The 72,089-nt window shown below is 42.0% G+C and overlaps 2 protein-coding genes across 3 annotated transcripts in view; one reads left to right on the top strand and one right to left on the bottom strand.

Annotated features, from left to right (window-relative positions):
* Window positions 1-22,789: 22,789 nt before the first annotated feature.
* basp1 (brain abundant, membrane attached signal protein 1) lies at window positions 22,790-57,759 on the bottom strand. The gene is made up of 2 exons (XM_079234510.1): window positions 57,671-57,759; window positions 22,790-23,920 (listed from the first exon to the last, which is right to left on the bottom strand). The coding sequence occupies exon 2, from the start codon at window positions 23,902-23,904 to the stop codon at window positions 23,224-23,226; it is 681 nt and encodes a 226-aa protein (XP_079090636.1). The 5' UTR covers window positions 23,905-23,920; window positions 57,671-57,759; the 3' UTR covers window positions 22,790-23,223.
* Window positions 57,760-67,966: 10,207 nt separating this feature from the next.
* myo10 (myosin X) overlaps window positions 67,967-72,089 on the top strand; it is a gene marked incomplete at its 5' end in the record, with an annotated part of 97,231 nt that continues 93,108 nt past the window's right edge. For both annotated transcript variants that reach the window (XM_079220681.1, XM_079220682.1), the window contains one exon: window positions 67,967-67,987. In XM_079220681.1, the coding sequence (XP_079076807.1) occupies window positions 67,967-67,987 (21 nt within the window). The remainder of the gene's footprint in view (window positions 67,988-72,089) is intronic.

The raw sequence follows: 72,089 nt of genomic DNA, 5'->3' as shown, positions 1-72,089 counted from the left end.
AAAATAACAGTGAATAAATAAATAAAAAATGCACATATACTGCATATAAAATACATAAATACAACTCATACAATATAGATGTGACCAGTGGCGGTGCGTCAATAGAGGGCGCCACCCCTCTGAACATTTGTGCGCCCTAGAAAATGACATTGTTTCTTATTTCAACGTGATTGGACTATTCGTCGAATCAGAGACCTTTATCATTCCCTCACATCCCATACAGCTCCCACGTAGCTACACGAGCAACACTAGCAGAGACTTTGATTATGTCAGTATGGTGACTGAAAACTCTGTGGTATCTCTATGCGAAACACCTTTCAACCGACGATCAGATGTTGACAAGAAGAGGCTGAAAGAGTTGGGAGCCGAACGTCCGGATTTAAACATTCAGCAGCAAAGCACTGACCGCGGGAGCTTCTCCTTAGCCTATATGCTAACCGAGCTGGTTAGCTGGATGCTCAGTGTGGAGCAAAGCAGTGGCTCTGAGCAGCGAGGAAGCGCCGGGCTATGAAGGAAGATGAGCTTGAAGGATTGCTGCAGAGGTGAGTGTCAAAATCAGCAGATGCCTGTGTTAAGAGTGTGTGTGTGTGTGTGTGTGTGTGTGTGTGTGTGTGTGTGTGTGTGTGTGTGTGAGCTCCAGACTAGAGCATCAAGGTGGCTCCTGGCCTTTTGTCTGTTGATGAGCCATCAAGACACACAAAACATAGTTTTTTGTCAACTCTGATTGTTGGCTTTTGTCTGTAGTATGAAGCCTGTTTGTAGTAGATATTTCCCCACAACTTATCTGTCTGTCTCTATATATTTATCTGTAGGTTTGTGACGCCATACTTGGACACACCAGGGAACGCTTTGCCTTCAAAGACCACCTCACCAGTACCACCTTACTGCAGGGCCCCCAGTTTAAATGTCTATACAAGCAGTGGGGCCTACTCTGTCAAGCACCTAGTGTAAAATGTGATGTATCTCTGTCTGAATCTATTCTGCTCTAAACCTCTTTCATGTGAGGGTGTGGGCACTTCTTTTATTTTGTAAACCTCTGAAACCCAACCCAATGTTTCTTAAACCATTCTGCTCTGAACCTCTCATGCCCAAAGTTACAGTTTGTTGATAGTTGTTATTGGACAGTGTTGAGTACTGTGTTTTCATGAAAATAAAGCTTTGTTTTTTAGAATATTCTACTCAAAACCTCTTTTCTTCTCATTATGGAGTGCTATTTAAACCGCGCCGCCCAACTGCGACCCCCCCCCCCCCCAAAAAAAAATTCACCAGCCGTGACTTGATTCGTTGACAGTATCTAATCATTTAGGGATGAGGAGCTGAGAAGAGACGTGAGGAGCTTCACAGTTTATATTAAGAAAACCATCTGAGATCGTTTGGGTCATTTTTCAGAACCACGTTACAGGAAAATAAACAAACCTTTTCCAGGATGATTCCCAAAAGTCTTCTTCTAACGTGTGAAAAGAACCGGAATTAAAATAATGACTCAAATAAAGAACAAGAACTTGTGCAAACGCTTCTATTTATACACCAGAAAAACAACTTCTTCTTCTTCTATCTATACACACACACATGGCCCTCATGCATTGTGGTCTCTCGTCCACCAGGTGGCAGCAGAAGCTCAGTGATGTTCCTGCAGTCCGTTTCCTGTCTCACAAGCCGATGCTGCAACATGTCTTTTGATTCCCTGATCTGGAAAGAAAATTCAGCTTATCTTTTTGGGGGTGATTGTCAAATGTATTCTTTTTTTTGTTAAAACATCTGTCAAAACAAAATGAAAATAAATCACCCAAATCCTCTTTGTTTACCTTTTTATATTCTCCTCCTTTTTTAAGGACACGATGAATTGAACTGAGCACGCCCACATTCTTCTTCTGGAATCGTCGTAGCGCCCCCGTGTGGAGCAGAATTTTATTTAAAAATCTAGAGGAACATTTTAGGTTCATAAAACATCTTCATCACATGGTCTGCCTCCTTAAACAGAATAATATTATCCACACATTTGATTCCCGGTCTTCTCTCTGAAGCTCCTCCCACTGTGATGACATCACAGACATCAGGATGATGATGAAAACTGAATGACGGCGACGAACACTTTGTGTTCGGTCTGCTTCTCTCGCCGCCCGCCGATGGATTTATGTTAGACGTTAAAGGGAGGAAGAGGAGGAAGAGGAGGAGGAGGAGGAAGAGGAAACAACGGGAAGTGCACGGACGTGGAGAATGTGGTTGCCATGGCGACCACTGGCATGTTGAGGGGGGCGGTGTATGTGTGTTTTTGTGATTGTTCTTTACATTTATATATAATTGTTATGTTATAAATACAAATACATATATATATATATATATATATATATATATATATATATATATATATATATATATATATATATATATATATATGAGGAGACAGAAGAAGAAGAAGAATTCCCCTAAGGGAATTAATAAAGGATCATTTTTATTTCAAGAAGGAGAAGAAGGCCTTCAGGTGCACGTTGATGGCTCTCAGTCACTCAGAGCAGAACAGGAGGTGTGTGTGTAGAACAGGAGGTGTGTGTAGAACAGGAGGTGTGTGTAAGAGGAGGTGTGTGTAGAACAGGAGGTGTGTGTGTAGAACAGGATGTTTGTGCTCTGTGGCAAATTAAAACCTATGATGTATTTTAAGAGAGCTGAACTGCCTTCACCGCCTGCTTTATATTGCATTACTATGAGGACACCATGCACTGCAAAATAGTATTCTCAAAATAAATGTCACAGCGTCATGTAACCCAGCACATCACGTGCACTAAAACACCCCGTGCACACACACACACACACACACACACCCAGAGGGATGGATGTGTGTTTAGTTATTCACGCTGGGTGCCCTATCTGTTAAAGACTGAGCGGCCTACATTTCAACCATCAAACCCACCGTTACATTAAAAAAAAACACAAGCCCCAGCTTGCTGCCTGTTGTTGCTAGGCAACAAGCTCCGGAGCCCCCGTCGCCGGGGTCTCGCCTGTTTACCTGAACGTCCTCAAAGCGGGTCAGAGAGGACAAAAGAAAAGAGACGGACCGGCCAGATGGAGAGAAAGAACCCATTGAGCCTCGTCTCAGAGGGCTGCAGGTCTGCCGTCTCAACACATTGTGCTGTGGAGAGCAAATACCGGCGGCAACCTCCAGTGCTGAGAAATGAAGCATCTTAAACCTGCATTCTCTCTCCTGGCCACCAGGGGGTGACTCCTCTGGTTGTAAAGAAGTATATGCTGCATGTGTTAAAGCTGCATTATCTTTCCTGCCCACCAGGGGGCGACTCCTCTGGTTGTTTAGAAGTATTTGCTTCATGTGTTAAAGCTGCATTCTCTCTACTGACCACCAGGAGGCAACTCCTCTGGTTGTATAGAAATACATGCTGCATGTGCTTATTAACTTTCTACTCCTCAGGTCCTGCATCGAAAATAACAGTGTAGGGCAACAGACACGGTCCATTAGTAGAATAGAATAATAAGAACATATTCAAAACATATTGTGATATTTGATTTTCTCCGCACCGCTGATGGCAGATGACCCACACAGTGCAAGATATATGACTTTGATGAAAAAGGCTGGAAAGCAAGCTTTAATATTAGTATCATAACATGTTCAAATGATTGTTTTTTGTGATGGTCGTATTGTCACAGTTCAGCTCCATCACTATATACCAGAGCCCCTCTTGTATATAAGCTCCACCTCTTGTATATAAGCTCCTCCCTCTTGTATATAAGCCCCTCCCTCTGGTATATAAGCCCATATCTCTGGTATATAAGCCCCTCCTCTAGTAGATCTGCCCCTCCCCTGGTATATAAGCTCCTCCCTCTGGTATATAAGCCCCTCCTCTGGTATATAAGCCCCTCCTCTGGTATACAAGCCCCTCCCTCTGGTGTATACGCCTCTCCCCTAGTATATAAGCCCCTCCTCTGGTATATATGCCCGTCCCCTGGTATATAAGCTCCTCCCTCTGGTATATAAGCCTCTCCTCTGGTATATAAGCCCCTCCTCTGGTATACAAGCCCCTCCCTCTGGTGTATACGCCTCTCCCCTAGTATATAAGCCCCTCCTCTGGTATATATGCCTGTCCTCTGGTATATAAGCTCCTCCCTCTGGTATATAAGCCCCTCCTCTGGTATATATGCCTGTCCTCTGGTATATAAGCTCCTCCCTCTGGTATATAAGCCCCTCCCCTAGTATGTAAGCCCCTCCTCTGGTATATATGCCCATCCTCTGGTATATAAGATCCTCCCTCTGGTATATAAGCCCCTCCCCTAGTATGTAAGCCCCTCCTCTGGTATATAAGCTCCTCCCTCTGGTATATAAGCCCCTCCTCTGGAATATAAGGCCCTACTCTGGTATATAAGACCCAGATTCACTCACATTCACTGCCAGGTCGTTCTCTGCATGTTTGCCAGACCCTTCAGCGTTTAGCCCACCCTGCTCTCCCGGACTGGTTGTGTGTTGTAAAGTCTGCCTGGAATAAAGTTTGTTGAAAGGATTCACAGATCACCACAAACATTATTACATTATAAACAATATTGCTGCAGAGACGTACTTTCAGCTCTGATTGGTCCAGACATTTTACTCCGGGTAGTTCAGCACCGGAGAAAAACGAGTCCCGCTTGTCCGGTCCGTCCGACACGACTTTACAACACAAGTCAGACGCCACTTAACCCCAACTTCGATTCCCTGCACTCGGATACTTGGCGCTGGCTGGCGCTCAGATCGAAGATAAGATGCAACAGAATAAGCCGCCTTGATCCCGGAGGAGAAAGTGAGTCAGAAGCGAAGACGTTCACAGCGATCCAATAAAATAAGAAAGCAACACTGGGAGGTTATAAAGTTAAACTTTCACCACCGGAAGAGATACAACACAGAGCTGTTTTTCATGAGAGTTTAAATGATAAAAACAACAACATTATAACAGGTGGTCAGGAGAGAGAATGCAGCTTTAACACATGAAGCATAGATTTCTATACAACCAGAGGAGTCACCTCCTGGTGGTCAGTAGAGGGAATGCAGCTTTAACACATGAAGCATAGACTTCTATACAACCAGAGGAGTCACCTCCTGCTGGTCAGAAGAGGGAATGCAGCTTTAAGACACTTCTGCATCAGCATCACTTGGCAGAACTGGCTTCAACGAAGGCTTTCATCAGAAAAGCTGAGAAGAATATCGCTACGTGAGGTTCAGTGTCAATAATAAAGCTTACTCCAACAATAAAGATGAACACGTCCTGGAGGAAACTTAATTATTTGCTATAAACAAGTTTAAATATGACTGATAATGATAGGTTACATAACAAAAGCAGTCTGTCAGCATCTTCTATTATTAGTCTCACTCCTGACAGTTCACGTCCGCTCTCATGAAAGAAAAAGAAAAAAACTCACAGTCAAACTTGAGTTTTCAACGAGCAGAAGCGAAAGCAAAAATATCAAAGATTTATCCTCTTTTAATCAAAACCCACTCTGTGTTTCTCTCCGTGTTCCTCAGACACACAAAATGTACTGCTGTTGTTGCCTGGCAACCATTACACCCATGAAAATATAATGAAGAAAAAGTGAGAAGACGCTTGTCGTCTTTGAGCCTTCTGCAACGAGGCCGACCGGAAATAACTCTTTACTTTACTGACACCGGAAAACAATGGGGTCGTCAATATAAAAACCTAAACTGATGTTTGGTTACTGTTACGGAGGCAAAGGGGAGGCTTTTATTCTGACAAGAGACGATCAGCGGTACAACAATGGATTGAAGCATATACTTCTATACAACCAGAGGAGTCACCCCTTGGTGTGTGTGTGTGTGTGTGTGTGTGATCCTTGCTTGCCGTGTGTGTGCCCACCCAGACTAGGATTGACACGGCAGACACGAGGCCCTGGGGAAGGACAAGCTGCTAGACTGGCTCTGAGGGGGAAGATGATGGTGGAAGGACACACACACACACACACACACACCTAACCGAATGTGACAAGTGCACCCCCCAAACAGAGCAATATTTCCAGTATTGGTCTTCTTGTGGCAATGGAGATCTGCACCCAGCTGGCCTCCGTTCCTCAAGTCTCAAACTGTTTGCTTTTGCTGAAAAAAAAAAAAAAAAACACACACACAACTGCAGTTCCACAAATTGCAAAATGGAGTAAATTACCATGGACCTCTGTGTTAAAATGTCCGACTGAAATAGACCTGGTTCCAGCTGGTGGCTGAACTGGTTTGAAGGACGGCTAGACTGCAGGTAGGTGTATCTGGACGGTGCGACAGGAAGCTCACATGAACGCTTCCTCCGGCTCCTTTCAGAGGTCAGCGCCGTCATGGCGGCAAATGCATCTCTCCGAGTTCACCGATAAGGAACTCTGAAGCGGTTCATTTCTTTGAGTCCATTGAACGAAGCCAGTCTTTGTATATTTTGTGGTTTACGGTCGACTGCCTTTACAACACGTGGCCTCTAACCTCCTCAGGTGAACTGGCCTTAGGAATGTGAGGCAGTCACGTCTCTGAAGCCGAGGACCGGCTCCCTGGCCCAGGGGTCGAGTGGGTCCATTGGTTTTTTAAGTGGGAGACAAATGGAAGCTTGTTACAAATGGAAGCTTGTTGAGGCGACCCAAAATGAACTCTCTCTCTCTCCTCTCTCCTCTCTCTCTCTCTTCTCTCTCCCTCCCTCCCTCCCTCTCCCTCTGCCTCATTCTAAACATGTGGTCCTCAGCGGGGACGCTGTGCGGTGAATCGGAGAAAGCATCCAGAGCAGAAAACCAGAGTGGTCTTAAACGTCCTTCTGTGAACTCACATTTAGAAAAACACGATATAAACGTAATGAAGCAGCAATTGAGCAAAAACTCTAAATTGATCAGTGAATAAAAACAATGTTTTACCTGTAGTGGCTCGCCTTCATTATTAATGTATGTTTCTACATGTGTTTCTGATTCTCTGAACACCAAAGACATGTTTTTGTGTGCTGAAAAAACAAGATAGTGTTGTTAGAAGTCAGAGTCCTGTTTGTTTACTGACATCAAGGGAGTAAGGGACGAAGACGAAGCTGCCAGATGAACTCTAATACTCATCATCTAATACTCATCATCTAGTACTCATCATCTAGTACTCATCATCTAATACTCATCATCTAATACTCATCATCTAATACACCATCTAGTACTCACCATCTATTACTCATCGTCTAGTACTCATCATCTAGTACTCATCATCTAATACTCATCATCTAGTACTCATCATCTAATACTCACCATCAAGTACTCACCATCTTTTACTCATCGTCTAGTACTCATCATCTAGTACTCTTCATCTAATACTCATCATCTACTACTCATCATCTAGTACTCATCATTTATTACTCACCTTAGTACTCACCATCTATTACTCATCGTCTAGTACTCATCATCTAATACTCATCATCTATTACTCATCATTTATTACTCACCTTAGTACTCACCATCTATTACTCATCGTCTAGTACTCATCATCTAATACTCATCATCTATTACTCATCATCTAGTACTCATCATCTAATACTCATCATCTACTACTCATCATCTAGTACTCATCATCTAATACTCACCATCTTGTACTCACCATATATTACTCATCATCTAATACTCACCATCTAGTACTCACCATATATTACTCATCATCTAATACTCATCATCTCTTACTCACCATCTAATACTCATCATCTATTACTTATCATCTAGTACTCATCATCTAGTACTCACCATATATTACTCATCATCTAATACTCACCATCTAATACTCATCATATAGTACTCATCATCTAATACTCATCATCTAGTACTCATCATCTAGTACTCACCATATATTACTCATCATCTAGTACTCATCATCTATTACTTATCATCTAGTACTCATCATCTAGTACTCACCATATATTACTCATCATCTAGTACTCATCATCTAATACTCATCATCTAATACTCATCATCTACACACACACATATAAATATAAATGTATATATGTATATATTTCTACACCTATGACTCAGAGGAGCAAGTTTTTCCAAGTCGAGTCCTCGAGCGAGCGGCATCGGCAGCTGTAGGGAAAGAAAGAAAGAAAGAAATAAAATAAGGCAGGTGGCCACGAACGAGAGGGAAGAGGGTTGAGAAGATAATTACAACAATCACAAAGCTCCTGTCTCACATCACCCATCACATTTATACTTGTAGAGTTCATACAGATTCATATGAACCGTATGAATCACTTCTCACCCAGCTTGTCCCGGTCCACCTGAACCCAGCTTGTCCCGGTCCACCTTGAACCCAGCTTGTCCCGATCCACCTGAACCCTGCTTGTCCCGGTCCATCTGCAACCTGCTTGTCCCGGTCCACCTTGAACGCAGCTTGTACCGGTCCACCTGAACCCAGCTTGTCCCAGTCCACCTGAACCCTGCTTGTCCCGGTCCACCTTGAACCCAGCTTGTCCCGATCCACCTGAACCCTGCTTGTCCCGGTCCATCTGCAACCTGCTTGTCCCGGTCCACCTTGAACGCAGCTTGTACCGGTCCACCTGAACCCAGCTTGTCCCAGTCCACCTGAACCCTGCTTGTCCCGGTCCACCTTGAACCCAGCTTGTCCCGGTCCATCTGAACCCAGCTTGTCCTGGTCCACCTGAACCCAGCTTGTCCCGGTCCATCTGAACCCAGCTTGTCCCGGTCCACCTGAACCCAGCTTGTCCCGGTCCACCTTGAACCCAGCCTGTCCCGGTCCACCTGAACTCTGCTTGTCCCGGTCCACCTTGAACCGAGCTTGTCCCGGTCCACCTGAACCCAGCTTGTCCCGGTCCACCTATACCCAGCTTGTCCCGGTCCACCTTGAACCCAGCCTGTCCCGGTCCACCTGAACCCAGCTTGTCCCGGTCCACCTTGAACCCAGCCTGTCCCGGTCCACCTGAACCCAGCTTGTCCCGGTCCACCTGAACCCTGCTTGTCCCGGTCCACCTTGAACCCAGCCTGTCCCGGTCCACCTGAACCCAGCTTGTCCCGGTCCACCTGAACCCAGCTTGTCCCGGTCCACATTTAACCCAGCCTGTCCCGGTCCACCTTGAACCCAGCTTGTCCCGGTCCACCTTGAACCCAGCCTGTCCCGGTCCACCTGAACCCAGCTTGTCCCGGTCCACCTGAAGCTAGCTTGTCCCGGTCCACCTTAAACCCAGCTTGTCCCGATCCACCTGAACCCAACTTGTCAGGACCGAGCACCGCCTCCAATGAGCAGTGTCTTTCCTCCAGGAGGAGGCACTGTTCAGTAACTTCAGTAACGGCACTTCACAAGTTATTTTAACCCAAATGATGGTAGTTTATTTTGAAAAGCCGGTACGAATGTCACGAGCGGAAATTGACTCGTGTGGCTGGACTTTTGTTAGAAAACGCACAAAATTGTTTTAACTTTTGGTAAGATATCATATGTATGAGGATACGCTGTTATTATATAAAACGGAAATGATCTATGTGTGCATCTGCAAACAGAGCGGGGAGTTGTTTTTTACACGCATCAAGTTAAGCTCGTTATGTGAATACGATCTTTTCAAAATAAACTTCCATCATCCCAGGAAACAACTCAAGGGGAGCATGCTTTACCTCAAAACTAGACTGTTATATTGAACATAGCGCCCTCCTCCTTCTCGTGAGGGCCAAGGCTCTCTCAGACCCGTCAGTCTTTGTAGTCGTCTGCCAAACTTGCTATTTCTAAATTTAGAAAATAAGCGAGAGGCCGGCGGGTTCTCGTCCTTCATATGTGGCTGAAGTACTTTGCCCCTATTCTACAGCACACAACCTCAGGTTCAACCAGTTGAACCTTTTGTCTGTCCCACACACTCGCCTAAAGACCCGTGGTGACCGAGCGTTTGAGGCAGTAGCTCTTAAGCTCTGGAACGCTCTACCTGCACCTCTACGGTTTGCTGATTCTGAAATGTCTTTTAGAAACTTACTAAAAACATACCTGTTTATACTGGCATTTGGTTGAATACATGCTCTAGACCTGCTTTTTATCTGTTTTTATTCATTTATTTTCATTATTTGTTTTGTGTTTTTTGCTGCTCCATCTTTTAATATGTATTTTACTGTGCTCTCTTAACTGTTAAAATGTCTTGGCCCCTGTTATTGTCAATCTGGTTTTGACACGTTTTTTCCTGACTCCTGTACAGCACTTTGTGACCTTTGCCTGTGAAAAGTGCAATATAAAGAGACTTACAGAGACTAACAAGGGCTAACAGGGGCTAACAGAGGCTATCGGGGGCTAACGGGCGCAAACAGAGGCTAATGGTGTCACGACCCGGTATGAGGTGTGCGGAGACCCAGACGCAGAGGGACGAGACCAGAGGCAGGTTTGAAGGTGAACAAATCCAAAATGTGCTTTATTAGCAAAAAACTCCAAAACAAAAACAAAACTGAGGACTAGACAAAAGGTGGCACATGACAAGACCCACACAGGAACAAAGACAATCCGACAAAGGGACAGAAGACAAACAGGACATAAATACAAGAGGAGGGTAACGAGGAACAGGTGGAAACACTGAGGGGAGCACAGGTGAAAGGAATGCACAATCAGGGAACAGGGCAGACATTCAATCATGGACAATCACAAGGGAGGAAGTGCAGGAACACAGAGGACACACAAGACAAGGGCTTCACAATAAGACAGGACACCAGACAAACCAACATCGTGACAAATGGGGGCTAACGGGCACTAACAGAGGCTAACGGAGGCTAACAGGTCTAACGTATGATCTCTGATGTCCAAGTTTTACATCAAGAAATTATATGATTTCATAAAACTTGTAGCACAAAACCTCATTGTCAGTAATCAACTGGGGAAGTTTCATGGTGATATATATATATATATATATATATATATATATATATATATATATATATATATATATATATATATATATTTTCATTATTATATATATTGTACCATATTCACCTCTTAAATCGTTGTGACCACAGGAACATGAATTATTCATGTGTTTACACAAACACATGAAAACACGTGTTTGATTTCCCTCCAGAGGAAGTTATCAATATTACAATATTAGTGACGCTTATGTAAAACTCAACAAGACAGTACAAGACGTTCTTTCTCTCTCTCTCTCATCTCTCTCTCCCTCTCTCTCCTCTCTACTCTCTCTTTCTCTCATCTCTCCCTCCCTCTCTCTTTCCTCTCTCCCTCTCTCTCTCCCTCCCTCTCTCTCCTCTCTCCTGTCCCTCTCTCTCCTGTCTCTCTCTCTCTCTCTCTCACCCACTCTCTCTCTCTCTCTCCTCCCCACAGAGAAGGCAGGAGGCTCTGCAGTCGCTGCTCTTGTGCCTGTTGCTAGGCGAGAGTTGGCACGGCGTCCGCCTACGCAGCCAATCGTGATGAAGCAGGAAGCTCACGGACCAGGATCAGGACGTGGCTCGGCCGGTCGTGGAGTTTTCTTTCCCGCTGGTTTCTCGACGGGGTTGTTATGCGTTGGACATCAGAGCAGGAATCTGGAGCTCTTCCATCTCGCCACGTTGGGTTTTCCTCCTTCGCACGGAGGTGTTCTCCGTCGTGGAACAATCAAAGAACCAGAACCTCCCTGCATCCCATGAAAGTCTTCGCCTCCTCCGTTAAAAATAGATTCTTTGGGTTTTTCTAAATGTCATATCTTAAAAAACAAAAGGTTCCCTTTTTAATAGATGCTGTGCATCATTTACAGCCGTATTCTTGTGAGAAATACACCTTGAAGTCTATTCATTCTGCAAATAAAGCTCCATTTATTCCTGTGAAAAAAGTTGCCACACTCAAGATCTTCCTTTGGTTTCTTCTTATTCTCCTGAGCTCAGACATGAAGGAGGTTTGAGGTTAAATTTAATTAAAATGCACATTTTCATTACATTTCCATGTACTAGAACGTAATCGACCAAAGATTGAGGGATGTGGAAGATGGCGACGTTTAAATAATTAGAGTAAATGTTTATTTCAAAACAGACCCACAGATTATAGTGAGTGTTTTATTTATTTAAATTTTTTCTTTCTTCTAAGACATTATTATTATTTAGAGTATTGATTTATCTGCGGATCATTTTCTTGATTGTTGATTAATTATTGGTGTAAAAAAAGGCCCAGAGCCCTAGTTAACAAATGTTGACGTATTTAAAAAAGTTTATTTTGTTCAACAAATCTGATATTAATTTTTTTTTAAATCATAGAAGAAATATTCCCATTTAGGAAGCAGAAGACAGTGAATTGTTTTCTTTAAAATTATTAAAATCATCACAATGCTCTTTGACTCGACTTACAATTCAACAACTTGCTCTTATCATAAATGTGTTTACCAGCTGGATGGAAGTCCAGGAAGTTCAGAGCTCCCTGGGGGCTGCCAAATGCGATTCTGGGAAATGTAGGAAACAAACAAAGAAATGGTGTTAAACTTGAAATGCTTTGTTACAAAATAACACAAACACTCTGTATCACAGGAGGTTGCATGAGGTTGCATGAGCTTGTATGAGGTTGTATGAGGTAGTACGGGGTTGCATGAGGTTGCACAAGTTTGCATGAGATTGTATGAGGTTGCATGAGGTTGCATTAGCTTGCATGAGGTTGCATTAGGTTGTATCGGGTTGTATGTGGTTGCATGAGGTTTCATTAGGTTGTATGAGGTTGCATGAGGTTGCATTAGGTTGCATTATGTTGTATAAGGTTGCATGAGGTTGCATTAGGTTGTATCGGGTTGCATGAGGTTGCATTAGGTTGCATTAGGTTGCATGAGGTTGCATTAGGTTGCAGTAGGTTGCATGAGGTTGTTTGAGATTTTATGAGGTTACATGAGGTTGTATGAGGTTGTATGAGGTTGCATGTTGTTGCATATGGTTGCATGGGGTTGCATGAGGTTGCATTATGTTGTATGAGATTTTATGAGGTTGCATGAGGTTGCATTTGGTTGCATGAGGTCAGGGAACATGCTGACAGCTGTCTCTACTTCTGGTGTGTGTGTGTGTGTGTGTGTGTGGGTGTGTGTGTGTGTGTGTGTGTGTGTGTGTGTGTGTGTGTGTGTGTGTGTGTGTGGAACACATCCTTTAATTAAATCCAACAGTCATCTCTTGTTACTTTCCGTCACCGTAACGCAAATCCAGGTGTTCGTCCTCGTTCCTTCGGCGGCGAACAAGCACTCCAAGCTCTGAACCCGCTTCAAATATTTAACTTGTTATGTTAGATTACGCAAGAACGATGGAGACCGAGGCCACGCAAGGGGATCATGGGAAACACTGAATATTTTAGGAGCGGCCCCGTGCTCCACTCGCTCCAAGTTATGGCTGAAAATGATGAAGAAAGCTCACTTCCTCGACACCGTTTTCACTTCCTCTGCACAGACGCACTGCTGACCTGCAGGCAGACCGATATACTACTGTGTATATACATATATACTGTAGTAGTGTGCAGTGTTGAGTAGTACTGTGTGTGTTATATGTGATCCCTGTCTATTAATCATGTTGTTCACATCGATCCTTTTATATGTATTGGGATTTAAGGTGAGTGTGTGTGTTAATATATGCATTTTTCTTATTATTCTATTACATTTTGTGTATATGTTGTGCTTTTTGTGTTGTTTTTATCTACAAATGCGAAAAAATGTCCACTTGCAGGATTAATAAAGTATGAATCTATCTATCTGTGATTGTTGGATGTAAGATGTAAAACCAGGAGGCCGAGCTTGGTTGCATGAGGTTGCATAAGGTTGTATCGGGTTGCATGAGGTTGCATTAGGTTGTATGAGGTTGCATGAGGTTGCATTAGGTTGCATTATGTTGTATAAGGTTGCATGTTTGCATTAGGTTGTATCGGGTTGCATGAGGTTGCATGAGGTTGCATGAGGTTGCATTAGCTTGCATGAGGTTGCAATAGGTTGTATCGGGTTGTATGTGGTTGCATGAGGTTGCATTAGATTGTATGAGGTTGCATGAGGTTGCATTAGGTTGTATAAGGTTGCATGAGGTTGTATCGGGTTGCATGAGGTTGCACTAGGTTGCATGAGGTTGCATTAGGTTGTATGAGGTTGTATCGGGTTGTATGAGGTTGCATGAGGTTGTATGATGTTGCATGAGGTTGCATTAGGTTGCATGAGGTTGCATGAGGTTGCATTAGGTTGTATCAGGTTGTATGAGGACATGTTGAGGAGGCACAGAGCCCACTCAGCCCACTGCAATTCATGAAATCTATGCAAACAAACAAACAAACAAACGCAAGCAAATGAAGAAATGCATCTCCAACACTTTGGCATAAAGAAATAGAGAAAACACACAAATACGATAACCCAGTTTACAGATCCACTAGATCCACTTGACCCACTGATATTCTCCACCATAATTTCTTAAAAATACAAAAACAAGAGACATTTCTTTACAAGCTGCAGATCAAAGTTTGCAGCTATTGAGTCTCATCCTTTATAAAGTGCTGTAATGAACGACAGTGGCTGCAGCTCTCCGTCTCTCACGTTAACGGTGTCATTACAGCTAAATGGCACTTTATGGAATTAAAGAGTTCATTTCCATAACGCTGCGTGTTCACTTTAGGAAACGACTCCTTCAGGTAATCATTCTGCTTTAATATAAAGACGATCCAAGCCGTAAAGCTGTCATTTCCTCCTTAAAAGACAGATCCCTATCCGACCCTTAAAATCACTTTATTCTTTATCCTCAAATGATAGCGATCTCATTTTGGCGTGTGTACATTACAACTAGACCAAGCTTTAACACTTCACAGTTACAGAAGCACACAGGAGTTCAACATTGGTGCACATCAATGTAAGACACAACATCTTTGATATTAGTAAAGTTACATTGTTGATGAATAGAAAACTATTTTGAAAAACACTGAGGTTCAAACAGAGTCCAACAGGAGGAACACAGATTTCTAAATAGGTAAATAAATGGAGAACAGCACCAATGACTAACCGGATGAACCGGATTGGCTGAAAGGATACGTTTAGGAATACAAATGTATTAAAGGTAAATCATTAAAGACCCGAAGAATCACTTTCTGAAGTTAATCATATTTTTAGATTTTGCCTTTTCAGCCCGATTTAACCCTTTAACCCTTTAACCTTTTGGAAACCGTAGAACCATATGTTACCACTTTTTTTACTTCTCTACTTTTGTTCCCCGTGTATGAACCCCATTTAGTTATATTACTTTTATTATTTTATATAATTTTTTTCAGAATTTCTTTGTGAAAAAATGTATATTTTCAATATAATCACTTGTACACCATATTTTGATCATATCTATGAACATCCAGCATAATCTAAATGAGATTTCTCAAACATATTTTTTGGAGCGATCACCGACATGTACTACCTCCATGGGTCAGACCCTTACCAACATCCCACATACTAATAAAACACCTTTTTGGAAAGGTTATGACCTAAATAATCGGAATATGCAAGAAAATCGAAGCATATGGGGTGTTGGCACCTATTTTTAGTAAAAAAAACTGTGTCGTTCGGTTGAAAAATGGGAAAATCACTGTTTCTATGTGAAAGCCTTCTCTCACCTAGAGCTGCCTGACCTTAAAATTTGCATACGCCTTCCCCCTTGCGCTGTGACGTGGTTTTACAAAGGTGGGGGCTACACAGGGCGCACAGCACAGGGAAATGTCCAGAGGAAGCGATTTTTTTAAAAACTTCTTGCCGTTTTGTGTTATTTCAGGTACTTCTAGGTGGTTTGTAAGCCTATGGATTGTTTTGTTAGAATCCACAAGCCCGTAAATTTACGGAGATGTGCTTGTTAGTGAAATCCGACGTTGTAAGGGATACTTATGAAGGATCTTGTGAAACCGTTTTGGCCACCGCAGCATGTGACATAGGGTCAGATTACGTAAATACTCCAATTTAACGGTTACTTTAATTATTTTCTACAACATATTTATCTTCTCACAACGGTTCAGGTATTTTAAGCAATTTAAATGAAGTTAAACAACGCTGTGGTTCCAGAGATAATTAAGGAAACGTACAAAAAAAAGTTGAAATTTTCGTGTATGATAATAGGCGCAGGGCGGCGAGGCTTAAAACAGGTTAAAGGCTATGAAGGAGAAGAATCTACCTCATATGTTCTAAACATGGAAGGAACGTTGTTTGAATTGTATTGTGTTTTTTAAATATGTTTTGAGGTGCAGTGCAAACAGCATCCAGAACCAAATATTCAAACGTCCTGCATTTGGGGCCACAAACTTCTTCTCAAAGTCATCAATCTTCAAATCAAAGCACAGTAAAACAAATATTCCAGTCAACCAGAAGATTTTCAGCTTCACATCTCGTCTTAGTGCTCTCAAGGGTTCACCCTAAAAGCAACACGCTGAAATATTATGAAGTTCTCGTTTCTGAAGCGACGCATTAGATCCTCGCCTGCGACCCCCGAAGCCGAGCGAGTTCGATCACCATGACTACGACTGTCTGGTGACAAACGTCCCAGCAGATCCTTCCTGACAGCGCCGAGCAGAGATGCCGACAGATTCTGCACCGGAGGCCCCCGGGCCCCCCACCGGTCGAGGGTATCGGCGCGTCAGGAGGATCTGACTGATCTTCCACAAAGCCTCGCCTCCGTCTAGCTCCCTCTCTCGCTCTTTCTCTCTGATCCTCCCCCACAACGCCTGGCTTTGAAAATGGAGAAAGATGGATGCTGGGTAAGGACCTGCTCACAGTCAGCAAGCTAAATGACACGGAGACTTTGAAAACGGTGCTCGTACAGTTCGTCGCACAGGCTTCAAAGGACAGTCTCACTGGAGAGGAGGAGGAGGAGGAGGAGGAGGAGGGGGAGGAAGAAGAAGGAGAGCAGCGGAACAGAAAGGGACAAATGAAGAAGCTTCTCTACAAGACTCGTACCTCTCTGCTGAGGCCTGCTGGGAGATTTACACATGGAGACTGCTGTCAGATCAGCTGTTTACCTTCCATCCACTATATACTGGGAAACAACATGTTGCTTATGTTTCAGTGAAACATAAGCAGCAGGAACACTCAATATGAGAAAGTTCATCTAAAGCCGACCAAGTCTTATTGGCCAGGCGTAATGTAGTAATGTAGCTCCAGGCGGCAACCTCCGGTTCTGAAGAGTGAAGCCAATAATTAATGTCTAAAAGCTGCATTATCTGTTCTGACCACCAGGGGTCGACTCCTCTGGTTGTATAGAAGTCTATGCTTCATGTGTTAAAGCTGCATTCTCTCTCCTGACCACCAGGGGTCGACTCCTCTGGTTGTATAGAAGTCTATGGTTTATGTGTTAAAGCTGCATTCTCTGTCCTGACCACCAGGGGTCGACTCCTCTGGTTGTATAGAAGTCTATGCTTCATGTGTTAAAGCTGCATTCTCTCTCCTGACCACCAGGGGTCGACTCCTCTGGTTGTATAGAAGTCTATGCTTCATGTGTTAAAGCTGCATTCTCTCTCCTGACCACCAGAGGTCAACTTCTCTGGTTGTATAGAAGACACAAGGCAGATACGAAACTCATTTATGAAATGTGTTTTGGGTTCAGAAACATCATCAGTCAACATATCTGAGAAATGTACAATGCCAGCATTTTTTTTTTTCACCATCTGTCTTCATCCAGTTTTCTGCCTGTGCATGACGCCTGCTGAGGTACAGCTCTGCAACCTGTAGTTACCACTGCAGGGTGTGTGTGTGTGTGTGTGTGTGTGTGTGTGTGTGTGTGTGTGTGTGTGTGTGTGTGTGTGTGTGTGTGTGTGTGTTGCAGGATTCTGAGTCGCCTCACGTACTAAAGGTCAGAGCTTCTGCTTCTAAGCATTTTAATATTTCTGACAGACAGAAGGACAGACCGAGCTTTACAAAATGTTTTTGAATTAAATCTAAAATAGACGGCATCAGAGCAGATGAACTCCAGATGAACTCCTTACAGTCTCTGCAGCTCTCTCTCTTAAGCTCAATAACTTTAAGTGGTTGAACTTCCTGTACGTCGTACTAACCAACACTGTCTCCTAGAAACTACCGTTTGTATCGCTCCAGTAGCTAGCTGATAGCCTACCGTTTGTATCGCTCCAGTAGCTAGCTGATAGCCTACCGTTTGTATCGCTACAGTAGCTAGCTGATAGCCTACCGTTTGTATCGCTACAGTAGCTAGCTGATAGCCTACCGTTTGTATCGCTCCAGTAGCTAGCTAGCCATCAAACTTTTAACAGAGAAAATGCCGAAAGGTAAATGTTCAAAAGTGAATCGTTTTTTTTTTTTGCAGATTACTGCCATAATCTGCAAAAAACGATTCGAACAACGCAATGTGCAGCAAATGCAACACAACAACTGCGTGTAAAGAAGAAGAGCCGAACTCCGAGAGAGAAACACTCCGTTTTGTCCACCAAACCTCTTTGAGGAAACGTCTGTTTTAAACGCTGGAATCTGAACGAGAAACGCTCCAAGCTGCGACACAAAGTGAGATTATTAGGAGACGCGTTTGTTCCTCGGTTCATTTGGTGTTTGTGAATTCAAGAGTAGCTCCGTCTGGTTCAGAAAAGCTCTCCAAGGTGATGTTAATGATGACGTGTAGTCCAGTAAAGCAGCAGAGAGTTCTTTTCCACACGGTCCACCTGATGCTTGTGTCTGTTATATTTATATATATATTGTTCATAGTTTTAAGTTTAAAAGTTTGAAGCTGTAGTTTGAAGTCAAGTGTTTTGTATTTATTTATATTTATAATATACTTTAAACAGTTAATATATTGTTCAATTTGAAGAAGAAAAAAAATCGCCTTGGCAATAAAAAAAGCCTTTCTTTAATGTATTATTCTTTAATAAAGTATCGGTTCAGGCACGTTTCGGCACCGGTATCGTTTTAAAAGTGTCGTTTTAGCACCGGTACGGGGAAAAACACAAACAATACCCATCCCTAGTGGCTGTGGCCCCTTCAACACCCCCTGGAACTACTTTATCACTCAACCTTTACTCTATCAAGTCTTGTTTTGGCTCCATGAGATACATCCCTTCCACTTCCTATTTCTGCACTTCTTATCTCGCCCTGTCGTCGCCTGAATAAAAGCACGGAGGAGGTATTCCTGGGTGAGAAACAGCATTCGAACAGGCGTAAATCACAGCGGAGAGATTAAGCCCTTGATTTACGGCCCCTGCCTCGCCTCAAAGAGAGAGAGAGGAAGAGATAAAGACATCAATCGTCCCGTTGCCGAGGCTCCGTTCCTCTGTGTTTGTCCTTTTTTTTGCTGTCCCCGACAATGTAAGTCTTTTTTTCATGTGATAAGGTGCAGTGAAATCCCGCTTTGTGAGGACCTTCGGCTGCTCTGTGTGCAATCTCTATGTCAAGGGTGAGGCCAGTGCTGCGGGGTTATGAATGGGGAAACAAAAACATATACTTCTTTCTTCCATTCTAATTTGTTTTGCCCAAAAATATTCCCTTTCAACGCAGTCAACATGACGTTGCTTGCTCAGTGCCCTTCTGGAGTCTGATACCACCTTTTAGGATCCTCATGAGACGCAACGGGCTTTCAAATCATTCAGAAAAATAGGGAAGATTAATCGGCCGAAAATGAAGTTGACGTCCTCGAATTACATCTTTTATCTGCAGCTCCTTCCATATATTCCTCAGTGAGATAATTACTTGAACCATTAGACAATATGATCCGTCGCGATCCATGACTGATCTGGGTGTAAACATGAAAAAGTGAGAAAATGTAGTACTTAAACTAACAATGAGAATACAAAGCATACAGTAAACCTTAAATGACACAAATGAATGAGACAGTAGTTTGATTAAAATAATAAACATTTATATAGATGCCTCTATGTATGCCTGCTTATATTTTGAGCGTCTTTCTTTTAAAAGCATATTAATTATTTAAAACTCAGTGTAAATGAACGCTGTGAACATATGAATGTAACACATTTACATGACTTTTACAAAAACTTTGGGATTTTATTTTTTTCAAGGACTTTTCCAGGCCTGGAAATCACCAATTTAAAATTCATGACTTTTCCAGGTTTTCCATGAGCGTATGAACCCTGCATGGTTTCACCTCTTGAGAGGTAAAGGCAGAGCGAAGCACACAAAGAGATGATTTGCACGTTTTTTTTATACTTTTAAGTGCATTTGCAACATTGGAGTGAGTCTAGTTAAAATACTCATTCTTTGATGTTATTGAGACTGTGGTGTTTTAGTGAGGTTTAAAATGAGCATCATTTATTTGCTCTGTTTGGTTTCCACCAACAACTGGAGAAAATGTCTGGATGCTGGAAGCTGCTAATTTCTTCACCTTCACCAGAACCCCCGGAGGGAGTGCGACCAAGAACTCTTTTATATTCCAAGAGTTTCTTCTATAACCCAACCAATCTACCGAGAACCTTCTCTTATGCCAAGGGTATCCTATGAAACCCATCAGGGTGTTCTATAAAAGATCCCTTCTTATGTTTTCTGAGTTTCTTCTATAACCAAGTCAAGGGGGTTCATCCAAGAACTCTTTTATATCTCAAGGTTTTCATCTAGGTTGTACCATGGTACCGTTTTATATTCCAAGGGTTTCCACTCGATTCCTCAAGAGGATCCTAAAGGGCCAAGGCTGATGGGATGCCACTGAACCCACAAGACTCCTGGTTCTCAATCAGTTTTTGGGAATGTGGTCTAGGAAGGTATCTTAAACAATCCTTGAAGAACTAAAAATGGGTTCTCAATGGATCCCTTAGTCTTACAAGAACCCATGAAACCCCCCTTCTTCAGAAAGAATATATCTGGTTAGAACCTCAGCCCTGCAGGAAGAAGCCTTTTGGATCCCTGATTTCTAAGAATGTGAACCAGTGGGCGTTCAGACGATATTGAGATATGAACCAACACGTTGTTATTAACCATTTCATTGGATCTGATGCCAGCGATGTTCGTTTTGTAAACTTGTGAGTGTAAGTGAACAAAAAAAAGTTGCACAAAAATCCTTTGAGTTTCAGTCAATTTCTTACATTTTATTACCGTTGCACCATTTATACAAGTACATATAATTTTTAATGCATCAATTTCCATATCATCTTTTTCACGTTTTTGTTTCTGAATGAGCGTGTGGCGTGGAGATAGCGGTGGTGAGAACATGGAATGAAAATACCAACTGTAGTTGCCATGGATGCAGACTGAGAAAGATTTTTTTTTGTCTTCTTTTTTTCCTTTTTTTTTTTCACTTGACCAAAAAGACGGGACTACAGGTTCACCCAACCACGGACATGCAATTTATTTACTGAGTCAAGAGAGGAAGGAAAAGTGAAACCAAAGCGACGCTCCTCCAGTTTCTGTTGCTGCTACGGTTTGACGAGTGCTGGGAGGAAAGACGTCGCCCGGCTGCAACTGAAAAAGTTGGCAAATGGATGTCTGAGATGAGTAAATATATACATACAGTGTACATCTACATACACGACAAAGGTGGAAACAAGGTTTTACGTCAAATTTGGGGAGCGCTTGCGCCTTAGTTTCTATTTTGCGAAACACTCACGTGTTCAGTCCGATAGAAGAAGACATTTATCAATTTTACTCCGATGTGTTTATCTGACAATTGATCTGAAGAAAAGATGATGTCACTGATCACATGACTCATAAACCTTCCTTCCTTTCTGCGGATTATGAAGCTTGACAACAGTACACTTTGTCCTTCACTCTCAGTGCTTTCACCTTGAAGTAAATATGATTTTTTTTTCGACAGTAATACTTATTTTTACGTGAGGGAAATAGTGAGTACCTTTTTACTTCACCCCTGCATATATGTACACATACGCCAAATATATATATTTTTTTATATAGGGGTGAAAATGACAAAATCAGAAGCGCCCGTTTCTCATGCGCAAGGCTTTTCCATCCCATAATGATGGCACGAGGAACATGGTGTCACCTCGGCGGGATCCTACTGAGAGTCAAGGGGGCTGCATGGTTCACGGACCAGCTCGTCTGGGTTCCACCTGCTGGGACACCAAACTGCTGAGGTCTGTTCACTGGTTTCACTGGTTTAATAATGTAAAACCACTCGTGGAAGGAGCTTTGATTAGAATATATTATCCAAAATCCAAATAAATTGTTATTTTTTGGGAGGGTTCGCTCTCATTTTGTGATTCTCTTTACAACCTGTGGTGAGCACACGTCCATCACTGTCCACTATATCAATATACTTTTTGCTTCCAAGTATATTTTGCTGCTAATCCTTGACTTAAGTAGAATGTAGGGCTTTTTACTTCCTGTAGATTTAAGCACGTCTACTTTAACTTGAGTCCAGAAACAGAAGACAATCACAGACGAGAGCTTTAACTCCGACGCCTTCTGAGCAGCTCAAAACAAACTGTGATTGTTGAGCTGATCTCACCGGGTCCGCGGGAGATAATGTGTCTTCTAAAAACCCCAAAAATGTGTTCAAATGTGTGATCAGATTAGTTGGGAGGATCGGAGACTTCTCTCAGACTTTCTCAGAACACTGAGGGGATCGTATCAGCGAAGGCTCTGCAGATTTTACAAGTGTTTTACAAATGTTAAAAAAAACCTCTTAGTTCACTTACAATATAGCTAAGGGTTTCAGTACAAAATCTAGAAGTTTTATCTGAAAAAATTCCTACGACTGTTTTTTTACACGCCTAAGAATGTGTTTCGCTCTGCAGAGTCGGCTTTGTTCGACCTCCGGATGTCTCGAGGAAGCCGGAGCGTTCTCGATCCTCACGAGAGATTTAAATCCCCATTTCTTTTTTAAAGGGCCGTGGGTTAAATAAGGGAACCACAAGAGAAACTGAAGCTACCGGTTCGAGGCCGAGAGCACGAGGGTGGACAGATCATCCAGCTGGTGAAGTGATTTCTCAAACCCCTGTCCGTCCCATTTTTTCCCGCCTAAATTATTATGTTCTGAAATCCACCGAGCTGCAGGTGAACGTTTGGCCCACTGGGAGCCGGGTCAAGAGCCTTGACGCGTGAAGGAGACGGGTGACGGGTGATGTGATGGCGAGGCGAAGATGGCCGACACAGACTCGTATCAAAGTTCAAATACTACAGCAGAAAAAAAACATAACAATAATAATAGCAATAATCATCTGCAGGTGGTTTATCCAGTCCTTCTCAATCAAACAATTCAATATCATTACAATTATTATTATTATTGGTATTATCATAATATGGGTGGGCTAGTTATTTTCATTTTTTTGTTTGTTTATTTCTTTTTATCTTCATCCCCATTGAGTTAGGTACTTAATTTTTTTCATTTTCCCGAACAAGAAGCTGTCCATTAATCTTGAACTGCTACGGTTTGATCCTTGCTTGGCGCCTCAGTGGCGTTGGCCTCCTTGGCGGGAGGCTCGGCGGCTGGTGTTGAACTAGGGGCGGCGGCAGCCTCCTTTGCCGGTGCGGGAGTCGCCGCCGCTGCCGGCGCCAGTGCCACCGCCTCCGTGGGCTTGGGTTCAGCGGAGGCGGCGGGGGCCTCGGCTTTGGCTGCTGGTGCCGCGGGGGCCTCAGTCTTTTTGGCGTCGGCCTCATCTTTGCTCTCGGCCACCGGGGCGGGCGCCGCGGCCTTCACCTCGGGCTCCTTGGCGGCTGGGGGCGATTCTTTGGCCGGAGCGGCAGGGGCCGCCGCCGCCGGTTTCTCCTCGGCCTTGGCGGGCTCGGCGCTCTTGGGCGCCTCTGTTTTCGGCTCTGCATTGGCGGCGGGTTTCTCGGGCTCCTTCGCGGCGGGAGCGGCGTTCTTTTCCTCCTCCTTTGGCGCTGCAGCGTCTGCTGCCGCCACCGGCTCCTTGGCCGCCGTGTCGTTTGCTACGTCCTTAGCGTCGGCGGTGTCCGGGGCTTCGTCCTTGTTGTCCTTCGGCGCCTCGCTCTCCTCCGCAGAGGCCCCCTCGGCTTTGGCATCCTTGTCTTTGGCCTTGTCGTCGTTCACGTTGTATCCCTTCTTCTTTTTGCTGAGCTTGCCTCCCATTTTGGATCTCTGGCCTCTGAAAGACAAAAGGGAAAGATACATTACTTTTAGTGCTATAGAAACAGAAGCTTTCACTTAGAAGAAGTACAATAAGAAGAAAGTAAACAACGGACCAAATGGAAGCAACAACTGCAAAAACTAAGCCTTGAAAAAGGACTTCATTACTGCATTTTCATGTGATTAAGAGCTGACAGTTATTGCAGATAGCACTAAAGGGAGGCAGGCTCAACACACACGCACACACGCACACACACAGACACACACTTGCAGATTCCTGGCCCACTCCTGCAGTTGAAGCATTTCTTCATGGTTTCTCCATCTGTCTCCTCGGTGGGGGACAGGACTCCAGCACATTAAATCAGGTTATTAGGAGCAGAGACCTGTTTGCTGTTTGAAACATGAAGTCTGTATGTTGATGCGTAAAAATGCCACAAAAAACAGACTTGGCAGTTTATTCTACTCATTAGGAAAAGCCTGTTTAGTTAATGCAGGATTTAAAACTGCTGCAAAACAGCCTGAAATCTAAAGATCTGTTTCCCAACCATGACAGTATTTTGACAAAGAAATACTTTATGTTTATTTACTGTCATTGAAAAGAAGAAACAATCTTAAATTCATGTTGAGAAAGAACTCACGTACCATCCTCAGATTGGATACCAAAAAGAAATCTCTGATGGTGTACGAATCTCTATTAGGAAAAACTACTCATTCCTAATATATATATTCCTTATGTAAAGTTTGAACTGTCTTCATTTGGAACCACATTTAAAATCCTTACTAAACATATAGTGGTTACTTCAAATTATAGTTATTCTAAATTGTTTCATGTATTTGTCTCGTTCCATTGTACTTGTTTTATGCACTTGCCATCTTTATTTGGCTGAAAAGTATAAACAAATGTAAAAATCATTTTTTTCTTCTTCTATTGTCCATACAATTAGTTATGGAGTATAAGCATTAACATAACTTGAATAGGTCTGGTATCTAGTCTCAGGTGAAACAAACATGATAATTCCACTGGTATGCATGGGCACTTTGCAATTTGGAAAACAATTACAAATATTACGAATTGGCCAATTTGCCATTAATGGAAATGTAATCTTTTCAAAAGTGGTGATTTTAAAAAACTTCAAGATTTATCCTCATTAAATGTGGTGGAAATCAACATATTATTTGTCAATCTGAATTTTAAATGATCTCTTTCCGCTGAGATTCTGCTGCTGGCTACTCACAGAACGGTGAATCCACTCAAAATGCTAATAACCTCGTCGCCGCTGACTGAATTACTCCACTATTCAAAAGCTCCCTCGATCGTCCCGCCGGTCGCTCGCTCGCTCGCTCGCTACCGTTCCTGCCTCAGCTTCACACGGGGCCACAATGAGGCCTCTCTGCTGCATCGCAGCATCTGACTCCTGGCTTTACGCTGCCGGCACAATGACTCACAATCATCTGAGAAGGACAATGGCTTCCTTTCAGCCGACCGGCACGCTTTCACGCCGCCGGGCGTGCGGCTCTAGTGTTTGAAGAGCCGGGGCAGGGCCGACACAACCTGGGGGAAAGGCTCGGGGCCACACAAAAGACTTCACTTGACCTGCAGGCTGCAGTCAGGGAAGCACAAAGGGGAAGTCTCTGCGAACTGCCAGCTTCACTTCATGAGGACAATGGCATTGCAGTGCCCAGGGCTAAGACACGTTTATCTACCCGGAGTGGAAGAAGATGAAGTGAAAAAGGTCTTTAAAAGGTCTGAAAATGAGGTAACAGTAACAGTAGAATATGTAAAATTCCTGGATGTGAAAAAAATACAACCACGAGGAAATTAGTAAATGTCCCGTAACACCCAAAGACATTGTTCCTATCGCTCTATCCTTAGATTAATGAAGTTAAATGGATGTATTGACCTTTCAAGCGTACCCATTAGGATTTGGAATCGAGCGTCTCAATCCTTTTAGACACACTCTCATTGTGACTGCAGCAAAGAGATAATCTGCTAACCGTGTAAATCCCTGATCGCAATCACCGTGAAATCAGTCCTCGTTCCCTGATGAGGTTCTTCTGCTAGTTGGAAATCGCTTATTTTGTTAAAACTATTTGTAAAATATAAATCAACCATTTCTCATGTGTGTCAGTTCATTCAAACACCTTCAGACTTCTTCTCAGGGTTCAATTTGAGGTTGTTTCGTCAGATAACATCGGTTTATTTTAACCATGAACAATCTTAACCGACTAGTTGGTTCCCTAAACTAACGAGGACTTGGTTTAACCTGTTCTGTGATCGTGTGGGAGTCAACCCGATGTTCCTTCAGCCCAAGCTCCTCAAGCACATTTGTTTATTTCCCATGCAAATGAGGTCCAATGTTCCCTCTGCCCCATGTTAAACATATAGGGAGCACAAGGCTGAGGGAACATAGAACTGAGAGAACATAGGACTGAGGGAACATAAGGTTGAGGGAACATAGGGCTGAGGGAACATAGAACTGAGGGAACATAGGACTGAGAGAACATAGAACTGAGGGAACATAAGGTTGAGGGAACATAGAACTGAGGGAACATAGGACTGAGGGAACATAGAACTGAGGGAACATAGGACTGAGAGAACATAGAACTGAGAGAACATAGAACTGAGGGAACATAAGGTTGAGGGAACATAGAACTGAGGGAACATAGGACTGAGAGAACATAGAACTGAGGGAACATAAGGTTGAGGGAACATAGAACTGAGGGAACATAGGACTGAGGGAACATAGGACTGAGAGAACATAGAACTGAGGGAACATAAGTTTGAGGGAACATAGAACTGAGGGAACATAGGACTGAGGGAACATAGAACTTAGGGAACATAGGACTGAGAGAACATAGGACTGAGAGAACATAGAACTGAGGGAACATAAGGTTGAGGGAACATAGAACTGAGGGAACATAGGACTGAGGGAACATAGGACTGAGAGAACATAGAACTGAGGGAACATAAGGTTGAGGGAACATAGGACTGAGGGAACATAGAACTTAGGGAACATAGGACTGAGAGAACATAGAACTGAGGGAACATAAGGTTGAGGGAACATAGAACTGAGGGAACATAGGACTGAGGGAACATAGCGCTGAGGGAACATAGACATGCTTCCACTTAAGAAGGGAGGACTTGTTGCAATTGAATGAGCTTCATGATCATTTGATGTTGAGACTCCCTCAACGATCTGCGCTCGCCTTTAAAGACTTCAGTGAAATCTTTCTACGCATTTATTGTTCCTGAGGTGCACATGCACAAGATTAACACCAGCGTCACTTTTTTTTTGCCCAGCGCTTCGGATCCCTCCACCCTCACGCTGCTGCGTTAACATAACTCGTGATTGATCATCCAACAGCGACGCTCGGTGAGGAAGTATTTATACCGCGTTATTAATCTGCGATCTGGCGAGGCGAACAGGGGGGAAAGCGGTATTGGGTGAGCCAAACCCCCCGAAGGAACAGATGGATGAGTTCTTGTGGGATTGTTTTCTCGAAGTCTCACTTCCTCCGGCGCATCATCAGTCCCACTCGCCCACTCGCCGACGCCACCGCTCGGATCGGCTCTCTTTTAACCGCCTCGCCATCTCTTCTCTCTGCAGTAGTTCCTCCATCGTCACTCCTCTCCTCTCTGTGTCTTTGCTCTTGTCTGCTTCACCTGCAGTGTTGTCTATCCTGAGGGTGTAGTTTTAAATCCTTTGGATTCCTTCTCCTCCCTCCTCTGCAGCCAATCTGTGTTGTATTTTCTTTGGCGCATCTAAATGAGACTCTCTCTTTCCCTCCTATCTATGCTCTCCGAAAGGGTTCTCTCCTTTTGAACCCCGCAGCCCCCTTCATCGAACCTCTTCATCGATCTCCCAAGCCCAACCAGTCCAAAAGGGCCTATGGTGTCATAGAAAACGGCACATCCTGGCCTTACCAGTCAATATAAGTCAATGTTTTATGTTTATGACACTATTCCACAATAAATATGAACAAACACCATAAGTATGATTCAAAGAGACTCGAGAGTGACTTGGGAAAGAACTTATTATCTATGTTCACAAGGGTTTTCTGTATATTATAGTTTTTTCAATTATTCAAATAGACCTTGTGGTTTAGGAGATATTCAGTACTTAGTTGAATGCAAACCATTCACAACTTTCACCATTAAATTGTCTGGGCCTAAAGAGGTTTTAAAGGTGCTCAACACGAGTCATAGCCTACCCAATGGCTCCACACGGCTCTCAACATGGTGATGGCCGAGCCGGCGGCTTGCAGCTAACAGTGCAAACAGCTGCAGCGGTGCTGACAGAGGCAACAGTGTTACCCTGAGGTCGAACCAGGAGGCGGGCGCTACGCTACGCTTCCACGCCGATGCCATCGGGTCGGGACGGGTCGGCTGTGATGTCGCCATGTGAGCGGCAACCATCAGTAGAACATGCACGAAAGAGAACGGGCTACGACAACAAAGTCAGGAGAAGCTTTAACCCTATGACCTCGGGGACCCCGGTTTCGCGGTGTGACACCCTATAATAGATAATACATCGCAGAAATATTATTTTACGTCTGGCAGAAAGCAGAGATTTCCTGCTTCCGTGGCTGCCCAGACCAAGCACAGCAGCATGTTAAACCCATAAGGCAAGCAAAAGGGCAGCAGTGTGTCATATGACGCTTTGCCCAAAAAGTTTTGTCCGACGAAATACGACTCCCACGACCAAGAGGAATATGCAGACAGAAGGGATCCATTTGAAGATGGGTAAGTGTATTTAGATACTACACTTTCTGTTGCAATAGCATATTTACGCTAGCAGAGTGAGCACATTTAGCTGGTCCCTTGCTGCTCCAGTCTGGCGTAAGGCAGGTACACGTAGTCTGTTTACGTTAGCCGCTAGCACAGTTAGCTCAGGTTCTGATCATAGTCCCTGCTGGATCTCTGTTACTGTTTTGGTGTGCAATCGTAACTTTATTTCAGTGAACTTAGTAGTGACCAGTAGTCATTTATTTTATTTTTCTGTTTTCTATTTCTGAACATGTATATTGTGTAAATATATATTTTTAATTTATAACACATATTTTTATTTGAAAATAAAATGTGTGGTGATCATTTTTCATTTGCACACACCCCATGAAGCTTTATCTGCAGTATGAAGTCATTTCTCAGTCCCATTTTTATCATTTTGGTGAAAGGTGTGACCACATTTCTGCTCAAAAAACGCTAAAACTAAATTTAGTTTTAGGCATTTATTTACATGTATCTACCATTTTATTCATGTATTTCACTGCTTTTGTGAACCTAAAACCTTTGGTAAACCAATTTCCATCACCAAAACTGAGTTACCACCTGAGTAAAGTTAGGTTTTCACAAGCAATATGAATAATTTCCAAAAATCGAGATTCAATTTTTCAGCTTTAGAGTCATATTGTAACGTTTTTCTCTTTACACTTTTGCCTTATGGTGCCTCATTATATAGATAGCTGAGATTGTTCTGCAATTTATGATGTAACACATGGGTATGTATCTTATATGCAAGTGGCTTAAAAAGGTGAATTTAAGAAATGATGTCAAATCGAGAAAATTTACTGAAAATGACCTCAGTGTTCCAAGGGTTAAGCTCTTGACAACCCCACAGTACTCGACCTGCTCAGCAGCAAACAGCAGAAAGAAAGAAGATAGCGATCAAGCCGGGGAGTATTACGCTGCTAAAGACACAACAAATGGCCTTTCTTAACTCTTTGTCCCGACTTAAAAGGCCTTTTGTAAAGAGTAGCCAGATATCGTCTTGTCTCTGTCAGTGACTGATCTCTGCTTTCTGTCTGTACGCTGTGTGCGGGTTGGATTGTAATCCCTTCCTCCTGTTTCTCTGGTTCCGGCAGATGGCGGTCTCCAGGAGGTCCAGGAGGTCCGAGTAAATCCCTGGCCCCTTTGGAGCAGTGGTGAGCCCGGCCTGGCAGGTTCTGTGTTCCTGCGATCCAAGATGACACGTAAAGGTTAAAGCTGTCATCGCCTGACTCCGTGTCCTGCTGGGACTCTCCAGGCCTTCCATTTCCAGTTCCATTGGACAATCGACTCGACAGCAAGAAAGCAGGAGGAGCTGCAGGAGCACTAACCACAGACGGACCAAGATCTTTTGTAGATCGTATCATGGAAAGCTCTTTTACCCTCCACGCAAACAAAGTAGTTTACTGGAAATGCCTTTAGAGCGAGAATGCCCACTGGCCGCAAAGACGTAACAAAACCAGCGATACCATAATTACCATAAGCCAGGTGCACTTGGCCTACCGGGATGCAGATGAGCAAAATCAGCCGCTGCTCGCTGCTCGATCGAGGTTTGGACCTGAACTTAGAACCGAGTTTTCAGGAACCTCAATTGGTTGCATTGAGCCTTTTGGTTTGCTTAGAAATGAACTGAATGAATGGGGAAGTGCAAGACCTATAAAAATAACGCTGGCTGGAATGACAATGAATCAAGAATGCGTCACTTGACATCAGCAGCATGGTTTCTCTGTTCCCAACAGTGGAGGTTTGGGGTAAAATGTGATTATTTTTTTCCCGTGGGACACTGGCAGAGGCGTCCCATTTTGAATCCAGCCTGAAGCTACGACGCACATTCACCTCCCGTGTCACACTGACCTCCATTTTAAAACAGCCTCTGAACTGATCTGCAGCTCGTGCAGCCGTCAGATTAGCAGCACGACTCCAGAGCTTCACATAGATGAGTTACTTTCAAGTTTTCGAGCATGCATACCTGCAGAAAATGCACTGTTGCATAAATATCTGTGGATGTGCATGTTTTAATATATTACATCTGCACTAATACCTGAACAGATAAAACAAGCCCTCATCTAATTTGTTTTTCAGCCAACGCTGCGATTACCAGTCATGCTCTGATGTCATTACTCTGCACATCCTTGTCACAGCGAAACTGATTTATTATCACTAATGAGCTATTAAGTGATCTGATTACGCATTATGGGATAACAACTGGAAAATAATAATAATAATTACAGCAAGAGTTAGGTGCAATGCCCTTCCTTGATTTGAAATCTGTATTGAACTGGATTCAGGATGTGGTTAGCTTAGCTTAGTATAAAGACACTGTATATATATATATATATATACACATATATATATATATATATATATGTATATATATGTGACGCTTCTGCAGCATTAATGCAACGCTGTCGTTTAGAGCAGGAACACTGAACACTTCCTCCAGCTGCCGTCCAGCTGGCTGATTTAAGATGAGTCTGTTTCACCAAAGTGCAGTAGGCTGAGCGGACGGGCTGGAAAACTGGAGCAGAAAATTTGACACACACATACACACACACACATTAAAAAACTCCACTGAGTTGGAAAGAAGCAGTGAGGAGTAGAGGATGCTGGGTGTTCAGAGCTCACAGTCAGTGAAGGCCGAATTTAAACACACACACTCGCAGAAACGACAGATTTGAGTCCATGACAATGTTTTCAGGAGGCGAAATTCTCACAAACGCAAAGGTCTGATTTCCCCGCAGCGGTGTGCTGTTTTAAAACTCTCCGAGCCAGAGACGATGCAAAAGCGTTCTCTCCACACATTCTGCTCTTTAGTTCCAGCCGGAGAACTTCGTGGAGTTGGGGATGCGGCAGCGGCACAAAGTGCACCGTTGGTGGAGTCGGTACGCGGTCCCCAGGGTCCGGGCTCACAGCGGGGCCGCCGGCTGAGGCTATTTCTGTCCAACAGTAAACACTTTCAGTCCACAGGAATGGATGGAAAGTAATCTTTTCTTTTAACTCCACTGTTAGAATGGGGATTAATGCATTTTCTCTTGTTAAAATAAAAAATCTCATTATAATAAACCGGAGAATCAAGATGTTTAAAGCTGCTTCATAAAGATTTGTGTCTCAAATGTATCACTATCGTGAAGCCCTTTATTTCTGTTGCAATTCTACCTTTCCACCGGTTTTAAGGACCAAAATAATGATATTAACTTATTATTAACTAACTTAACCTTTTGAAAACCCATATATATATATTCAAATGTGTAAATATCAGGCTATATCTTACTGGTTATGAGTAAATGAAGAAGTGAATTATACAGTTTTTATAGCAATATCTGCCATATGGGCTTCACAGTTTTCAACGGGTTTTAAAGCAAATAAAGTGATATTGAGTTAAAGCTGTTGGGGGATTGCCTCCAGGCGGCTCTCAGCATGCCGATGGCTAGAAGCTAACGGCGCTAACAGTGCAAAAAACCTGTCTCCACCATTAACAAGAACCCTAATTGACTTTCAATGTGCATTATTTTCAACCTGAGCGACACAATACAAAAACCACACAATCCGAGTACACAAAAACCAATAGGTGGCATTTTGTGAGCATTTCACAAACTATGTGACACTGTGGCTGCGTGAACAGCTGTTCCCGCAATATGAGAGCAGCAAGCTAATCCGCGGCACACGCTAACATGGGCTACACAAACAAAGCGCTGAGAAACTCGGATTACAAAACACACAAAGAGTGAGAGAGACTTCATTCTCTGCTCAGGTAGATGTGACTCCACTTTATATTTATAGCAAATAGTGGTTTGCTATAAATATTAATGCTGAGTAAGCTGAGTGCTCACCTGCGGGTGTGTTTAAAACAAATACAAATAAAGCGGATTAGCTAGCTTGTTTTGGGGGTTTGTCCCGAAGCAGGAAGTGATCCAAACTAAGTCACGGCTTTGTTCTGGGGAGCAGTCTAATTACCCAGAGTGCACACGGACTGCCCACAGCTTATTCTGGCCTGAGGCTGAACACACACACACACACACACACACACACACACACACACACACACACACACACACCCATGTGCATTCAAGCTAATGCTAAACACACATTCAGAGGCATAAATAAACACACACACACACACACACACACACACACACACACACACACACACACACACACACACATATTCATTGGTGTTTAGAGGATCAATCCTCAAATTGACAGAGCTTGGGAAAACTCCCAGGCTGGAAATGGTGATTGATGGCGCCCGACAGAGCTGCTGCCCACGAGTCAGCGGACGACACTCGGCGGAGAGGAAAGCCAGCAAGGCGCTTCGAGACGCTTCTCTCTGAGACGTTTATCACCGAACACAAAACATCTCACGCAACGCTTCACCGTCTGCGAAAGGAAACCCAACGGCAGACGAAACAAAAACAAAAAGCGAGGAGTGAAAACGGATTACGTCCACCTCTGTGGGTTCGGTGGCATTTCGCTCTGCAAAGAATCCTCAGTCGGTCACGTGACCTCCATGAGGTCTGCAGAGGAGGACGAGGCTTGTATGGATGGGAAGTCTCTCGCTGAGAGAGAAAAGTTAATTCTTGACCTTTTGAAACAGCAGTTTGAGCAGTTATATTTCTGTCAAACTACATTTGGAGTTGCACGATGGTGCGGTGGCCTCACAGCAAGGGGGACCGGGTTCGATTCCCGGTCTCGGCGGTCCTTCTGTGTGGAGTTTGCACATTCTCCCCGTCTTAGATTAACCGGCCTCGATCCTCTTGGAGAACGTGGAGCAGAGAGTTTGCCGCCTGACACATCCAGGTCACGCTTTGAGGCGCCGTTTACTGATCGAACAGGTGCCGTCAAGGCTTCGGCAGAATACCCACAATCTACTGCTCTGCAGTCGACAGCAGCTGATGTAACTGGGCCACGTTATTCACAGGCCGTGTGTCTACTAGGATGGCTGGTTTATTCTTCTTCTATCGTTCTTATTAAAGGTTTTTCAGAGGGTTGTTTAAAATGATGAGAGGATTTTTCCCGAGCGACAACAAATAAATTATGTTTCTATAACGTAAAGAAAATGCCATTTGAAACCTTGTCCGTGTTTTTGGACTCGTTCCTAAACGAAGTGTTAAACTTTGCTTGCTGGAAACAGTGTGTGAGTTGCTCACGATGACTCAGCAGAAAAAGTATAATTTATCCTCCCCTGAGAAAGACTCATTGGACACATTAATGGAGAAATATGGAAAAAATAATAGAAGATTAAACAACGGACAACAGCACAGCAATGAAAACATAGACTTGTTAGTGTATGTATATATATATATATATATATATATATATATATATATATATATATATATATATATATATATATATATATATATATATATACGTGTGTGTGTTTTTACCAATCCATATTCAGCCTGATGAAAATTAAGAACAGGGCTCATTCAAACCTTTGTGATTTAAAGTCAAGAGTTCAGGTGTGTGTGTGTGTGTGTGTGTGTGTGTGTGTGTGTGTGTGTGTGTGTGTGTGTGTGTGTGTGTGTGTGTGTGTTCCTCACACCTGACCAGCTTGAGTAGAGCATGTATGAAAGTAAGCAGCACGGCTGGTTTTAAATCCAGATCTTATCTTTAAAGCACATAACAAGAAGGAAGTGGAAGCGTTATTGGTTCAAGTTATTTTCCTTCTCGGCCGACCAGAGTCAACAAACTGTCTACAATCTTCATTCTTTATTTCAGCTAAAACTTAAACATTGGAGCACATTACAAATGACTCAGGGCATCGATTACCTGAATGGTTGACTAGTGAGAGACTAAAGCGACTGGGAACCAGAGTGTCTATATTTTCCATTTAGCCTCAGTTATACTACATGTATTAATAAAAACATGGGGGAAATAGATTTCCATTTGGTTTACAAGACCGTGTAGAACGTCAATATATGACCGGAACCGGTGAAGTTGATGAAGAACAAACACGGACTCACTGTGCTGCAGGTGCACGGGGACGGATTATTAAAAACCCATTGAATCAGCATAAAGCAACTTCCTGTCCTGATTCAGAGCACCAAGTCTGCTCTCGGATCTCCATTTAGTAACAATATCTCAACAAGACATCCAGTACTCTGGCTTTCAGGGTCACAACAACTTTACGCTGTACGTCTTTTACACAATAAGAGTGAAACTAACTTAAAGTCCAATAAAAACCCTGTCTTTTAGCATCGCTCTCACTCAGATCTGCATCGTGCTCAATGTTTTTTTGTCATAAGTTTGATACATTTGTCGAACAATCTTCGCGGCACGCTGCAGCTCGGTTAGCGGTTAACGTAAACACCGCCATGTTGAGCTGGAACAACACCTCCTGCATCGACCCGCGCAGAACAATGAAGAGATGAGACGAGACTGGAGCTCTTTAGAGAATAATTAACTTCAAAAGGTAAAATCCATTGAAGCACAGGTCGTGAGGCTTCCTCTTTATCTGACACACATATCCATAAATCATCCTTCATATTTGGTCACTGAAGAAGAGCATTTTTCTGCATTGTTTGGTTTTGAGGAACTCAAGTGCTTTGTTCCCCATTTCCCTGTGATGCAACTTTTTTTACAGCTGCATGAGTACGCTCACAGTGTTTGAGTTCAAACATTAACACAAATGTACCTAAAACTAACAAAGTAGGTTTGGTAAGATATGATATGAACCGTGGTATGAGAACAACGTTATGTGTGCATATACTACACAAAAAAACAAGCAGCAATACACGACGTGATGAGATCACGTTGAATGAAAGCATGCAAGCGGCAGAAAAAGCGCACAATTATTGTGCCTAGAATTGTGTGTTTAACGTAGTGAACGTCCACCACAGCTGGAGCTCAATGCAAAACCGTTTACTCACAATATTTGCTTCAAAAAGAATCTGACACTGGCAGTAATTTCTACAAAAGTGATTCAATGTCAGAAGGTAGTATAGTTATGGTTGTGGCAGGAAAATAGAAGCTAAATAATATAATTGTGTTGCAGCAATGAACCAATCACAACCCAGCCTTAAAGTGCAGCCAACTTTACGGCCGTCCACTCAGTCGATGGAGTTGATTTCATTTAATCAATAAAGCGCCGCCGTTTGGCCGGCAGCCATGTTCCTGTGTGGCCGAATAGAAAAGCTGCTTGTCAGCCGGCCAACACCGTGAACATAATAAATACAATCCATGCAGAAGGAGAATGATTGACTGTCAGTCGTGGTTCTGAAAGGTTCTCAGGCCTGAACATTGTGCCGCTTGGGGGAGTTCTGCAAGAGTGACGTGGAGAGCAAGAGGGAATACAGTGAGCTCACCTCCCTAAATATTTGAACAGCAAGGGTTCAGATGATCCAGAAGGATCGTCCATCCAACTGACGGACAGTCTGATCGATGCAAACAAAAGCAGAACGGAGTTCAACTTCAGACTTCTCAAAAACAGAAATGGAAAATAAAACTTCTTCACTCTCAGGAATAAAGATGCTCACCAGAACCGAGAATTATCGTAGGAAACCCTTTGTGGTTCCCGGTATAACCTTTTGTTAAAGGTTTTACTTGGAATCCTTTCAAGTACTATTAACCCAACATAAGGGGTTATACCTAGAACCATCTGTGAAAAGTTCCACCCAGAAAAGAGGTTGCATCCAAAACCTTCTATAGGGTGCTAAAAATAACGTACCCAGGGGGTTCTACCAAAAAAAACCTTCAGATTCCAAGGGTTTCATCAAGAACCCACCGGGAGGTTCTATGAGAACTCTCTTATATCCCAAGGGTTTCATTGAGAATCCATACAGAGGGTTCTAGCGAGAACTTTTTATAGACCATGGGGGTTCTACCCAAGACCTTTTATATTTTTTCCTTTTTGGTAAAAATGCTTCCAGAAAAAGTTTCTTCACTTTCTGTGTCACCTTCAATGTCAGTCAATTCAGAAGCAGAGCGCTTGTGTTCCCACCCTGCTGTCGCTGCGGGAATACCCAGAATGCATTATACCATGAGGGTCCTCATATGTATAGAAGTACAAACGTGTGTGTGTGTGTGTGTGTGTGTGCTTACAGGCGTGTACCAAGGGTGTACGTGCTCACACACACACACACACACACAGCCATCAGTCAGCCTCAAGGTTGCTATAAAGAAAACAAGGAGGGGCCCTTCCTCACGAAGTGTAAACTAATCCAAACATTTTCATTCCAAGAGACAGCGCGGCCGCAGGCCTGAGTTCTCAACACAATGTTTTACAATATTATAGACGCACATCTCATTAATAAAAGGTGTTACTTCTTCTTTAACCGAATAGAAGTGATTTTAGAAGTCTCTTCCAGTGAGAAAAAGTGCAGGGTCCCAGAATACGATATTTCCTTGAAAATGACATTATTAAAAAATATATTTTTTAAATACATTTTAAAATGTTTCTCTTTGGAAGCAGAAAGACGGATGGCAGTACACGCCCGATACGTTTAACAGACTCCAACCAGACACGATGGCTTCATGAATTAACTGGGATTAAACCAGTGTTCACTGGGAGCCGCTCATTTGTTTATGAACCCCCCAAAAAATGTGTTCTTTCATCGACGTAAATATTGTCATTGTAGCGACAAACTGGTGGTTAACTGCAAAGTATGAATGACCTCATCATAAATGGAAAACATTTTAGTTTTTGATCAAAAGACGATAATAGAAAGAAGAAAGTGAAGAAGAAGAAGGTGAAGAAAAAGAAGATGAAGAAGAAGGTGAAGAAGAGGAAGAAGAAGAAGGTGGACAATGTGAAGAAGAAAGTGAAAAAGGTGAAGGAGAAGAAGAAAGTGAAGGAGAAGAAGAAAGTGAAGAAGAAGAAGAAGAAGAAGAAGAAGAAGAAGAAGAAGAAGAAGAAGAAGAAGAAGAAGAAGAAGAAGAAGAAGAAGAGGAAGAGATCGATCTGATCCACTGGACTCTGAACGTCCTGCAGGAGGCAGGGTTCAGGTCCTGATGCTGAACCTGCTAACGAGCCACCGATGAGTCAGCGCTTGTTTGTGAGGGAACATGCGCTGGAGAACATGCGCTGGAGAATACGCTCTCTCTGCGCCGCGGGGACGCATGGATGAGCCTGACGAGCCGAATAGTTTCAGTCCTTTATCATGGGAGCAGAACCGTGGCCTCGTCGTGACCCAGTGAGTAAACTTGCTCTGTGTTTTCGGGGAAGCTGAGCAGAGAAACTTCAGCTGAGACATCCAGCTCATGAGAGTCAAGGACTCTTCCTGGAGAAAGTTATTTTTCCCCTCCGTCATCAGCTAGGGCTTGGACCATATTTGGTGTTTGTTTGTTTTAACCGGCTGTGGTACCAGACAGACGGGTGGCGTTCACCGTGTCACCGGAGTTCAGGCGGTGACACGCTAGTTGTCAGCCCTGAAATAAGGTCACCCAGTAGCCGGTTGGATTGTTTCCTGTCTTCAGAACCTTCGTCTGTTCTCACGAAACATAGCATGAAGCGTAAATACAAAGAGGAAACCATCACTTCAGATGCAGTTAGGATTCAGATGAAGATAACAGACGCAGCATCCAGCATTACCACGACGATGCTGACTGTTACGTTGTTTTACGTATCGTTGTTTAACGTACCGGTGTTTTACGTACCGGTGTTTTACGTACCGTTGTTTTACGTGTTGTTGCGCTTCCTACATAAAAATTTGTTAAAATGACTGTTAATTAAGATGAATCTTCAATCTGTGTATTAATCCGCAGCTGAAAAAAATTCACTATTTCTTTGAGTTAGTTTGAGTTTTATCTAAATGGAAAATCAGAAAGAAAGGCAAAGAAGAATCTCTCAAACTGTAAATAGAATAAATGTGTGATGTGCCTCTTCATCAGCTCCACTTCCCATATAATATGAACGGGACTGAACTCGCGGTCTACTGACGCGCTCCTCATCTCCAATCGCCGTTTAAATGACGTGAAACAATCTCCACGATGTGTTTACATAACTTTCTCTCGCCGCAGCCCTCCTCAGTATTTGTGGATAACAGATTCTTTTGCGGCCTTTTTGAGGATCTGTATCTCCTCTGCTCGGCCTCTCTTTGTCTCTGAAGTGGTTTCAATGGGTGCTGCTTCCACGTCACCTCGTAAATGTCTCGGCAAATCTGCACCACCTTCTACATTTAAGGCTTTTTTAGCGGTTGCCCTTCGAAAATCCAGCAGCAGAAGAAGATAGTTTGGTCTATCGGCAGCATAACAGAAACCAGAAGCAGAGGTCAAAGTGGTGCTTTGGCAATAAAGCACTCACTGTATGTAATGTGACTGTGAAAGAAGAAAACCAGTCAGTTTGAAAGGGTTGAAAAGTTTTCCTCTTTCTACTGAACTAAATAACTAAAATGAAAATAAATGAAAAGGCTGTTGGTTGTTAGTTATCTTATTTACTTTGCACACACGTTTTCTCCACCATTACAAAAGGGTTCTCAGTGGCCAGACCTCGCTCAATCTGACAGACGTTCAATTTAAATTCTCATCAGGAGTTTTTCTAAAGATAAGAAGGAGCTGCAGGGAAATCTATATAAGACCTGCAGCTTTGGATGCAACCATGAAACTGAGTCTCACGGTAAGACGGGTAATGCTTCAATCAAACAAGCAGGAGAAGACATGTATATAAATATATATATATAAATATATATATATATATATATATATATATATGTCAAAAATGAGTCACTTTCCTCCCTCTCTGTTTGGTTTAAGTGATTTCCACCGTGTTCTCTGGACGTGACCCGCTGCATTTCCACAACTCTTGTGTTTCTTTCCTGTCCGGCTCGTCATGAACCTGATGAACCTCGATAGGACGACTTTGCTTTCCACAGCAGAAAGTCTAGAAACCGTTACATCCTCCGGATATATGAAACTGGCGAGCACTGGTTTGAGTCCGGATGAGTTTTTAAGATAAGAAAGCGATGAATAAACTTCCGATACCGTGTATGTTGTACTGTCGTTCTGAGTTGACTTGAAGTAGAAAAAATGGAAGAGAAATAGCAGCAAATTTCCCAGAGGACTCTCATCCTCCGGGAAATCACTGCGGGTCTCTGGGGACAGAAAGTGGAGCATGTGCATATGAGACAGGACATTTCCTCCTGAAACACATTCATTAGATTGAAACATTTCAAGTGAGAGCTCTCCACGAGGAAAAACAAATCCCTGGATTGCATTATAGATTCCTTTTATTCTCTGCGTTTTCTACTGGATCAAAACATGAATCATTACGTAAATCATTCTTAGTTTGTAATGTTTTTGAGATGTTCTTGAGATGATCAAAAATGGTTGTATATAAGTCTATGCGTAGGTACCACACAAAACATAATTTAGCTGTATCAGCATATTCACATTATTTTTTATTTACACACCTGTTTTTTTTTTTATTACAAACCTGGCGTAACTTATCTTGAATTAGAAATCACTGGCTGAATCTCCAAAGAAATGTCAGATTTCCAGGTAATTAATGTCTGGAGTTTGGATTTTTTTTTTTTACAAAGCACCGCAAATGGGTTTAATTACCTCCATGCAAAGAACGGCCGGCAAAAAGCTTTTCTGTTCAAACTGTTCAACAGCCAGAGGGAGAAAACACACACAGACACACATTAACACACAGACCAAGCAGACAAATAGATGTGACACCTCGGGCTGAGCACAGAGAGACAACGTTTGTTCTGGTCGGTCGCTCGGCCTGACCGAGTGACGGAGAGTCTGATATTAATTCTTCCGTTTCACGGCGTCCAGAGGCGACTCGACAGGAGAGGAACTGGTTGTGTGCGCAGATAGCAGCTTCCTCTACACACAGTGACTCGTCGTTATGGGGAAGACAGATCGATGCACGGACAGAGGAATTAAATGGTTGACACTATTATATAAGAGCGCCCTTCAGGTCAGGATTACACTCTATTAGAGGCTTTAACAGGTCGTTAACCACGATGGTGAAGTGTTCCCACGGAAGTACGGCCGAGTGCAACAGCTTGTCAACATGTTCAAGAACATCAACCACCAGATCTGTGTGCTATTAGTGAGACCATTAGAAGACATTAGCATCCAGACATGACGTTCCACCAGAGACGCGTTACGAGCTACAAGTCACGAGATGATCCAACACTGGCACGAGAGGCGCAGAGGTTTCACTTTTAAAATGGTAAATACAAACAGTCCAGCGGTGGTCGACGCGTTGAACAGCCGAAGACGCCGCCGGTGTTGTAGGTAAACGAGTGACCGTGTAAACTGGTGACTCTCAGCCCAATGCGTGCTTGGTTGCGCAGAATGTGCTGTTGAAAACACCAACAGATCATGAAAAAAACTTAAACTGATGTTAAGCATGAAGAATTAAGTCAACTGAGCTTCAGGTTCTCTGTTGACTTTAGGATCATGATCCTGCTACTTAAAGACTGCTACTTAAAGACTGCTACCTAAAGACTGCTACCTAAAGACTGCTACCTAAAGACTGCTACTGAAAGACTGCTACCTAAAGACTGCTACTTAAAGACTGCTACCTAAAGACTGCTACCTAAAGACTGCTACGTAAAGACTGCTACTTAAAGACTGCTACCTAAAGACTGCTAACTAAAGACTGCTACTTAAAGACTGCTACCTAAAGACTGCTACTTAAAGACTGCTACCTAAAGACTGCTACTTAAAGACTGCTACCTAAAGACTGCTACCTAAAGACTGCTACCTAAAGACTGCTACTTAAAGACTGCTACCTAAAGACTGCTACCTAAAGACTGCTACTTAAAGACTGCTACCTAAAGACTGCTACCTAAAGACTGCTACTTAAAGACTGCTACCTAAAGACTGCTACTTAAAGACTGCTACCTAAAGACTGCTAACTAAAGACTGCTACTTAAAGACTGCTACCTAAAGACTGCTACTTAAAGACTGCTACCTAAAGACTGCTACTTAAAGACTGCTACCTAAAGACTGCTAACTAAAGACTGCTACTTAAAGACTGCTACCTAAAGACTGCTACTTAAAGACTGCTACCTGAAGACTGCTACCTAAAGACTGCTACCTGAAGACTGCTACCTAAAGACTGCTGCTTAAAGACTGCTACCTAAAGACTGCTACCTAAAGACTGCTACTTAAAGCAAACAGACACATCCAGTAACATTAACGTTAAAAAAAATGTGTTTTGTGTGTCCACCTGATGACCGTCACTCTCCTTTTCGCTCCGGTTGGAGCTCCACCAACTCCAGAGACTCTTTCTTCACCAGCAAACTGCCATTTGTCTGCCGTTGCTTAATGTTGCGCTTTAAAAAATACATCATGAAAATGTTTGTTTTTCTGCAGAAAACCAATGAACTCCCAATCTGACCTCCCCGTGAACCCCATCGGCCTTCATCAATCAGCAATGCAGCCCCCACGCTGTAACTCACTCACGTATCAGTGGCCGTTGAACCAAAAGCTTGGATGCAGGCCGCGATAATTGAAACGCTGGCCGCTGCCGTTTCCTCCGAGCGCCGCTCTGGATGCTGCCAACCCCTCCCAACGTTCCCAGTCTGGCGACGTGCCCCTCCGTCTCCTAAATGGTGCGACGCCTTGCAGCCCTCTCAGTCTTTCAAAAGGCGCTCGGAATCCTCCCAATTAGGAGAGCTGCAAATCGTTGTAGCCAAAACACCCCCGTTGTGTTTTCATACCAGCGGATCTGCCAGAGCAATTTATTTATAAAAAACGATTTATTACTGTTGTCTCTCGGTTTGGAGGGGGAACCAAACACGAGCTGAAGTGCTGAAGCCGAAGGCTACCCCAGCGGATGCTGCTTCAGAGCGCCGCAAACAGTATGCATCAGTTGTGAGGAAGTAAAGGGCATCGTGTTGAGTATAGGATCTACTTTGTGTGGCATGTGAACTGCATGAGCAGCTCTGCCATGATGTATGCTATTAATTTAACAATTAGTCATTGTATTGCTCTGAAATGTGTCGAGTGTGAAAACGGCAAAGAAAGATGTACAGAATTCCGTACTTTGGGATGCAAATTGGTGGCTAGTGTGCAATGCAGCTTTTAAACGACTACATGTTCTGTCCCATTAAATATTCATCTCAACAGTCCTTGGCAGCTGGGTGAAGGACGGTATTACAAAAAGAAAAGGAAACGCATCTAATGAAAGGAAAAGGAAGGCGTAAGTCTTTATACATAAACATAAAAGTGACCGGTCTCATACAACATCTTCCAGATGTTTGGTCAAGGTCAGGTTGCATGAAGGAGTCAAAACAAGCCTCAGTTTACAAATGTTCATCATGCAGACCACAAAACACACAAAGCACCTGAGTCCTGAAGTCTTTGCACGATTATGATTCTTTTGGGACGCTACCTTTTTACATAATCTCATAAAAGGTGCATGATGATGGTTTCCATGAGTCTCTAGACGGTGAATCAGTTTTCAGTACTAACACGTCCACAGCGCCTGCGTCATACTTGAAGTAACGCGTTCTCACTTCCTGTCGGACGGAACACACCGTCTGCTGTTCAACAGGAAACAGTGTCCAGTATTGTGTCTCACAGAAGCATAGTTTGTGTCTCGGATCAGCTGTTGTGTGTGTTGTTTTGTTCGTGTTAAATGTTGTGGCATGATGCATCGTCTGGCCGCCGTATTGGAGGTCCTCGCTCTCGGTTATTAATGGCTGATTGTCTGCAAAGCCTGCTTTGATTAGTATCTTAACCATTTCACTCCTGGTGGATTGTGGGTTGTCAGTAGGGCTGCAACTAACGTTTATTTTAATAATCGATTAATCGGTTGATTCTTTTTTCGATTAATCGATGAATCGGATAAAAAAGCAAAAAAGCATTCATTTCCAAACCTTTGTTCAAAAACAGAACTGACAGTGCAAAACATGTTCAGAAAGCACAAACAGGTTGCTCCTTGAACATCCCTGAGCTGTTAATTAAAAAAAATAAATTAAAATGGACTAACACTAAAAACATACACATGAGTGACAGCGTGAACTGAACCAGACCGGGGGGTTACGGCATGTTTCACCACGTTACGGTTTTCTACAAGCAAGACTGAACTGTAAAGGAACTTTAACGACAATACACAACCCAAACACGTTAGCTAACGTGATAGCAAGCTGACTAGCTTCCATTAAAAACAAGTTTGAGGGAAATGAAGCCGCTGTAGACATCTTAACGTTGATTGGCCAAGACTCGACACGTCACATCCAAGATGTTCTACTTTTGCTAAGATCACGATCTAAACGTTTCTCAGTCTCTCACTCCAATCTCAGACACGCTGGCGGCCAGTTGCTCTGCTCCACTCTTTTTTTTTTCTCCGCGACTTTATGACTGCTGTAAAAATTGCGCGACACAACAAATCGATAATGAAATTCGTTGCCAACACTTTTGCTAATCGGTTTTTATCAATTTTATTGATTCGTTGTTGCAGCCCTAGTTGTCAGATAACCATTAAGTCCCTAATTTACGACGTGCGCTGCAGGATGGACACCACTCTGTAATACTGGTCTACATTGGGATGAGATCCTTGTAGGTGCATTCTGATTGGAGCCCTGAACTGAAGTTAGCATGATGCTTTGCTACATGCAGCATGACTAATTGGTCAGTTTATCTTTTATTTTGTCTCTGATCCCCACTCAAATTTAGTCAGCTGTCTCACTTTTAGTTTGTTAGCTACCGCTAGTGGTTTCCTAGCGAGCTAAATTAACTCCTAATTGGCAGGAAGAGTGTTTTGTTTTTCAGATAAGTGCACGACTCTGGCGTTGGGTCTCCATCAAGCTTCCTGTTTCAGCCGCGGCTACGCTGCAGCTTCTTCTAGAAGTAGAGAAGTAGCCTTTATTACGTTAGCACTATTGGAAGATAATCAGGCGTGACATCAACATCAAAGTCGAACATACAACTGTGAAAAGGTTTCTGAGGGCTCTCACATGAACTGCTAAGCGCATATTAATTCAAAAGTGACTGAAAAAGCAAACAAAAATGTACGACTAATGTGAGCCAAAGCCTGTTTGTTCAAGGTAATTAAAGCTGGATTTAATGTCTTTAGAGCCGTATCCATCTCAACATGACCTCTTCAGTGACATATCCACCCACGTGATGTAATGTGGGTGCAAAAATGGCCGTGCATTTTGGGCCACGCATTGTGGGCCACGTCTGATTGGGTGACATTGTTTGGGTCAGCTGCACTCAGGCGACAATAAATCAGCTGTGCTGAGAGGAAACATCTTCTGGACTAACGGCAGCGCTTTGTCATGGTGTAACAGGGCGGCTCCAAGGGCGGCGGGGATGTACATTAACGTGTCGGCGACTCGTCCGTCTCCATAAACCATTCAGATTAATGTGAAGTCCATTTTCTCCTCAGTTTGTCCGAACAAAATGTGCTTTCCAATTATCCAGTCGGCCTCGTGGAATATCAATGAGCGCGTTCATTTTAATCTACTTTGAGTTCCTGCCTCAGTTGAGCTGGATGACACATGCTAATGAGAAGGTCCCTTTTTGTTTTGACCTTTGCTGGGTTTTTTTCTTCCCATCTATAAAGCTGCTCGGCGGTCCTCTCTGAGGGCCGCGCAGCAGCGTCTGTCTGATCAGGCCACGCGGCGGCAGCCATTTTGAGCACGGAGTGCACTCTGTACATGTAAGATAAGCTGCGATAAAAAGTGCACATCATGAACCACAAATCAAAATGGACCCTCAGCGGAGTCGGGAGGGTGGACGCATTTAGTCCTCTCTGTCATTTCAAAGGAGACTCGTCCCCAAACTGTTGTGACAGCCGGCTCTATCTTCCACTCCATCACAGGCTCCTGCCAATATTCCTTCCTCCCAACACACACACCTCCTCTTCTTCTTCTTCTTCTTCCTCATCCTCCTCCTCCTCCTCCTCCTCCTCCTCCGCCGCCCAGCCTCAGATACACGCTTGTAAGACAGGAGACTTCAAGAGCTGTCAAGTACTCGGTCTGCATGCATTCAAAGGAATCGTGATCTCGTCTCTGCATCTTTCCTCACACGCACTGCTGAATTTCAATGAGAAGGCCCACCCGCCTGACAAACTGGAGGGACGGGCTGAGAATCACCAGCTAAAGTTCACCTCTGACCTTTGCAACCTGTGGAAACCTTAAGTACCTGCAGCGTGGTCATTATACAAACTAGAAGCCAAATAACAGGAAGCCATGCTAAGCTCCAATGAATTCCCTAATCACAACACTGCACTGTATTAATCTGATTGTAATAAGTCAATAAACGCAGTGCACCGTGCCATAACCAGTATTTGTCTGGTGTAGTGTTATGGTCCGTGTTTTAAAGGGAAAGAAGGACTCTGTGTTCTCAGCTGTGTTTGCATGTTATCGATGATGGGCAGCAGCGTTTTAGTACCTTTTCTTTCCCGTCTGGTTTCAACTGCACACGCAGAACAACGGGGCACATGAAGGTCCTGAACAGGCGCTCATATAATGGACTTATCAATAACTAGATATGTGTGAAATTCTCATCAAAGTATGGCATGTCATGTGAGTAAAGTCCACATTAGGCATGTGACTTTCAGACAAGTTGCATGTAATATCAAATGATAGATCAAAGTGTTGTGAATACCATAATTAGAAGATGTATCCAGTATGAGCGGCAGGCTTGTCCCAAGAGAGACCATTCATAAAGAGATGCTAATGTTAGCATGCTTGTTATAAACTAGTTGAGGTTAAGAGGGTGAGCATGAAGCATTTCATGGGTTTCTAAAAATTCTATTGGTTATTTTTTCTATTTTTTACCTCTCTGTAAATGCAGTTTATGCAAGTATAACCCCAAAAACAACGTAGCGCAACAACGTAGCGCAACAACGTAGCGCAACAACGTAGCGCAACAACGTAGCGCAACAACGTAACGCAACAACGTAACGCAACAACGTAGCGCAACAACATAGCGCAACAACGTAACGCAACAACGTAGCGCAACAACGTAACGCAACAACGTAACGCAACAACGTAACGCAACAACGTAGCGCAACAACGTAACGCAACAACGTAGCGCAACAACATAGCGCAACAACGTAACGACGTAGAGTAACGACGTAGCGTAACGACGTAGCGTAACGACGTAGCGTAACGACGTAGCGTAACGACGTAGCGTAACAACGTAGCGTAACGACGTAGCGTAACGACGTAGCGTAACGACGTAGCGCAACGACGTAGCGTAACGACGTAGCGTAACGACGTAGCGTAACGACGTAGCGTAACAATGTTATTCTCGCGGTGCATCAAAGTGTCGCTCTGAAAAGACAAAGCTAATCGATAAAAGCTCCCGACTGGTTGGAGATCTGTGGCGTCAGTGTTCAGCCTGCGTTCCCAAAGGGGTTGATCACATTCACATGCTGTCTGCATCGAGTCGTCCTCATCTACACGATACGTAGCGGAGGACCTGCAGGAGAATTGCAAAACCATCATGAAATTCTTCCTGGTTCATCAAAATTGGGGAGGAACCTGCAGATGTTACTGTCACCTTGAAATGACCAAAGAGTTCCAAAGAAATGAGAAACCCAGAAGCCGGACAGAGATGGGGATTATTTTTTCCAGGGGTGAAAACTAGGATTAGGGATATGTCTAATTACTGCTTTTCGGCTTTTTCCGGAAGCGCAACTCCAGTGAGAGCGCTGCAAACGCGGTAGATATTGATCCAATCTGCACACATTAAAGATAGAGAGGCTCCTTTTGGCTCCTAGAACCAACCGGCTATTGTTTCAGAGGATATTTATTTTCCCTTTCTCTTTGCTTTCAGCTCGGTTTCTGTCTCTTGTGTCGATCGATAGCACTCCGGCTTCAAGCCCACCAACCAGCAGCGCTGCTGTCCCACGCCGTCCTCCTCTCCATCTGTCTGCACGGATCCCCAAAAGCCCCGGAGGCCCTGAAGGCCCCTCGGCGTCCCACCCGGAGCCAGACGTGGTCCGACATCAATCGATACCTCTGTAAAGCGGGTTTCTCAGAACGGATCGGAGCCGAGTGACATTTCTGAGAAAAGCTCTGGGAATAAAATGAGCAACTCTGATTGGAAATGTTTTTTGTTTTTTTATAAAAGACTGTCGGTTTGTTTTGCATGTTTTTGCTCGTTATTGTATTTATGTATTGTGTGTATGTTATGTATTTTTACATCAATATCGTTAGTTATTGTTATCGTTATCGTTATCGTCAGCAGTTTTCCACTAAATGAGACCATCTACTGAAGCCGTGTTGTAGTAGTTCCTGCTCATTTTAGTCCTGGGACTAAAAGGTTCCTTCATATTTCCACAACGGTCTAACGATCTGGGAACATTAGACAAATTATTCCGCCGTCTCTTTGCAACGACATTTAGCTCCGATGCTCGTTGGACGTAATGAACGAGAGGCAGAGGAACCAGAGCAGATCAACTGTTGAGTGGTTGATGCTTATCTATTTGCAACTTTTGCACCACTCGATTTATATTAAATAAATCAAGAAGCCGATAACGCACTTTGAATGTTAACAGACCGAGATAATTAATCTATGCTAGCGCGTGTCCTTGTTTTTATGAACGCCGTGCGTATTTGAACCCAGAGAGTTCCTGTGCTTTCAGAAAGTACTCCCCCCCCCCAGACCTTTTTTTGGGGGTAAAATGTTCGTCGAGAAAGTTCCTGCGGTCAAAAAAGTGGGCTGAAGATACGTATGTATCTTAAGGATGAGCTTTATTTTTTAAACGATGAACTCTCATGCTTATAGGGAATCTGTGTTGCTCACGAAAATAACAAAATCATATTGTGTTTCTTTCTGCATGGCAACACCAGTCTGGTGGTCTTGTTTATGATATTATAAGTGTTTGTTTGAGTCGTATGTTTAGGTGAATCACAGACTCCTGCCTCTGAGCCAGGGTCATAACTCCTGACTGCTTTCTGGGGACCTTTTCTCTGAAGTTTATGATCCGCTTTACCGGCTAAGTCGCGGTGCCAGAAAAAAACACGAACATTAAGCACCGGATTCGCCTTTAATATCGTTCCATAAATCTGCCGCATGAAAGCAGGGGAAGATTCCCTCTCAGAGTTCCCAGTAGGCCCAAAGTCCACTCTCACAGAGACGGGGTTAGCGGTCAGTTACTCGGTCTCACAATGATTTTTTTACCTTTTACCAGCTCAGTCGTATAAACAGTGAACTAAAAGAGAATCCACATCTTTTGCTGCATCCCCTCCTTATTTTGTACTTTCTTACAGGAAACAATCATGAAAACTTCCTGCCAAAGTGTCTCTCCTGGAGGAACAACGGGTCAACCAAAATGTCTGATAAACGAACCGCACACGAGTCATGTGACCTGTTTACGATCTACTTCCTGCTTTCCACCATAGTGTCAAACTGAGAGCACGAGTACAAAACAACGCCTGAGGTCTGAGAACACGACAAACGTATCTGGTGCAGACGCAGACGCCCGCCCGGCCTCGCTCTTCCTCCGTTTGTCTGGCCGAGCTAGGGCTGAACCGGCCCTCCAAATGACCCCGTGACCCCGTGTCACCGGCGCGTCGGCAGCCAGCGGAGAGAAATTGGACGTGGCGGGCGTCCGCTGTCCCCAGCCACAACAGTGGAGAGAGAGAGAGAGGAAGAGGGAGAGAGAGAGAGAAACAGAGACAGACAGAGAGAGAGAGCCCTGCAGTCAGCGGCATTGGGCTTCAGACCAGACGAGGAGACAAAGTCGACTCTAAACTCCAGATAACCCCAAAAAGAAGAGCCGCGGGGCGGAGAGAGCCGAGACACAGCATCACATCATCCCAGCATGCAGCTGACTGGACGGCTAGACGGCCTCTGATTGGTCGATCTGCTAGAGCTTGTTGTGGGTTTATGTTTAAGCCGCAATTAATTTATAGCGACGATAATTCCGATTACATTTATTCAGGATTTTGAACTGAATGGATTAAACACAAGTTTTAATATTTTGTATTAAATGGAATTAATTGTTATTAAATGTATTTCAAATGAAATTACATTAAATTAAAGGTATTCATTGGGCGGCTGTAGCTCAGGGGGATGAGCGTTTGTCCCGCAACCACAAGGTAGTTGGCTCAATCCCCAGTCCCCCCATAGCTCACATGCCGAAGTGTCCCTGAGAGAGACACCCTGTCCCCTGGGGCCCCCACAGGGCTGCTGACTGCCCCCCATCCAGGGCCAAATGCAGAGAAAGTGTCCTGTGACCCTGGTCTGTGAAAGGTGCTGTACAAATAAAGCTTACTTGTATACAATATTTATAGTATACTACATCATAATATCCCAAAAAATATAATAATACCAGAATTCATTTTAATTATGTTATTGGAAACTTTGGGATAGTGAAATATGATATTAAAACTAATACAACAGAAATAGTGTGTATGATTTAATCACTTAATTAAAACTTGAAGACTCGAAAACTCTACAAATTAATATTTTAAATTAAATATGTTGTAATAATAATATGTATGTTTTATATTTATTTTAAATAATTCAAACTGTTTAATTATTAAGTATACAAAAGAAAAAATATATTTATTTAAGAAAATATATTATTTTAAAAACATAAATAAAAAAAAATTGACTCATTTTAATCTCGAAAAGACAAATAATATATTATATTAGTATATTAGTAAAATATAAAGTTCTGCTGCAGGTATCAGGCATAGTCAAATATTGAATTACTCGTAGAACAATACATTGAAGGTTGAACGACAGAACCGAGTTGGAGAATAAAACCGTACATGCAGATAACTACACAGCCTCGTGTTGGCCCTCGATCGCGTCTCGCAGTTGAGGACAAAAAAACTAAAAACAGTGAGAATTATTCTTGTAATTTTCTTCCCGTCGCCACTTTCCCTCCCGTTGATGGGAGCTGACAGAACTGGGACTGGACCACAAGCGCGAAGAGGCCGCGAGATACCTTGGAGTCTAAACTCTGCTGTAGCGTCGCATTACTCCCAGACTCCTCAAAGAGTTACCAGAGGAGTGAAGACGGAGAGGAGGATGACGATGCTGAGCGATGCTGAAGGAGCATCGGCATATTCACTGTGACTGCGGAGGACAACGAAGTTGTTTGAGCACATTTATCAGCTGTCCATTGTTCTTGTTATGCATCTAAGTGTCCTCCAGTTTGAACCCAAACACGGTATATTTGGTGTAGAATATTGGTCCATACGGAGCTTTATAGTGAGCTTCAGCTAGTCTGTCATTGGCCCCGCCCACAACTTCACTGCTCTGGTTCACTCTCAAGGCTCTCATAGCGCTGTGTTTGTGTTTTTTTCACCGCCTTAGTTTTTTTGGGCTGAGAGGGCGGAGCTAAGCACAACCGAACTCTGAATAAGACATTTATTAGGCGACCAAAATGTGAGGACTAACTTTCATGAAGTAGTACATTTGGTCAGATAATCCAGCTCATAGACTTCTATACAACCAGAAGAGTTGCCCCCTGGTGGTCAGTAGAGAAAATGCAGCTTTAACACATGAAGCGTAGACTTCAATACAACCAGAGGAGTCGCCCCATGGTGGTCAGGAGAGAGAATGCAGCTTTAACACATGAAGCATAGACTTCTATACAACCAGAGGAGTCGCCCCATGGTGGTCAGGAGAGAGAATGCAGCTTTAACACATGAAGCATAGACTTCTATACAACCAGAGGAGTCGCCCCCTGGTCGTCAGTAGAGAGAAGTAGAGTCATTGTCTGGAATGTTCATTCACAGTGTGAAATCATCTACAGTATACTCAGTTTACTCTTATGAAAATAAGTGTATCATTGTATGTATTATCTGTATTATTTGTATAGTCAGTGTTCATGGTTGCAGGTTTGTGCTGAAACAAGATGGCTGCTGCCCACCTCGCTGATAAAGGCGAATGCTCCACTGTGAACTTTAACTGAGGTGCACGCTGATCTATAACTCACACTGCATCGGGACATTCCTGCAGTTAATAATTGATTCTTGCATGCAATATCAGAAATGCCTCCAACTGAAGTCGTGTGAAATCACGAGACAGGAATGCCGAGAGAGGAGAGGTGGGGTTTCTTTGTTTTACGGTAAACAAGCCTGAAGCACGGAGTTATTATTTAACCACGCATGATGAAAATCTTCCTGTTTTTTTGCAAGTGCATGTGTTGATATAGCTTGAAAAAGCCTGAACAATGCTCCATATCTGTTCCTCTTTCGTTTACACCACAACAACAGGTTGAGAGAGAGAGAGAAATAGAGAGAGAGAGAGAGAGAGAGAGAGAGAGAGAGAGAGCGTTGTCTCTTTCGGTTCGAGCTGTAATTTCCCGAAAGACGAGGCGCGATGTGACAGACGGCGCTCGTGGTGGAAGAGCTGCCGAGGACGAGGACGTGTTGCACCACCGCCGAACCTGAGGGGGCGGGGACACGGGGGGGAGAACCACCTCCACCTCTACTTCCACTTCCACTTTCATGCACTTTTGCTGCAGAAACACATGGAGAACGGGTCAAAGACCAGTTTAGTGCTTACGTTGAAGCGATAGCTGTCGTCAGATCTCGCTCTCCAGATAAAAAGTCCTTTAACTAATTAATTAATTAAAGGAACACGCTCAGATTTTGCTAGCGCACCCACGTATCCACAAAATTAATTATTTGTTGATGCTTGAAAAGAAAAAAACTGAGGATAATTATGGATGTGAGTGTCATTAAAGCTGCATAAAATATATTTGCTGGGGCCAGTAGCATCAGAAAACCACTAAAAGTTGACATAAAATGTTATTCTCTCAACCACTGAGCGATGCCTACATTAACCATGAGGTAATAATAATATACATTTCGCACACCTTTTTACTTTTATACCGTTGTCATGTTTTCGAGGCAGTGTTATGTGCAATATTGAACGTGTCTTGGTTTGTCAGGGAGGGAAGTAACATAATCATCCGTAAACACTCTGACCTTACAACAAAATATATCAATGTCACAATATGAAATGACATGTAGTTTGTATCTCTACCTCCTGGTGTCTGGTTCAGATGTTATCTGAAGCGGTTTCTGCCGCGACCTGAACACACTGCTGGATGAACAGAGTTATATTTGTGGCGCTTGCATCATTGTTTTCAACGTCTTTCTTGACACAATGTCCCGGTGATCCTGGACGAATGCGAAACATACAGGATAGAGAAAGTCTCAATGAACAGTTTTTATTGGAAACAACTTCCACAAGATTCAGATAATTGTGGGAATGATAAGTCATATTTAAAGATGTTGAACCAAAAAATATAGGAGTTGGCTTTTGCAAAAATCCTGCCTATCATTTTCAACTGTAATCATTCAACTTCCCAAATAGAACCCAGAGGACACGACCTCCATGACGTACTCTGCTCTCTGCCACTCGTCCTGATGTCTATAAACGGACGACCATGTTGCTGGGAAATGAAAGTTCCTGACGTCTATAAAGAGCCTCCGTCTTCCTCGTAAACCCTTCTCGGCTCCGCTTCAGCACCAGAGAAACTCTCAGAAAGGACATTTAATACACGGTGTCACGCTTCCTTTGACATGAAATCGAAACGTCCCACTTCCTCACTCCGGGCAGGAATGAGGAAGTCTGGACCTCCGACCAGGGTTAAAAGAGTGAAGCAGCAACTTCTTCTGGTTTCCCTGCAGCTCTTCATAAAATAAACACTGAACATTCACATCTTCACCCTGCAGCGAGCTGCTCTATCAAACAACATGAATTTTTCAGGAGCAACAGCTGTTCCAGTGATACAGCTATAAAAGTATGAAGCTTCTTTTCATAATCGTGGGACTCTTTGTGTGACCGGACGAATAGAAACCCCTCACGGTGAATGTATTGGTTCTGCCTCTTTGCAGATGACTGAATGGTGGATGTGCTAGATGCAGTAGGAGAGACAACGTTGGTATTTGGCAGCCGGATCACCTCATCAGAGGTGTTTTGCATTCATGTGATCATCTCTGAGCTGTTTGTTCCCACAAAAGCTACATTCTAATTGGCAAAGAAATGCATAAATATTCTGGAGATAAAAAGCTTGTAGCATCTACAATACTGAAGGTACCGTTGATACCGCGGACGATAGAAGATCCTAATAATGCTTCATCGTGGACAACATATCCCTGTTGGAATCGGCAGTTAGCAGCTAGCTAGTAAGCAGCAGAGCTAGTTAGCAGCTCGTTAGCAACAGAGCTAGTTAACAGCTGGTGGGCTAATGGTGCTAACAGCTCACGTTAAAGGAAGTTGCATTGAGTAAGATTATGATGCTTTCAAGCTGTATTCAATATTAGAAGGTCAATTAGTGTAAAAAGATGATGATGGATACATCATTACGTTATCAGCATATAATCTTGTAAAATGTAGTTTTTGGTGTGAAACTTGAGGTGGATCAAAAGGAATTTATGATAAATTGGCAAAGAACAGTATGCAAAGGATAATAAGTGCATGTTTATACACTTTTTTTAACGTGGTATCAAATCAAATATCGAGAATCATGCTATTTCACTGCTTTTGTATCGACTGCTACATTTCTGGTGTTGTGGCAATAAAAAAACACAGCATACTCCTAGTCCCTCCGAACAAGATGAGCCTCACAAGTCTCTGTGTTCATGCCATAAACAAACACAATCACATAATTCATGCTGTCTGTGCACTCCGCTGCATACCCGCGAGGCAGGCAGCATCTGGCCGTCGCATCCCAAACCGCGCTGTGCTCTTCCTTCCAGCATTACACACAACACACAACCTGCTCCCAGAAAACCCGTCGCACAACACGACACACAGCACGCCATGGAGCGCTATTTCTGACCGCACGGCCTGACTTTGTCAACTCATTTAGTCTCTGTTTGAATCAAAGAGATCTTATTTTCTGTTCATAAAAGGACAAAACCTGCACCTGTTCTCCACCTTCCTGACGCGCGTGAAGGGAAGCAGCTAACGAGCCTCTTTGTGCTGCTAGCTAACGAGCCTCGTAGCGTTTAATTAAAATGGATGAAAGTGATCCTGTTGGTCACGTGACTCAATGGGCCTCGACAAAGAGAGTTTTATTTGTTGTATTTGATATCAGGGCACTGAGAGAACCACAAAGACAGACAAAGCTTCTCTCTCTCTCTCTCTCTCTCTCTCTCTCTCTCTCTCTCTCTCTCTCTCTCTCTCTCTCTCTCTCTGCACTGAAACAAACCCAGAACACCATTTGTATCCCGCATAAAAGTTAAAGTCAACATTGACTTGTTAACGTTAACCTCAATCTTTTTCTACCCCAAAGTAGTTATGTTGCCTAAACCTGACTTCCTGTTAAAACTGAGGTTTATTTTGAAAAGACGCTATGCCTTTAATAAGTGTATATCAACATGCCGTCTATGGAACATCAACTTTATATCAACCACCATCTTTTCCTAACCCTGACTAGGTAGTTAATTATTTATATGACTTCCTGTGAAGACTGAAGTTTATTTTGAAAAGATACTAGACACGCCCACGCTCACAGAATGGCTCCAACTAGTGGTAGAGACAGCTGCCTTTGAAAATATTTTTTTTCCCTGTGCTTTATTGTTGTTTGACAAACCTCATTTTTGTATTTGTGTTTAATGTTAATATATTGAAATGATTAAAAAATGTAAGTGACAAAAAAAAGAAAAGAAAAGATACTAGACACGAAACGAGCTGAGCAGCGTCTGAGTGTTCAGACAGTATGTCAAGTCTCTCCTCTCCGACCCACACACACAAACACACACCTTGAGCAGCGGCGGTAGTGGATGAGTCACCGTCATAACTTCTCGCTGTTTGTCTCCGTCCAGTAGGATGAATGAACCGACTGGACTCACGAGAGCCAATCAGCAACCAGACAGACAGGGCTCTCCACCATGGTCCCCACAATGCCACAGGGTACACCACTACGGTCCCCACAATGCCACGGGGCTCTCCACCACGGTCCCCACAATGCCACGGGGCTCTCCACCACAGTCCCCACAATGCCACAGGGCACACCACTACGGTCCCCACAATGCCACGGGGCTCTCCAACACGGTCCCCACAATGCCATAGGGCACACCACTACGGTCCCCACAATGCCACGGGGCTCTCCACCACGGTCCCCACAATGCCACGGGGCTCTCCACCACAGTCCCCACAATGCCACAGGGCACACCACTACGGTCCCCACAATGCCACGGGGCTCTCCAACACGGTCCCCACAATGCCATAGGGCACACCACTACGGTCCCCACAATGCCACGGGGCTCTCCACCACGGTCCCCACAATGCCACAGGCTTCTTCGTAATACATACAAAATGTACCTAAGCATGTGCTCAATATTTAGAAAGGCTCCTTCTGACTTACCAGCGTACACCAGCATAATGATATATATAGATATATATTGATGAAACATGAAAGCAGCATTTCCATGTATTCGTTGGTCAAAGAGAAGCAAATCTGAAACCCTAAAACGAGACATGAAACTCTAAAAATGAATTATTCCTCAAGTTTAGTATATAAAACGTCTTTCTGCACGGCAACAGCATGCAGCATCAAGCGTTCAGCAGTAATGCATTAACTCACAGAATCAGTAAATGTACAATTTCCTCAAAAAAAAATCTGCAGATGAACAGAAAGTCTGCAGATTATTGAATATTAAGTTAGAGCTGGAAGTAATGACACTTTATTATTATTAATGATTGATCTGTCGGCTCTTTGAGTTATCGATCGGTCGTTTAGTCTATAAAAGGACAGACAATAGTGAAAAAGTATTCAGTTTACAAATTAGAACGCAGAGAAAATCAGTAAATTCAGGATTTTCTAAATTATTTATCCTTAATATGAATTCATATTTATTTTATTTTCATCAACTAATCAATTAATTGACATATTGAATTATTTCAGCACTAAACAGCATCACTGGAGTGTGAACATGGTCTTGTCTTGGTACACACACACACACACACACACACACACACACACACACACACACACACACACACACAACCCCACCGACACAAAAAGCATTTTATTTCCATAATCAATTTTTTTCTTCTTTCTCGAATTAAAACCCCACCATCCTCCTCCTCCTCCTACTCCTCCTACTCATCCTCCTCCTCCTCTCCATCCTATTGACAGGCAAGGTGGCATCTCTCTCCCATCCACACCCTACTCCCAGTGCGCATGCGTGCCGCAGCAAACAAAGAACCGAGGCTTCCGACCGACGGAGGAGTAATAAAGTTTGAATAAAACCTCTTGCAGCAGCGGGGTGAGAGGGTGAATGTAATGCACGTGCACGTGGACGAGGGGGGTTATTCAAGTACACCCCAGCTCTTCATCACCCTCCTCATCCTCCTCCTCCTCCTCTTCCTCTTCCTCCCACACACGCTCCCCATCCTCCACCCTCTTCTTCTTCTTCTTCTTCTTCTTCTTCTTCTTCTTCTTCTTCTTCTTCTTCTTCTTCTTCTTCTTCTCGGTGCAATAAAACGGAAATATGTGATCAATAATTCATGTAAATCGTGACATAATCCGGTTGGAGACGCAGAACGTGTGTGTGGACGCGCGTGCGTGTGCGTGAGCCGTGTTGCACGCGGCCGAGCGGCGCAGACAAAGAGGAGGAGACAGAGGGCTCTCCTCCTGTCTACTGCTGTATATTATATCATATTATATAATATTATGTTATATTATAGTACTACACAAATTCGGGTGTATCATAAATGATAAAGAGTGCGCGGTGCGCGTGAGAGGACGCGCGCGCCACGGGCAGTCGAACCTTTTTTTACCTCAATAAAAGTGAGAAAGGGAATAAATGTGCGCGTGAGGGTGAATGGAGCGCGTGCGCGTTCCTTCAGACGGTACACACCCCTTTTCAAGCTCGTGCACATTTTTTTTCCTCGCCTGTTACAGAACAGAAGAAGAAAAAGAAGAATAGAAGAAGAATGGATTTCTGTAATTGTAAAATGTTCCAGTTGAGTTTAAACTCCACTCCTGTTTCTGCTCGCGGACCTTTAGGCTCACGTGACGGCGGAGGAAAGAAAAGGAAAAAAGGGATGCAAAATACATCAAATACAATGAAATATCGACCAAAAAGCCTCCAAAGCGCTTTTTTGTCTTATTATTTTAGTACTAATGCAGCAAACAGCCCCGCGCGCGCCTCTTACCGTGCGCGTGGTTCCGCGGCTCCTGTGCGCTCCTCTGGTCTGTAGCGGCGGATGAGCTCTCTCTCTGCGGCTTCTCCTGCGCGCCCAGCGGCTTGTGCTGCTCACTGTGCGCGGCGCAGGCTTTGGCGATCCTCGCGTGCACGCGCGCGGGTTGTGCACGCACGCACGCACGCGAGCGCCACAGATGCACAATTGCAAATTGTTTGTTTCTCTATCGAGGGGAGACTGTTTTAGTGAGATTTTTTTGTTGTATTATGTTTTATTTAATGCGTCTTAAAGGTCAGTATGAGTGAAACATTCAGCTTTATGATATTTTATCCACTGTATTATTCCACTGGTTATTCATATTCTCATAGCATCTATCACAGCAGCTCTGGTTCACTAGAGGAAGTTAGATCTCTTCTTCCTGGAGGGTTTGAGTGATTAATAAATAATTGCGCAGTGGACGCGCAGGTGCGTTTCTCCTGCGCATGTTTCAGTGTAACTGCTCCATCTCTCTCACGGTGCGCGCGCCCCCTGCGCTCCAATAAGGAAACTTGTTGATGCGCGGACTAATGCACGTGACACCCTGGAAGAATATTGGATCAACATATCATATACTAACATATAATATGTAAACATATAATATATTAACATATCATATACTAACATATAGTATATTAACATATCATATATTAACATATCATATACTAACATATAATATACTAACATATAATATACTAACATATCATATATTAACATATCATATACTAACATATAGTATATTAACATATCATATATTAACATATCATATACTAACATATAATATACTAACATATAATATACTAACATATCATATATTAACATATCATATACTAACATATACTAACATATCATATATTAACTTATCATATACTAACATATACTAACATATCATATATTAACATATCATATACTAACATATACTAACATATCATATATTAACATATCATATACTAACATGTAGTATATTAACATATAGTATATTAACACATCATATACTAACATATAATATATTAACATATCATATATTAACATATCATATACTAACATATAATATACTAACATATAATATACTAACATATAATATACTAACATATCATATATTAACATATCATATACTAACATATACTAACATATCATATATTAACATATAATATATTAACATATAATATATTAACATATCATATACTAACATATTATATATTAACATATAATATATTAACACATCATATACTAACATATAATATATTAACATATAATATATTAACATATAATATATTAACACATCATATACTAACATATAATATATTAACATATCATATATTAACATATCATATACTAACATATAATATACTAACAAATAATATACAAACATATCATATACTAAAATATCATATATTAACATATCATATACTAACATATCATATATTAGCATATTATATACCAACATATAATATACTAACATATCATATATTAACATATCACATACTAACATATCATATACTAACATATAATATATTAACATATAATATATTAACATATCATATACTAACATATAATATACTAACATGTCATATACTAACATATCATATACTAACATATAATATATTAACATATCATATACCAACATATCATATACTAACATATAGTATATTAACATATCATATACTAACATATCATATACTAACATATAATATACTAACATGTCATATACTAACATATAATATACTAACATGTCATATACTAACATATCATATACTAACATATAATATATTAACACATCATATACTAACATATCATATACTAGCATATAGTATATTAACATATCATATACTAACATATCATATACTAACATATCATATATTAACATATAATATACTAACATATCATATACTAACATATAATATACTAACATATCATATACTAACATATCATATACTAACATATCATATATTAACATATAATATACTGACATATAATATACTAACATATCATATACTAACATATCATATACTAACATATCATATATTAACATATAATATACTGACATATAATATACTAACATATCATATACTAACATATAATATACTAACATATCATATACTAACATATAATATACTAACATATAATATACTAACATATAATATACTAGCATATCATATACTAACATATCACATACTAACATATAGTATATAAACATATCATATACTAACATATAATATACTAACATATCATATACGAACATATCATATATTAACATATAATATACTGACATATAATATACTAACATATCATATACTAACACATCATATACTAACATATCATATATTAACATATAATATACTGACATATAATATACTAACATATCATATACTAACATATAATATACTAACATATCATATACTAACATATAATATACTAACATATAATATACTAGCATATCATATACTAACATATCATATACTAACATATAATATACTAACATATCATATACTAACATATCATATACTAACATATAATATACTAACATATAATATACTAACATATCATATACTAACATATCATATACTAACATATAATATACTAACATATAATATACTAGCATATCATATACTAACATATCATATACTAACATATAATATACTAACATATAATATACTAGCATATCATATACTAACATATCATATACTAACATATAATATACTAACATATAATATACTAACATATAATATACTAGCATATCATATACTAACATATCATATACTAACATATAGTATATAAACATATCATATACTAACATATAATATACTAACATATCATATACTAACATATCATATACTAACATATAATATACTAACATATCATATACTAACATATCATATACTAACATATAATATACTAACATATAATATACTAGCATATCATATACTAACATATCATATACTAACATATAATATACTAACATATCATATACTAACATATAATATACTAACATATCATATATTAACATATCATATACTAACATATCATATACTAACATATCATATACTAACATATAGTATATTAACATATCATATACTAACATATCATCGATGCGGCTGCAGCAGTAAAACAGGTGCTGTACCGGTCCGTCTTGATGAAGAGGAGCTGAGCCGGAAGGCAAAGCTCTCCATTTACTGGTCGGTCTACGTTCCAACCCTCACCTATGGCCACGAACTCTGGGTCGTGACCAAAAGAACGAGGTCTCGGATACAAGCGGCTTCCTCCGTAGGGTGGCCGGGCTCAGCCTTAGAGATAGGGTAAGGAGCTCGGACATCAGGGGGGAGCTTGGAGTCGAGTCGCTGCTCCTTCGTGTCGAAAGGAGTCAGCTGAGGTGGTTCGGGAAATATCCGAACGTACATACGTATACCATGTACATAAGCATTCACAGCCTTTGCCATGACACTCAAAAATTGAGCTCAGGTGCATCCTGTTTCCACTGTTCATCCTTGAGATGTTTCTCCAACTTGATTGGATTCCAGTTGATTTGACATGAGTTAGAAAGGCACCCACCTGTCTATATCAGGTCCCACAGTTGACAGTGCATGTCAGAGCACAAACCAAGCTATGAAGTCCGAGGAATTGTCTGTAGAACTCCGAGACACAAGTGTATCGAGGCACAGATCTGGCGAAGGGTACAGAAAAATGTCTGCAGCACTGAAGGTCCCAATGAGCACCGTGGCCTCCATCATCCGTACATGGAAGAAGTTTGGAACCACCAGGACTCTTCCTAGAGTTGGCCGCCCAACCAAACTGAGCGATCGGGGGAGAAGAGCCTTCGTCAGGGAGGTGATCAAGAGCCCGAAGGCCCCCTTGACAGAGCTCCAGCGTTGCTCTATGAAGAGAGGAGAACCTTCCAGAAGGACAACCATCTCTGCAGCACTCCACAAAACAGGCCTGTATGGTAGAGCGGCCAGACGGAAGCCACTCCTCGGTAAAAAGCACATGACAGCCCGTCTGGAGTTAGCCAAAAGGCACCTGAAGGACTCTCAGACCATGAGAAACAAAATTCTCCGGTCTGATGAAAGAAAGATTGAACTCTTTGGCCTGAATGCCAAGGGTCATGTCTGGAGGAAACCAGGCTCTGTTCATCACCTGGCCAATACCATCCTACACTGAAGCATGGCGGTGGCAGCATCATGCTGTGGGGATGTTTTTCAGCGGGAGGAACTGGGAGACTAGTCAGGATTGAGGGAAAGATGAATGCAGCAATGTACAGAGACATCCTCGATGAAAACCTGCTCCAGAGCGCTCTGGACCTCAGACTGGGATGACGGTTCATCTTTCAACAGGACAACGACCCGAAGCACACAGCCAAGACAACAAAGGAGTGTCTTCGGGACAACTCTGTGAAGGTCCTTGAGTGGCCAAGCCAGAGCCCTGACTTGAACCCGATTGAATATCTCTGGAGAGATCTGAAAATGTCTGTGCACCGACGCTCCTCATCCAACCTGATGGAATGTGAGAGGTTCTGCAAAGAAGAATGGGAGAAACTGCCCAGAAATAGGTTTGCCAAGCTTGTAGCATCATATTGAAGAAGACTTGAGGCTGTAATTGCTGCCAAAGGTGCTTCAACCAAGTATTGAGCAAAGGCTGTGACTGCTTATGTACATGTTATATTTTCGTTCTTTATTTTTAATAGACTTGCAAATAGTTCCCAAAAGCTTTTTTCACTTTGTCATTATGGGGTGTTGTGTGTAGAATGTTGAGGGAAAAAAAGAATTTAATCCATTTTGGAATAAGGCTGTAACATTACAAAATGTCGTAAAAGTGAAGCGCTGTGAATACTTTCCGGATGCACTGTATATATATATATATATATATATATATATATATATATATATATATATATATATATATATATATATATATATATATATATATATATACAGTGCATATAGATATATACTGTGTATATATATACAGTATATATCTATTATATAGAATATATCTTTTATAGATATATATACTGTGTATATATATATATATATATATATATATATATATATATATATATATATATATGTATATATAAATATACATATATATGTATACATACTGTATATATATACATAATATATATGTATATACATATATATGAATATATATACTGTATATGTACATAACATATATATATATATATATATATTATTATATATATGTACATAATATATATATATATATCTCTATATATATAAATAATATATATACTGTATATATGACATATTATATATATACAGTATCTCTATATACATATAGATATTATATATGTATATATATATATAAATACTATATATATATACATATATATATATATATATATATATATATATATATATATATTATGTTTCTATGCAAATTTCTAATAATCATAAAAATCCAAATATAGTCAGTTTTTTATTGATATAAAAACCGTAAAACATTTGAGAGGCTGGAACCATGAAGACATTGTCCATATATTGCCTTAATAAATACTAACAATAAATAAGTATGCAATTACTTGATTATCTTAAATTAGCATTGACAATTCAATAATTGGTTGTTTCATCACTAGTAGAAACTTTGTCCTGTGTGAAAACTAATCTTGATGAAATGTAAAATAAATAAAAAGTGTAATAAGATAAGATAACAGTCTGAGTTTAGAGCTTTTAGAGATTAGAATTGGACCAAAACCAAAACCTCCATCAGGACTTCATTGTAGTCTTCATGCTCAGCCACTAGGGGTCAGTGTTGGCCAACTGTTGCTCCTTTAGTTTACTCTTACCGTTTAGTTTACTCTTCTTCTTCTTCTTTTATTCGTTTGTTGGAATTATTCTTGTTTGTTCATGTAAAAGTTGGGTGAACATATGACATCACTGCTGAATCCCCTCTGATCACCATCTTGAATTAAAGGGTCTGTCACTGGGAGCTTTTAATGGAGTGAAGATGTGGCCTGAGGTCAGAAGAAGAAGAAGAACAACCACAACCACAACAACAACAACAACAAGATTTCAAACATCAGAGTGGAGTTGAAAAGCAGCTTTGAAGTGTTTAGTTGTGGTGAAGTGGTGAAGTGGTGAAGTGGTGAAGGGGAGGAGTCACGACAGCCGTCTGAATTTAGGCAATACAAAGTCGATATGACTGACAGGAGTGTTTGGGGTCCTCGAAGTGGACCAGGATCCATGCAGGGCTATATATATATATACATATATATATATATATATATATATATATATATATACATGTATATATATATATATATATATACATATATATATATATATATATATATATATATATATATATATGTATATATATATATATATATATATATATATATATATATATATATATATATACATGTATATATATATATATATATATATATATATATATATATATATATATATATATATATATATATATATATATATATATATATGTTCAGTATGTGATGAGTTTAACAGTCTGTCACACTAATTAATTCTTCCTTTTCTGGAACTTTATGTCCTTTATCGTTATTTATTTAGGACATTCTCAGCCTCTTGATTTCGTTCATTTTGGATCTATTTAGACCTTCTTTCCTCATTAATATATATATATATATATATATATATATATATATATATATATATAATAAACTACTTTTACTGTAGAATAAAGTGGCATCAAATGGAATCTAATATTTATATGTTTTCATCATGAAAATAAGAAATCTGTTGGCTTAGGACGAGCCCTTTATAGGCACTTTAACAGTTTGATGTAAACGGTGACTTACTGTAATATGCTTCTACTGTACATCGCTGTGAAAGCAATGCATTCTGGGAGTCTCTCTTTTCACAGTAATGTACTGATAAAGTACATACAACAGTACATTTTGATTACAGTAACTTACTGTGTTTCTCCAGTACAGAACTGTACATTATACTGGAGTTGGTTGTACTCCTCACAACAGATGGGTGCTTTGATCACAGTAAGTTGCCGTAAACATACTGTGACTCTAGAGCCGATTGCTGGCAGCAAGGTCGTGTACTTTAACAGTAAAACAGTTTACAGGTGTGTTCTGTCGTGTGTCGTCGTCTCAGTGGGATGCCGGTCGGCGGATGTCGGTTTTGGCCCCAAAAAACAGCAGAAACCAAAAGTCCCGGCTCCGTTATCTCACATCTTCTGGAGGCGGCTGCAGGAAGTGTTTGTCTTCCTCATCCTATTGTTGGCCAGTTTTGAAGTTTTGGAAGAGATGCTGGCAAAGAATCATCGAGCATATATATATATATATATATATATATATATATATATTTTAAGATTTGAGAATCAACGAAGGCAAACCAAACTACCTTCAAGGTTCAAGGTTTTTTATTTGCCATTTGTGCAAAGACAAACAGTCCAGACACATTGGAATTATTGTGCAGGGCTCTCTTGAGTCAACAGTTCAGGAAATAAAAACACACTATAATAAGAAAGAAAAACATAGGAAATATAAAGACACTATACATAAGGTGGCAATATGTACAGAAAGGTGGTCACTCATTTATATCTTTAATCAGTAATTGGCTAAACTGCTTCTTAGACCCGCCTCTCTTTGGCCAAAACCATTCGGCCCACAGGTTCTCGTCAGGAAAAGCATATATTTTGCGCAGATATCATATTTTACAAATATTACCGGGTATATTCCATATGAAAAAAACACAAATATTGACAATTTGTTTGATTTATTATTATTATAATGTTATAGATTTCTTATTTTTTGTGTGGCTCAAGGTGGGGCCAGGCCCTATGGCCCTCTATTGGCCGGCCGCCACTGGCTTTCAACCAGATGACATGGTCTTCAGCTGACCGAAACATCTGAGCTGGATCTACAGTCACTCTGCAGCCTTTCCGTTAGAACCCATGCTTCAGACACCCGTCTCCTCAGTCTCCACCGCCACATTTATTATTCACAGTCAGAGTGGAGCGGCTGATAGTCACAGGGTCGCCTCGTGGTGGAAACCAGGCCGACCGGCTACAAAAGCTTCACAGATGAAACTGTGTTTATCGTCTGAAGCACCTCAGAGGCCTCCTGCATCTCCTGAGCACTGGAATCTCAGAGGCGGCTAACGCTCTTACTTTGAAAGGAATTGCAACCAGTGAACAGGAAGTGACCATATATGGACTGAAGAGGAGTGACGTAGAGACGCCGTTTACGTCTCTGTATAGTCGCCCCCTGGTGGTCAGGAGAGAGAATGCAGCTTTAACACATGAAGCATAGACTTCTATACAACCAGAGGAGTCGCCCCCTGGTGGTCAGGAGAGAGAATGCAGCTTTAACACATGAAGCATAGACTTTTATACAACCAGAGGAGTCACCCCCTGGTGGTCAGGAGAGAGAATGCAGCTTTAACACATGAAGCATAGACTTCTATACAACCAGAGGAGTCACCCCCTGGTGGTCAGGAGAGAGAATGCAGCTTTAACACATGAAGCATAGACTTCTATACAACCAGAGGAGTCGCCCCCTGGTGGTCAGGGGAGAGAACCGCATCGCATACTGACAGGAAGCATGTCTGGCGTGGCCCCTGGGCCCAAATGAGCCGGGGTCAGGGGTCATTCTGTGTGCTGGTAAGTCAAGGGGAAAACCAGACACACACTCCTGTGTTTGGATTAGACGTGAAGAGTGTGTGTTGTGAACTTACAGCTGGAATGTTAAACATGAACTCTGTCGCTCATTAAGACCGCTCTGAACATCGCAGCTTCAAAATGAAACCTCCATCGTCAGTATTGTGTAGATACTTCTGTTTGATATGAGTATTGTGTCACTGAAGTTTTGAAAAGATGCAAATATTTAACACGTGACAAATGGAAGGAAAACCCAGCAGCCAGTTTTTTTTTAGCACATTAACGTCTTTTCACTGAAGGTCACGACTTCTTTCTGACTAGTGGAAAGAAAACATTCAAAATACATTTATTTTAAGTAATGGTCATTTTAAGTGGTGAAGTTTCATGGTGATGTCCATCACCCCACCTGTAGAGACTTCAGAATGTGTTTAATGTAACTAAACATCTCTTTAAAGAGGTTTGTTCACAACACATTCATAACCTCATTTATACACATGTATTAATAAAAACATGGAGGAAATATATGCATTGTTATGTCTGCTGACAGTATTTTCTGGTTCATGGAGAGACATAAAGTCCTTCTATGAAAACCCTTCACTCTAATATGTCAACAAAATCAAACTTTCAATGTTCTTGAAATGTATGAAAAACAATCTACATATTTAATAATGCATCATTTGCATATTTAAAACGGAAGAATTGCCACGCAAAAACCAAACCGCTTATTTCTTTCCTGATATCTGAAAGATGGTACAATACTTTTTGTTTCCGCTACAGCAGCATTTATACCTACAGGTAAGCAATGCACTACATATATATATATATATATATATATATATATATATATATATATATATATATATATATATATATATATATATATATATATATATATATATATATATATATATACAACAATAATAGTATTAAATTCATCAACTAACAAAAAAAAACAGTGCAAATATGTAGATAGATATCAACTTTATTCATCCAAGGGGAAATGAGTTGTGGAAGTATACACTTGAAAAAATGAAAAAAGAAAAAAAATGAAAAGCATGTATGTCAAGTGTATATTAAGTGTAAATGTAGCCACACAAACAAAGTAGCTGTTAGATGTTAAAGTTGTAACATCTATCTATTAACTCTATACGCTCCACGGTTGGACGGCAGGAGGAGCGCGAGGGACGGGAGGAGGAGGAGGAGGAGGAAGAGGAGGAGGAGTGGGAGGAGCCTCGTGCTCCCTGCGCACCGGGCTGCTGGCTGACTGAGTGTCTCCAAAGTTTGAGCCTCCCTCTCGGTTCGCTCTCTCCCGTTGCGCGTTCGCGTGTTGCCCAACAAGCGGACCACCGACCCGAGGACTAGCGAAGGGGGACCGGGATCAGGAGGCCGGGCTCCTGGAGGAGAAGACCCCCAAAGTGTCTCTTTTCTTTTCTTCTTCTTCCTCCTCTGCCGGAGCAGCCAGCCCATGAAACAAAGAGTGCAGCCGCTGCTGGAGCTCCACGCTGACGGAACCGCGGTGCTCCATCCCGCCCCGGCGCTCTGGAGGGTCAGCATGGACCACTGAGCCCGCAGGACCCGGGTCCCTGTCCTCCGTGCGCCGGACTCCCGCTAGCGACACACGAGCGTGACTGAGCGGACAAGTAAAGGATTAAAACTACCAGGGCCATGGACAACTTCTTCACCGAGGTAAGAGCGCTCTCTCCCCGCAGCGCGTCAGACCCTCTGCCGCTTCACGTCCTTTTACTTTTACTCATAATAAACTCTCTGCTGCTTCACATCCTTTTACTTTTACTCATAATAAACTCTCTGCTGCTTCACATCCTTTTACTCTTACTCATAATAAACTCTCAGCCTCTTCATGTCCTTTTACTTTACTCGTAATAAACTCTCTGTCGCTTCACGTCATTTTACTTTAATCCTCATAATAAACTCTCTGACGCTTCACATCCTTTTACTTTACTCCTCATAATAAACTCTCTGATGCTTCACATCCTTTTACTCCTCATAATAAACTCTCTGACGCTTCACATCCTTTTACTCCTCATAATAAACTCTCTGATGCTTCACATCCGTTTACTTTTACTCATAATAAACTCTCTGCCGCTTCATGTCCTTTCACTTTTACTCATAATAAACTCTCTGCGCTTCATGTCCTTTCACTTTTACTCATAATAAACTCTCTGCTGCTTCACATCCTTTTACTTTACTCCTCATAATAAACTCTCTGCTGCTTCACATCCTTTTACTTTACTCCTCATAATAAACTCTCTGCCGCTTCACTTCCTTTCACCTTTACTCCTAGTATGTTTATTAATATGAGGACACGACTGAGATACTAGAATATGGACATGTGGCCAACGTGAACTCACCACTATGACTTCCTGAATATGAATATCTTACTGGTATCATACTGGTTTATGGGAGCAAAGGTGTCATAAAGTGCTTTAAATGAGCCCTGAACTCAACACACACACACACACACACACACACACACACACACACACACACACACACACACACACACACACACTCTCGAGGGCCGTGCTGGTCAGACTGGAGGCTGGATCTGTTCCCAGTGGGTCTGTGGTATTTCCGCACCTCTTTTCCAGTTTCCTCCAAGAAAACAAGAGAAAAGCAAAGTTGTGACTAGCAGTCAGGTCTCTCTTATTGAGCAATGAAGGACAGCTTGCTGTGTTTGAGTTTCTCTGTTCTTCTGTTTGATCCATTAAAGGCAGAAACAAACGCGCTGCATCTATGTCTCCTCTGCTGGAGGACATGTGTTTATCTCCCTGAAGCTAATGCTAAGCTAACGCTGAGCATTTTCACTGGTTTCTTTCTTTCATTCTTTCAATCATTTTATTTTAAGTTTTTACAAGTTACACATTACCTCACATTACTAGACAACAACAAATAAGTAAAATAAATATTAAATAATACATAACAACCAACTATACGTACAATCAGACAAGGACAGATAAACACGGACATAAATCATCATCCTCCATATTGAACTATAACAATTGTATTTATCTCATTCTTACCACCATTTTATTTTCAGTTCATACAGGCCACAGTGGAGGAAAGATTATATACAACACGCTTCACTGGTTTCTGATGTTTTATGCTGTTTTATTAAAGTTGATATCTTTAAAAAAAAAAAGCAAGCTGTGATTCGTAGTTTGACTTCTTCTTATTAACAAAAAAACTACTAAAATCATCATAATTGGATCTCCCAGGAAACATCCTGTAGTCTCATATCCTCCACCAGCTTGTTACAGATTTATTAAATAGTTATGAGTTATGAAATGCTGCGTGGGTCTGACAAGTCAACAGGTGTGTTTGCGTCATCGCGCCCACGCCTCTGGAGCGACAGCTACACCTGACTCACCGCTCCTGAGTCGGTGGTTTTTCCACTTTTTTTTTTTTAAATCTGGGGACTCAAACCTTTCGGTTGCAACAATATTGTTTTTAATGCTATGTTTTGAGATGTGTTGCTTCTATGACATGATTAGTGGAAATGAATGCAAACATTGCACACTTTTTTTTGAAGATAATTCCTCTATGCATATCACTTTTTTTTTCAGAAAACTTGTAATACCAAAAAGGATTCCCTTAATTCGCTCACATTTCTTTCCCCTCGTGTCACCTGGAGCTGGACAGGAAGTCAGATCTTCTCCGCAGGTGTAACGGTTGAATCAGAAGAAGAAGGAAAAACCTGCTTCCTGGTTGAAAGATTTCCTGTGTTCTCATTGGTTGCATTTAAAAAAGTAATAATCTAGCCAGGTTTTTTTTCTTTCTTTCTGCGCTATGAGAGGGGCCAAAGGTCACAAGACTCATGAGCTCACCGGGTGCTGGTGAGAGAGTTCAGGCCGAGTAAAACAAACACTCCCAGGTTTAAGGCTTCTCTCTCTCTCTCTCTCTCTCTCTCTCTCTCTCTCTCTCTCTCTCTCTCTCTCTCTCTCTCTCTCTCTCTCTCTGCACAATAGTCTCAAATATCGGCCTGGCTGTTTTTATATCTGCCGGCTGATCGCGGCAGAAACAAAGGGCCCAGTCTTTAAGGGAAAAGGGCATTTGACAAGGAGGCAAACCAGCTTCCAGCCGGAGGTTTGAGCGCAGAGGAATCTGAGCCGGGGAAAGGAAACCGGAGTGTTTCATATTTCTGCCGGAGACGGTTAAGACGAAGGAGCAGATTACTGGTTTACTCCCTCGGTAAAAAACACTTCTCATCACATGTGCAAACTCAGACCCACAAAGCATGATGGGTACGTCTTGGTGTTCCTTCTCTCTCAATACCGGGCTGCAGCCAGAACAGTCACAACTATGGAGAGACCGCCTGGTCACTTTCTGAGCGACATGAATCGTTTTTTCCCGTTCAATCTTGATCCCTCGATGTCCTGGTTTCAGTTCAGAGGAAAAGTTGCCCGACTTAGAGACAAGACCTCATTCAACGTGTGGAGGGTTTCAGATTGAAGCTGCTGAGAGTTCAGCCGAGTTTCACGGCATTTTGTGAAGGCGTCACGAAATGCCATCTATTGCTTCCTTGTTCAGGGAATGGTCTGTTTTTTTTTCTTCATGTAAAAAATAATGCCAATGGAAAGTTAATAACATCTTTATTAATGGTGGAGACACAAATTCATTGTATCCACGTCACGAAGCAACAGTCAGAACAAGTGAAGTAGTTTATAACATCCAAAAAGATGACTATTGGTGGGCGGGAGGAGTGTTTGACACCTCGTTGTGGTTTTATGGTGGTGGTTTCCCAAACTGTTCGAGGCGGTTTTCCTAAACTTCACTCTTCATTGTTTTGTTGTCTAAACCTAACTGTTGGTGTTGTTGCCTCAAGCTAACTGTTGGTGTTGTTGCCTAAAGCTAGCTGTTGGTGTTGTTGCCTCAACCTAACTGTTGGTGTTGTTGCCTCAAGCTAACTGTTGGTGTTGTTGCCTCAAGCTAACTGTTGGTGTTGTTGCCTCAAGCTAACTGTTGGTGTTGTTGCCTCAAGCTAACTGTTGGTGTTGTTGCCTCAAGCTAACTGTTGGTGTTGTTGCCTCAAGCTAACTGTTGGTGTTGTTGCCTCAAGCTAACTGTTGGTGTTGTTGCCTCAAGCTAACTGTTGGTGTTGTTGCCTCAAGCTAACTGTTGGTGTTGTTGCCTCAACCTAACTGTTGGTGTTGTTGCCTCAACCTAACTGTTGGTGTTGTTGCCTCAACCTAACTGTTGGTGTTGTTGCCTCAACCTAACTGTTGGTGTTGTTGCCTCAACCTAACTGTTGGTGTTGTTGCCTCAACCTAACTGTTGGTGTTGTTGCCTCAACCTAACTGTTGGTGTTGTTGCCTCAAGCTAACTGTTGGTGTTGTTGCCTCAAGCTAACTGTTGGTGTTGTTGCCTCAAGCTAACTGTTGGTGTTGTTGCCTCAAGCTAACTGTTGGTGTTGTTGCCTCAAGCTAACTGTTGGTGTTGTTGCCTCAAGCTAACTGTTGGTGTTGTTGCCTCAAGCTAACTGTTGGTGTTGTTGCCTCAAGCTAACTGTTGGTGTTGTTGCCTCAAGCTAACTGTTGGTGTTGTTGCCTCAAGCTAACTGTTGGTGTTGTTGCCTCAAGCTAACTGTTGGTGTTGTTGCCTCAAGCTAACTGTTGGTGTTGTTGCCTCAAGCTAACTGTTGGTGTTGTTGCCTCAAGCTAACTGTTGGTGGTGTTGCCTCAAGCTAACTGTTGGTGTTGTTGCCTCAAGCTAACTTCTGTTTTGAACGTAAAGTCGGTCTCAAGCGTAAAGAAACACACACTCCGTCTCC

Source organism: Taurulus bubalis (assembly GCF_910589615.1).
Source record: "Taurulus bubalis genome assembly, chromosome: 1".
Taxonomy (NCBI): Eukaryota; Metazoa; Chordata; class Actinopteri; order Perciformes; family Cottidae; genus Taurulus; species Taurulus bubalis.
The sequence above is the reverse complement of the archived record's forward strand: the minus strand, read 5'-3'. Positions and strand labels throughout refer to the sequence as shown.

Bases quoted from the DNA above. Each gene is read 5' to 3' on its own strand.
- basp1 (XM_079234510.1), bottom strand. From the start codon at position 23,904: ATGGGAGGCAAGCTCAGCAAAAAGAAGAAGGGATACAACGTGAACGAC.